This window comes from Hemibagrus wyckioides, unplaced genomic scaffold, assembly GCF_019097595.1.
Source record: "Hemibagrus wyckioides isolate EC202008001 unplaced genomic scaffold, SWU_Hwy_1.0 Contig1, whole genome shotgun sequence".
NCBI lineage: Eukaryota > Metazoa > Chordata > Actinopteri > Siluriformes > Bagridae > Hemibagrus > Hemibagrus wyckioides.
Genome location: NW_026690769.1, coordinates 1,231,620 through 1,303,708, shown reverse-complemented (window position 1 = coordinate 1,303,708; position 72,089 = coordinate 1,231,620). Strand labels below are relative to the sequence as shown.

Below are 72,089 nucleotides of genomic sequence, written 5' to 3'. Positions count from 1 at the left end.
AAAATTTGGCAGACATTGTACATCCATTTAACTGAAAATACAAATGTTAATACACAATTTCCATTTTCATTTCATTTTCACTCAATCTTGATGAATTTCATTATGATCAATAAAAGGAAAGCAAATTTGACTAACACTTTCCTTATTCATCCATTTTAACTTCTTGTAACTATACAATGGAATTATGGTCTGGAGTGCTCACATTTTGTTCTGGATCTTAGTTCACATTTGGTAAAGTAACATACATTTATACACACAGGTATAATAAACACATGAAAGAATAAATAAATGTATGAATGGAAAAAAATTACAGGATATATAATTATAGGATATTGTTTGTACCAATAAAGCAGAATGTTGTCTCTGCTTCACTTATATGAACATTTCAGAGTAACAGTGTACTGAATAAACAAAAAGTAACCATGTGCCGTTATCATGAATTAAAGTTTAAACCTAATGTCATGTATTGGAGTTGAGTTGAAAATCAACATTTTATATATAAACACATATCTTGATGTATAGAAATGATCTGACCGAGGCTGTAATAGATGCAAATGAAATACTTTATTAGAGTTAGGATAGGAGGATGATGAGAGGAGGGTTAATATTGGTTGAAATGACAAACACAGATAATTCATTAACACTAAACCTGGAAATGTAACGAGAAAGCAATTATTTCTAGTGAGAATGATAAAATGCTACACAGGCTACAACTGACTGTGCAATTCTGGTCCTAAAGTCCTGGGATCGTTGTGCAGACCTGTCAAGGGGAAAAAGAAGAGAGATATTTTAAAATGTGACAATTGAAATGTTACAAAATCAATTTATACTCATCTGTGGAGCGCTTGAGCAATGTAGGGACAAAATATGAACTGTAACAAAGTATGGAATGGGAACTTGTGCAATAAATTGTGTGTTTGTGTGTGTGTGTTGTGTTGGTGGGTACTGGGAAGGTGTAGAAGTAAGGGAAGGACATTGCCAAGAGCCTCTCCAAAGTCTTCACCATCTTCTTCTCGACATGCTGCCCGAGGAGATGCCTAACCGTGCTGGCTAAAGCTGGCGGGTCGGTGTAGAGCTCCCGGGGCTGAGAGAACAGTACCACAAAAAGGCCTGTAAGCTGATCCTATCAACAAATGACACAAACACAAATCCAGTGTAATGTCACTGTCTTAGAGATACAATGCTGACCATTTGTGTAACGTGGCATCAGAAGATATTTGAACACTTACAATAAGCACTGTGAAGTAGATCTTTGCTCCAGGCTCCCGAACGTCTACATCCCACTTGATGAGCGCCAGCAGGCGCTCCGAGAGTCCTCCCTGAAGCTTTAGGAAAGGGAGACGACAAGCTCTGTTAATTCCAGGGTTTAAAATATGGGAAAACAAAATGAAATAAAATAGATCCTGTTCTCAAACTGCATTCAAGCATCGCTTTTAAATCTCCCGATAAGACGCTTACTGGCTGAGGCGTTAAGCCCTTCGTGAAGTATCCGCAGAGAAGCAGCTCGTAAAACACGTCCACGAGGTTGTAGTGGTAGGCCTGCAGAGAGCAGAATAGTTACAAAAAGAAATTAACTTTACATAATGGAGCCCTAATGGAGTTCTCTATTATCAAAGTCTTTCAGATTTAAACAGCTGTCATGTTACACAGGCATTCATAAGCTTACACAGGACCCGGAGAGCTCTGCTTTGATGGAGTCCCGATGAGAAGGAGTCCTCAGGAACCGAATCGGAGCCACGGAGGCCAGCTGTACGCCAACTGCATCCTGTTAAAACGTAAAAAACAAAAAAATCTCTGTAATTCACTTATGGTGTTCTAGATGGCTACTTAATTTACACCTTAACACGAAGCAGGATGTAAGTCTAAACATGTCCTGTTCTCCAAAAAAGATGATGTACTGTACATTTCCTCCCGCCGCCCCATCATAAGTGCTTCTTCTCATCGCAGTTTCATAATAACACATCTAACATTCTGTCACGTTCCTTACAGTAAAAACAGCTTGAGTAAAATAAAGGAAAGGTTTGTTTACCGGTTAAAAGGTTTGCATTACTCATTACGATATTTATCTTAATGATGCTACCAAGTTAATTATCCAGGCTTGCTAACAGTGTAGATAAACCAGTGTTTTTTTCACCCACACCCAGAAATAGAGGATTTTGATTTTTTTTTTTTTTTTTTAAAAGGGAGACATAAAAATACAAAAATTTCTTTTTTAACGCCGAAACGTTAATGAACCTGTGAGTTTGTAAACTAGTTAAGCTGAGAATAAACAGACAAATATTAGCATTAGTTAGCATTATCTAGCATTAGCATTAGCTTGTGTAAATTCACCGTACACGGTGACTGATTAAAGTCTCAAAAACCTCCTGTCCCAGTCCATCATCCGAAATCTATCTAAATATTATACGGAATAATTATTAAAACCTTCACCCGAGTTCAGCAAGCTTTACACTCTATATGATATTGTGTAAATGAAATGATTAGCGAGGTTCGCTAGCTAGATAACATACATCTGTAACCAAGTCCTGTAATTCGCAGCAAACCTTTTACATTTCCCTGGACAAGCACACTCCACAACTCCTGACACTTTTCAGAGCTAAGGCATCGAAGGATGGTACCATTGGCAACCAGATGGCTAAAATATTAAAAGACTATCATGAACAAGTAAGTGGAATTCCCATTGAACATACTCAAGGGCTGTACAGGTTAAAAACATTATCAATAAATAAAATCAGTTAAATATAATAATGATGAATGTTTTCAGTTGCCAGAAAAGACAAAAACATGAAGGCATTCTAAAACAGTAGTCTATACAAACAAAATAAATAAATTACACAAAGTAGTGTTGAATAACATGCAAGTAAGTGAATGATGACAATTTTTGTGTGTGGATGAACTAATCCTTAAAATGTGCTTGTGCTGTTATTAAACTGCCTAAAGGAATTTGCCTGTTATGTGGATTAGTAAGAAAGTGCCAGGTAATAACTAGTGCTGTTACATGTTGTAGCTAGGTTTGCAGTGTTAGAATGTTGTCTCATCATTAATCATGTTAATAAATTCAAAATGTTGCTTAGTTGGGAATTAAAAGTATGGTCATTTTTTGTTTTGTCTTTAAGGATCAGGATGACATCAGTGTCATTGGAACTCTTGTCCTGGCTGGACTGCCGCTTTACTTGAAGGAAGACTCGTCAGATGTTTTCAAGACACACACGGTAAGGCTCATCAGGACTACTTTCTGAAACATTTTGATCTTTTTGTCGACATCGAAAAAAATACAGCTAGAGTAGCTGTACAGTTGATCATTTCAGTAATCTTAAAGGAAAGGTTTACTCAAATGATGATTATATAATTCATTTACTCACCCTCGTGTAATTCCATTAGATTTTTGTTAAAGGTACGTTTAAATCTTTTTCTCTCCTTTTGTCTGTCCAATTAAAGGCAATCTGTATTTTCAAGCTTCAAAAATTACTTTAATTTAGACTTTACTAAAATATTAACATGGTTCAACACACACATTAAACACATTATCTAAATATAATATCTAAATTTGATGTGCATTGTTTTCTGTATGTTTATATCATTGTCATATGTAAAGCTCATACTCCAAAGTCATGAACATGATCTGCACTATTTGCAGAGGCTTGTTATGTTGTAATTATAAGGTTTAGTTCATTCTAATGGGAACCACTGGTATTAATTTTGTTTTGCCTCTTTGTTTTTTTGTTTGTATGTCTTGATTGTCCTTGAAGATGACGTGGTGATGTCTTCAAAATCCTGGGTCAGTGCTCTGATGCTGCTTTTTGGGCTGCTTTATGCCCTTCATATCAGCTACCCCAAGAAGCTGACTTTTTTTTTTTTGGTTCCTGCAACCAAGGAAAGTTAGATTTTGCTTAGTCTTTAAATCTGTTTGTGTTCAGGTAACAGATGTAATTAAGTCCAAATAACTTTTTAGCTACACAAATGGTTTGAGGAAACCGATTGCCTTAAATGGTTTGAGTTGACTGAACTCAAATTAATCAAGACTAACTTTATCAGTTTGTGTTCTGTCAACTCAAACCATTTAAGGCCATCGATTTCCTCAAACCATTTAAGTAACTATATATATATATATACTTTACTACTTTTTTATTTATTGATTTATGCCACAGAATTACCACAAACATTGTTTGTGTCTGTGGTTTTCTGATAACAGGTTGGTAAAGGAAGGAACTTTGATGTGGTTTTAGAATCTTCATTTATATTGGTTTATACGTTTTATTATTATTGACTTAAGAAATAAAGAAATGACTGGATGAATAATAAAAAACATGGTTATTAATTAATGCAACTAATTAACTCATTAAGAATTAAAACTTTTGGTAAACTGATTAAAATGAATTACCTGTAACTAGAGTGAGAATCAGTGCATCTGACTTCACCTCTTAAACATATCTTTTGGAGTTAGAGGTCAGGGCTGTGTCTCAAAAGACACAATAACTTACAATACTTTAACCTTTCATACTAACTTTTTAAACTTTTTAACCGTGAAGTTATGACATTGAAAACTCACAGCTGAAAATGTTAAATATGAATTCCACACGTTTACTTTCTTTGTTGCTTGTTTTAATCTGCTTCTGAGAGAAATTCCGTTTCCAAGCATGTCATTTAATGTGTTTGACTTCATGCAACAGTATTAAACTCATGCAATATACTGTAGGGATTAAGTTGTAATGTTTTATTTATAAGGCCATATACATCAACGTGTTTGGAGTAATGTTCAAAGCAGATAAGTTATACCTACCTTATTATTAAAACAGATGGATGTGCATGCAATGAGTCAAGTTTCATTTTTAAGCACTTTTATGCATATGCATAAGTCGTTTTATTCATACCTTAATTTCACTATACACAAATAGGCCATTATTCTCAAAATATCACGAATTTAATCCCGTATTGCTACGAATCTCGTGATTTTTACGTTATTCTCATAGTGTTAACTTTATTCGCGAAATATTACTACTTTGTCACAATTTTATTTAGTTTGACTTTTTTTCTGGAATAACTACCAGTTAAATTTTGCATTATAATGACTTTAATCTGAAGAGGTTTTCCATTTTAATTTTTATCTTTGCCCAGGCATCTTTAAAGTTGAACAAAAACAAGTTATGTGCAAATGGCAGGACAACACCAGCGCAATTAAGTATTTACAAAGCACATAAAATACTTCGCAGCTTTACACTCACACAGTCACGGGTAAATTTATACATATTCATTTAAAATGTAAATATTATTATATATGTATTAAAGTATTAAAATATATACTTCAGAAACTGTGTTTATGTCTTTCAGAATTTATTGTGGATGTTTTCTCACAATCACTACATTACATGTGCAGTTAACAAATTTACTGGACACTTTTTAATGTAACGTGATAAATTACAAGCGTATTTAACAAGAGTATGAAGACTACATAGCAAACTTTGAGTGATTATACTGTATAATGTGCTCAGGCCAGAGGTGTACCATGTGCCACCTGGTGGAGATTCTGTGAAGTACAACACATGCATTTAAATACCAAAGCGCCGACATCTGTATACATCAATTTAATTCAATTTTCAATTCAATTTTATTTCTAAAGCACATTTCAATTCAACCTTAGTTTGCCAAAGATGCTGTACAAAAATAAAGGGAATAAAAATAAAAAGGATGAAAGCAGGAAAACACATACACATTACACACAATTAACAGCAGAAGAAAAGAGATGCGTTTTTAACATAGATTTGAATTCAGCTAACGTGGAAGCAGTTCTAATGGGTGATGGCAGGCTGTTCCACAGCTTAGGACCAGCTACTGCGAAGGCTCTGTCTCCCCTGCGTTACAGGCGAGACCATGGTATTCACAAAAGATGACCATCTTGGGATCCAAGTGACCGAGCAGGATTGTAAGTGGTGAGTAAATCGGAGAGATATCTTGGAGCTAAGTTGTTAAGAGCTTTATAGACAAATAACAGAATTTTGTAATCAATTCGATATCAGACTGGCAGCCAGTGCAGGGAGCGTAACATTGGTGTGATATGGTCTCGTTTGCAGCTACCCGTGTTTGCAGACACCAGAGCATGCAATGCATACCAGTTACTCTGATTTGGAATAAATTAGCCTGCATTAAGCTTTCAGTAAATGAACAATTATGCAGTGTCATGTGAGTTTAAATTGGGAGTGAGCAGAAACAAAGTAGCTTGAAGACAACTGTCATGTAACAAAGACTCTTTTTCACTGACTTTTTTCTTCTATAAGAATCCGTCATTGTTGTGATATGCTAATTAGGACATGCGGAAGTGTCACGTGACTTTCTGCGCTCCTCCTGTCTCATTAGCACACGAAAAACTTTTTTAAGAATTCAGTTTTATTTTATTGTACAATAACAGTTTGGTGATTTGATGTTATTATTCTTTCTTTCTGCTTTGTGTAGGTCTATTTTGAGAACTTATATTACTTTAAACCATGCAAAACATTTAAAAGATAATTCTGTCTTTACTCCACACTTTTTACCAGAGTCTCTGCTTGCACTCCATTACATGACAAGAGCATATCTGATAATCTGTGGTCTCTGTGTTTGGAACAGTGTTCAGAGTTCAGATTGAATTGAATTGATGTTTCTCACACTGAACACTGTGCAAAAGATCAGAAAACTAATGATGCACTAATAAATAAGGCAGTTCTAGTCACTTGTGTAAAAATACCAGGAATTGTTCTGTAGTGGTTATACCATCTGTAGAGATAATGCTATGTGGAGAGCAGGTTTCCTGTGTAATGCTTTAACACAAACAGATTAAAGTACACACATAAAATGAAGCAACAAAACTTTAAATCACACACATTGCAGTGTTAAATTTCAGATATACTCCATCACAGCAGAAGCGACAAAGCATGTGAGGTCTAATTCTTATTTCCTGTGAAGCCTAAAACTCATTCCTTAGTTCTGGAGGTTTTTCTCATTACCTTGTTGCTGGTCTGTGTGATTGGTGTTAGATGATATATACAGTTCAAGGTGATAAATGTGGAGCCATGGAGTCTTTAGTGCACTTCTAATTTAATTACAAATTGCACTCAAGAATAAAGGATTGTCACCAGGAGAAACTGCCTTCAGTATAACAAAACTGTGTGAAAGTTTTTGTACAGTGCAGCTGGATTTCCTGTCACTGTGGGCGCCAGAGCACAGTAATATAGTGCAGAGTCTGATACAGCAGCAGAGGAGATGATCATAGCCACTTTTTTAGTTTTATCATTAACTTCAGCAGACAGACGTGGTGGCATAGGGTCAGTTTTAAATCCACTTGGACTAATGAAAAAAAGGAACTCAGGTTTAGATTTTGGATATTGTCTGTACCAGTGCAGAGAGAATCCTGTATCACTTGTTTCATATTCACAGGACAGAGTAACATCATCACCTTCATCTACAACTTTATGAGTGGAAAGTAGCTTTATTGAATCTGCCATGGAGTCACCTGTCATAGAGAAGAGAACATAAAGTTTTACACAATCAAGCCAGAGTTACACACAGAAATCATGCTTTCTATAACACAAGACAATTAATAAACAATACATAATATCTAAACTAACAAAAGGTGTTAACTCACCTAGTGAAAGCCACAGACACATGAATATAACAGTGAACATGATGACTGGTTTTAGCTGAATGAAAAAGCTCTTTCTGTACTCTAATATATTACCATGATAAATGTTCAGGAAGCTCCACCCCCCAGCATCACATGACAGTGTCTCCAGTGTTGATGACAGTGAAACATCCTGGCTTTACATTAAGCCTTGTTTGGAAACTGTGCTGAAACTCTTTACATTGTAAACAAACAAAAACTGACAGCAGGAAAAAATTACTATTAATTAAAATGAGTAAATATTTGATTTTATTATTTTTTATATTTTATAAATGGTGTCTGGACAAAAAGGTATTTGAAAGCATGTTTATTAAATAGGATTACATTTTCATGAGGTGGTATTTTATTATGTGAGGAACAAACCAGGCTCTTTTCTTTCTGTTATCTATTATTCTTTATTGTGGATTAAACAACAGATAGAGTCGATATTATTTTGCAAAGAAGTATTTATAATCACAGAAGTCTACATTCTTGGGGATGTGAGCAGGGTTCTTGTATTTGGGCCACAATAAGATAACTCACTACACCATCTTCTGGAGAAAAGAGAAAAACTTTAACAAACAAGTCTTTTTTCTTTAAATTCACAAATTAGAACAACAAATAGTCATTTCTGAACTTCTGTACAGAGCCTCAGCTGCTTTCATTAAATTCAGAATTGGCTCTGTGGACTTTTCTGAAAAACTTTCTATCTAATGTAACTGAGTAAACTAGGGAAATACAGTATCTTTTAAAACAACAATATTTTTCCCAAATCAACAAACTGTTGTATGTATCTCACTATGTACAGTAAGTAAATCAATTCAATAGCATACATCAGGTAATTGGTGTGAATATGTAATATAAACAGAAAGAGACTAATGTCTAGGATCCTGCATTCTCCCCACTGTGGCCTAAGCACAGAACCAACCCAGCCACTGGTGGTTGCACAAGTCAGTGCATTTTCAAGCTGAGATTAATTGGGAGGTGTGGGAGTAATTTTTGAATGGTTTAAAGTGGTTTAGAGCGTTTAAAGTGGTTTTGAATGTTTTAGAGTGTTTAGAGTGTATATGAATGCATTCTTGTTTGTGTTTGTATAAAATAATCAGAGGACAGCATGGTTGGGTTGTCAGGCACCACCTTAATTTATTGGTCACCTCTATTTACAGTTTTAACAATGAAGGGTTTAACACTATGAAGTTTGGGTGCGAGACTTTGTTGACAGTAGATGAGACTTGGACGGAGTTTCAATCTTGGTATGGCTGGGGTTGGAGCTGTGCCCAAGGTCCTGAGCAGAAGCGCAGCACGTCGTAGGAAGTCAAGGGTAGCAGGAGATAGAGCTAGGAATAATTGGAAGGAAACTGTGATTAAAACTACAGCAGGTGTAGAAGTGAAAGAAAACATTGTTTGCAATGAATTAAAACTAAGCAATCAAAGACAGAGCAGTGGCCCTGAAACTTACCCATGCTGTCCTCGGAGGTCAAAATGAACTGTTTGATGAAAACAAGCTGGAAAAGTCCTATTGATAAGTGCACAGATGTCCACTATTTTTATAACTGACCTCGGAAGTCCGATTATAATGGAATGTGAAAGAGTTAAAAAGTAAGAGATAATGGTGTCCAAAAAAGAACCTGATATTTCAGGAAGAAAATAGGAGTGACTTTCTCAGCAAAGAGGATTTGGTTTGAATATTATGAAAAGATAAGGGAAAAGAATTAAAAGACTATGTTTTGTGATGATTATTTCGGAGGTTGTTGGGATGTTCATTCGTGAGCAGCTCAATTCTTGTAACCAGCGCTGATTGCAAATAAACCTTGTATCTGCATTCATCCAGTCTGGGCAGTTTGGCTTTTTTTAGTTAGAGCCTTGCTTGACTGAGCTGTCAGGTCAATGTGGAGCTGGAGACAGATAATAGCAAAGTATTAATTGAGTAGTATTAAATAGAGTGTTATAGTATTGGATAAAAATATCTTCCACAGAGGGTTGCATCAAGAAGGTCATCCACTGTAAAACCTGCATCAAATCAAAATATGCAGATCAATGATCCACTGTGGCAAACCCTAACAGGATCAGCCGAAAGAAGAAAAAACAGTAGTATGTTTGCCTTCAGTGTAGTTAAACTGTGTGAAAGTTTTTGTACAGTGCAGCTGGATTTCCTGTCACTGTGGACCTCAGAGCACAGTAGTATAGAGCAGAGTCTGATACAGCAGCAGAGGAGATGATCAGATCCACTCGTTGCATGTTTTTATCAACATGAGCGTTCAGACGTGGTGGGATTGGGTCACTTTTATACCCACTTGTATCAATATAAAGAAGGAACTCAGGGTTAGATGTTGGATATTGTCTGTACCAGTGCAGTGTTACTGAAACTCCGCTGTATTTGCAAGACAGAGTAACATTTTCACCTTCATGTACAACATTATGAGGGAAAACTGGCTCTATTGAATCTGCCATGGAGTCACCTGTCATAGAGGAAAGAACATAATGTCAGTAACCTATGTGTGGATCAAACCAGTGTTACATAAATCTCACATTCTGCTTTTTCACATCACCACACAGACTATTTAACCGTTAATTCAACTTTTAATATTTATGCAATAAACAAGGCAATTTACTCACCTAGTGAAAGCCACAGAAACACGAATATAACAGTAAACATGATGAATAGTTTTAGCTGAATGTAAATATTCTGAGGTCTTTATGTACTCTGATATGTCAACATCATAAATGTTCATGAAGCTCCACCCCACAGCATCACATGACACCAATGTTACTGACAGATTGTTGATTCTTACTGAAACATCGCTGTTTGTGGAGAATATTTCCACATTGTATTCAAGTTCAAGCAGGACATTTATTTAATTAATATCACAAAAGGCAGATGCAAGTGCAAATTTCAAACTACCAGAAAAGGCTATGGTTGAAGCTGTGCTACACACAACAACCACAACGAGAAGTCATTTTCTTTCACAAAGTATAACAACAAATACTAATTTCCAGAACATTACATAACATTACTCTCCTGAACTCCTGAATCTGTAAAGCTTCAGCTGTTTAACTTGAGCTTGCTTCAACTTCTAACTGTCCTCACAGTCAGACATTTCAGAAGTGAATGTAAACATGTAAATAGCTCCATCTTGTGAGAAAAGCATGGCTCTGCTCCAGTCATGTGTAGTGCTTTTTGTACAGTGTGGTTGGGCAGCAACAGTAAAGAAAAGCAAGAAGAGGAGTAACATTGTTATCCTGAATGTTTAGTTCAGGTCTCTAGCTTTAGAAATAATTGCCAGTGTTCTGTATTTGAAATGTGTCTCTGATGTCTAGGAGAACTACTACTATAATTGGGATTACATTTTTTTTCTTTTCATTTTATTTCTTTTGTCTGCAGTATAACATATAACAGTATTTAATATATTCCATCAACAGTAAAATGCACTATTCTGAATCATCTTTACTTATTAACACCAGTTGTGAATTTGGCCGTTAAGCACCTTGTTAGAGAACAGCAAGTTATGCAAAAAGTACTGAAACACTGAACAGTTGGACATGTGCATTCAAAAGTGTAGAGAAGGTCAAATTAAGTTCATCTGTAAAGGTTATAGTGCATTTTAGGTGCATCCTGAAATTTCACCCGAAAGCTGAATATCCTTAAATTTTTGTGAGTAGTGTTTATATATATATATATATATATATTGCCTCTAGTAGACTAGGTAAAAACAGAAATATTTATGAAACTCTACAATTCAAATTCCAATCCAAAATTACAAAGCCCAGTGTGTTTATTTACATATGAGCCATTAACCATGATTGTGGAGTGTAACCCAACAAATAAATAAAATACTGAACACAACAAAACAGGTGAAAATTCCATTTCATGCTGATGATTATTGTTTATTGACCAGTTGATTGACCAGGAAAGATTAGCAGTCCAATTTCTCCTAACATCTAATATCTAAATGTTATCTAAATGACTAACACTTGATTTATCAGTATTAACAAATAAAACAGTTGAGTATTGGAATAGTGTAGTTTAGGTTCTGCAGTTCTACAAAACCTACACAGAATCCTGCACTTCAACAGAGGACCTGTTAAGCTGATTAGATATTGTTTAACTGATTTTAGTTCAGCTTCTTAGCTTGATAATCTGTTCCAGTTTAATGTGTTAGGATGACTGAGCGATCTAAGATGCTGCGGTCAGGTTGCAGCCTCCCCTGGAGGCCAAGGTTTGGATCCCACTTGTGACTTTGGTTTCTTTCCGTCTTCACTAATGCCAGCTGTAAACCCTAAACACTTTTCGCCACAGTGCACAAACTCACCCATCCATCATCACATAATATCTCTGGTAGTGATACTCTCTGTCATCACATGATGTGTCTGTTTAATCCAAATAATGTATTTATGTTTAGTTACATCCCTAGCAGCCAGACAGGCAAAACAAGGTTTATTTATCTACCATGCTTAAATGTGATTGATAGATGTAAAAGTTTCCCACAAAAGAGTGTTGGAATATTGTAAAGAATATTGGTAAGAATTGAAGACTTTATTCTTTATTTACATGTTATCAAGGAATATGGAATAGTATCCTCAGTGTATTAAAATGTATACGGTAAAGTGTAAAGGGTAGAAGGGTGGGAGGCATCAACTACAAAGTTGTTGGCTTTATACCTGTATATTTTCTGGTAAAGATCCTTAAAAGTGTTAGATAAAACCTGTTGATGTTTCCAGTCATTTTCATTATCTTCCATAGAGTCTTCTGCTCTGACACTGAGTGCAATTTCATATTAAACAGCAGTAAAGTTACACATGATGCCATCAATATTTCCCTGAATGTAGTGATGAGGATGGGAGAGAGGTGTTTGCTCTCCTGTCTCTACATGAAATTAATTCTGAAATTTTCTGACCCAGATGAGATCCTATGTGATGCAACACAAAACTGTCATCACTGTGGGCCAACAGCTATCTATTTTTATATCCATGGGTTATTGGTTCTACACAGATTTATAAATATCATGGTATTATAAATACCAAATATCATACCATTAATGAATATCAAATATTCACCTAATTTCTACTTTTCAGGGATTGTTGAACTGTCAGACCAAGACATCAGGTAGTATTGCTGCCTCACAGTTCCATTATCTGACATTGAAGGTGGTTGGTCCAACACCTCTTCTTAAAATGCTAATCTATCGACCTCCTTAGTGAACTACTTACTCTTGCTTGTACAACATCTTCACCTGTAATATGACTTGATGACTTCAGTATCCATGTAGACACGGATTGTGCTATGAACAGGGAACTTATGTCAGTCCTGGAAAACTTTATTCTAATGAAACATGTAAACTTTCCCACCCACTTTCATGATCACACTCTTGACCTGATCTGTTCCCCTGGGCTAAACCAGGTATCTCTGACCACAAGCTCATTGATTTCAGTTTCACTATTCCACTACAAAAATCAAAACAAAAAACCTTGATATCATCCTAATCTCAAAGGGATTGATCCAATATCTTTCTCTCCCTCTATTTATGCTTTTTCTGTTCTTGACTCTGCTTAATTTTCTCGCCCCTCTGAGATTCTGTGCAGCTATAACCTTGTCATTTCCCAAGCTGTTCCCACCAAGATAAATCTGGTTCCATCTTCCTGCACCTCTCCCTGGTTCACTCCTGAGCTTCAGAAAATGAGTGATTGGGTGACACCTTGAGAGTCTATATAGGAAAATCAGCCTAACTGTACACTCTATAGCGTACCATAGCATACCAGAGCACCTGCTTAGGTACAGAACTGCTCTAAATAGCACAAGGTCAGCTTATTTCTCTACTATCATCCCTAAAGCCAGCTGTAAACCCTAAATAATTTTTTTCCACAGTGCAAAAACTCACTCAGCCATCGTCACATAATATCTCTGGTAGTGATGCTCTCTGTCATCACATGATATGTCTGTTTAATCCAAATAATGTTCTGATGTTCAGTTACATCCCTAGCAGCCAGACAGGAAAAAACTTTATTTCCAGTCAATAATTAACAAAACTGGCAAAAAAGGTCAATGAACTTAATTTCATGTCATATGCACCTGTAACACATTGGATCTGTTAGTGTTTATAAAATACTTTTTTATCATAACAATGTAGATGTGTGACTTTATTGTGGTATTGTGGTATTTTTAAACACATTTTACTTTTATTTATTAGTTTGCTTGCTTGCTTACTTTTTTATTTATTCATTTATACCACAGAATTACCACAAACATTGTTTGTGTCTGTGGTTATCTGATAACAGGTTGGTAAAGGAAGGATCTTTGATGTGGTTTTAGAATCTTCATTTATACTGGTTTATACGTTTTTGTAAAGCCTTTCAGTGACTCTGTATCACTGTGCTGCTACTCTTAGAGCACAATGATAGAGTGCAGAATCTGAGAGCTTTAGTCCTCTGATAGTAAGTTCAGTAGAGTCTCTGCCTGTTTTTGACTCTAATCGATGGTCATCAGGAGTGCTCCCATCAGCACTATTTGACCTTGCACCTTTATACAGTAAAAACTGTGGTGCGCTGTTAGGATATTGTTTGTACCAGTAAAGATAAATATTTTCACTGCTTGACTCATATGAACATTTCATAGTAACAGTCTCTGTTTCCTTCCTAATGATGGTATCTTCATTTGTTGGCTCAATTTTATCAGCAAAAATGCCTGTTGAAAAGAACATTAAAAAATAAAACTGTAAAGCATTTTTTAAAACCAAATATTGACCTGAAAATGAGAAAATTACTATATACTCTAAAAACATAATTATTACTTAATACAGTGAATTAACTAATGAAAATGAATGACCTGTAACTAGAGTGAGAATCAGTGGTATGTATCTCACTATGTACAGTAAGTTGTATAGTTGATCTATTTCTGAACACAGCTCTGTGAGGATTCTGTATAATAGTGCTGTATGTGCTGAACTTTACACGTCTCTAGAAGGACACACCCAGGAAGTGATGCTGTTGTAGTGTAACTTTGTACAGATTATTACATCACAGTATCAGTGACAGAAAACTATAGCCATTAATTTGGCTGGTGTTGTATTTCAAGATTTATCATCTATACAATACTATATAAGCCTTTACCTGTTTGTGTGGTGTTTTAATTATTTGTACATTTTTAAATAATTATGATATTTTGCAGTGGAACTGCATATGTGATGAATAAGGTCACTGGCCACTACATCAAGCTTTTATATGAAAAATGAATGCAAAATTTCCATAGTGATCATCATAGGAAACTGGATCCAGATTTAAACAAACTCCCTCATGAGTAAATTTGCTATGTCTATTTCCAAAAGGAATTAAATTCAGTTCAATTCATTTTTGTTTGTACATCACTTCTAACAATAGACATTGTCTCAAAGTAGCTTTACAGAAATACAGAAATTCAGAATAGAAATTACAAAGTTGAAAATTAACTTTAACCCTAATGAGTAAGTCTGAGGCAACAGGGGCAAGAAAAAACTCCCTGAGATGATTTGAGGAAGACTCAAAAGGAAACCCATCCTCCTCTGGGTGACACCAGAGAGTGTGATTATAAATACATTAACTTCTACAAGTGTAAATAGTCAAACATTAAACATGCAAATCACATGCATATATCAATTCATTGATGTGGATATGTAAGATACACAGAGAGTCCAGCGTCTAAGATCTAGCGTTATCTCACTGCGGCCTTAGTATGGAACCAACCCAGCCACTGGATCAGCTAAACCAACTCTAATGGGATCAGCTAAAAGAGGAAAAAACAGTAGTATATTTGCCTTCAGTGTAGTTAAACAGTGTGAAAGTTTTTGTACAGTGCAGCTGGATTTCCTGTCACTGTGGGCTGCAGAGCACAGTAGTATAGAGCAGAGTCTGATACAGCAGCAGAGGAGATGATCAGATCCACTTGTTTATCATCGATTTTAGCAGACATTCTAGGGTCAGTGTTGGAAATTACATCTCCACTTTGAAGAATATTAAGAAGGAACTCAGGTTCAGATGTTGGATATTGCCTGTACCAGTACAGGTAGTTTGATGTACCAATTTTTTTGTATTTGCAGGACAGAGTAACATTGTCACCTTCATCTACAAACTTTTGGGTGAAAAGTGCCTCTATTGAATCTTCCATGGAGTCACCTGTCATAGAGAAAAGGACATTAATTCATAAAACTTTACTTGATAAAGTCAGAATTACATAAATCAGGCTTTAACTCTACACAGACTAATTAATCACAAATTCAAAATATTTCTGAAATAACAAAATGTCAGTGTTAACTCACCTACTGAAAACCACAGACACATGAATATAGCAGTGAACATGATGACTGGTTTTAACTGAATGAAAATATTCTTTATTTACTCTATTTCAACATCATGACGGTTCATGAAGCTCCACCCCACAGCATGACAGTGTCACTAAAAGAACAAAATGTTCACTTGCTGCCTAATATATCCCACCCACTTACAGGTGCCATGATGAGGAGATCATCAGTGTTATGTCACTGGTCATAATGTTATGCCTGGTCGGTGTATACACTCAATAAATGTAGAGCTGTGAGGCTATTTTGTTTAACATCAGTTCATTAGAAAAGTATGTAGTTTTTGTTGGTCATGTACTATACAAAATGCACAGGACTAACACATTAATGAGTAAGAAAATGGAAAGGAGAATCTTTTTCTCTGTTAGCTTTGCTATCACTCTGTCCCTCTTCTCTCTCTGCTCTTTTTCCTGCTTTCACCAAAAGAGCCTGAGCTGCATCTACCAACATAATATAAAGAAAGCATTTCCACAGAATGAATGAATCATGTGTAGTACATTGTCTACAGTCTAGTTGGGTTTCCTGTCACTGTGTGCACCAGAGTAGTACAGTTTAGAGTCTGTCACTGCTGCAGAGGAGATGAACAGATCCACTTTTGTCAAACTTAATGAACAATCATGGATGATGTTGTATGGCTGGTGTTACATGTTCACTAGCTTCATTAATTAGCATCAGAGGCTTTGGTCATAATGCAGGTTTCTGTTAATAGGTTTGCTAGGATTTACTAGGTTTTTGTTTGCTATGAGACACATTGCATGATCACACCAACTATACCTTATAAATAATATAAACAGCTGCTTACTGTTTATATTATTATATAAATAATATAATAATGATCATTAACCTAATAATGATCATTAACTCAGAATTTATTTTTATTAACTGCTCTGTCCTGGTCACATGTCCACAACTGTCTATATAAACCTACATTCATTCATTCATCTTCAGTAACTGCTTTATCCTGGTCAGGGTTGCAGTGGATCTGGAGTTTCTCCCAGCAACACTAGTCATGAAGCAGGAATACAAATAAAAATGGACTACACTGGGTTGTGGGTTTTTTATTAATTTATTAATTTAATTAAAAGACCAGCAACATCTAGCATCTGAAACATGTATATTTGTGAGTTTACCATGAATATTGTGTAGTTGCTGTGTTAATCCCTCATTATTCTTTTTTTCTCAGCTATTTTCTTCAGCTGTAAATGTTATTACAAAAATTGTTTGTTTCTGTGGTTTACCAAAAAGTTGATAAAGTGAGTCTCTTTGATCTCGTGGTTTTATAAACGTCATATATGCCATTTACAGTTTTTGTAAAGCCTTTCAGTAACTCTGTATTACAGTGCTACTACTACAAGAGGACAGTGATAGAGTGCAGTATCTGAGAGCTTTAGACCTCTGATAGTAAGTTCAGTAGAGTCTCTGTTGGTTTCTGCCTCTAATCGATGATCATCAGGAGTGCTCTTCCTATCAGATCTTGACCTGGCGCCTTTATACAGTAAAAACTGTGGTGCGCTGTTAGGATATTGTTTGTACCAGTAAAGCCAAATGTATTCACTGCTTGTCTCATATGAACATTTCAGAGCAACAGTCTTTGTTTCTTTCCTGACAATGTTGGCATCTTCATCTGTTGGGCCAATTTTATCTGCAAAACTGCCTGGTGTAAAAAGAAATATATATATAGATAAAAAAATGTATCAGTGAAATAATTTTCTTAAACCAAATATTGACTTAAGAAATCAAGAAATGACTGGATGAATAATAAAAAACATGGTTATTAATTAATGGAACTAATTATCTCATTAAACATGATTGTAAGAATTAAAACTTTTGATAAACTGATGAAATGAATGACCTGTAACTAGAGTGAGAATCAGTGGTATGTATCTCACTATGTACAGTAAGTTGTATAGTTGATCCATTTCTGAACACAGCTCTGTGAGGATTCTGTATAATAGTGCTGTATGTGCTGAACTTTACACGTCTCTAGAAGGCCACACCCAGGAAGTGATGCTGTTGGAGCAAAATTTTACACAGATCATCACTTCACAGTATCAGTGACAGTGAACTGAGTCACTAATACAACACAGAACTATTCCACTGTTGCTGATCAACTTTTTGTGTGATTTGTTTTGGATATTTTTGGATGTTTTATTTACCTTTTGCTCTCTTTTTGATCTTTTGTCTATTTCTGCACCTTAGTTTATTAGTTATTCCTCTTACAGTAAATAAAGTAATTAAAGTTATTTAATTACACATTAAATTAGTGGTGTCTGCATCTACATCTGGAACCAATATTCCATTTAACTCCAAACTAGTTTCTATAGTAAGCAAACATTTAAAACTAATCCATTTGACATAGTCATGTTGTTTGCATGTATTTTTCAGATTCAATCTAGAATAAACCAAATAAATCAAATGTAGCATTAATATTCTAACTTTAATGGTACAAGAATGTCCAGAACAGAGCGTTTACTGGGTTTCTGATCCACAGTGTCCACTGGGTCCATGCAATAATAACCAGTTACACAACAAACTAGCTGTATGAGGAGTTGTTAGTGAAGTGCAGTTTGGGCTTTATTCTACAAACAATACAACATTAGACTCTTACTACATTTGATGGTTAAATGATGGTTAATGTGAAAGGATGATGAAGTGAATGTAAAAGTGTAAATACCTCCATCTTGTGAGAAAAGAATGACTCTTAAGTTGGTAAAAGGAAAAGAAGAGTAAAGCTCAGTGTAATCACTGCCTGACTTGTATGAACATTTTACCACACACATCACTGTCTATCTGTGATTGAGCATGTAGTGAACACACCCCTATTACACCAATAAACTTATCACATGCAATTACAATTGTGTAGTATGAAAGGTTCAGTGACAACAGTCTATGCAGGATTATAAAGTAAATAAAAGATTTAAACATTGCTTGGTGAAATATATTTATGGCTTGTTAAAGTTGGGCTGTCAAAATACATAATACTTAAAATAAACCCCAGAATTCAGCCAAAGTGATGTCTGTCATGTTTTCCCTGAGAGCCACACATATGCTCTGGATTAATAATTTAATATATAATATAAAATTATATATAAATATATAAATATACCTTATATTTAAATTTCATTTACAAGCCATCTGCAGTGTAATTACTCCAGTCAGAACAGAGAGGATCATGAGTCCACTGGCATTGTGGAATTCTGCTATGAGGATTGACCTGAGCCTTGTCTTTAGTGCACTTGTTATCAGTCAATATGGAATTGTACCATGAGGGTAGATATCTTTCTTTATTAACAATGACACAACACCACACTACAAGAAAACACTTTAAGCAGAAGGATTTTAACAGTGTGATAACACAGTGACACAGCAGGTAGTGTTGCTGCATCACAGCTTCAGGATCCCCAGTTTGATGATGTGTTCAGGTTACTGTCAGTTTGTGTGCAGTTTTGCATCACCTCCAAAATACATGACAATCACCACAAGAGAGAAAGTGAGAATCCCCCAAAAAGGCATGTAACTTTCTCTAAAGCATTGGAAGAGCTGCTTTCAATATAACAAAACTGTGTGAAAGTTTTTGTACAGTGCAGCTGGATTTCCTGTCACTGTGGGCTGCAGAGCACAGTAGTATAGAGCAGAGTCTGATACAGCAGCAGAGGAGATGATCAGATCCACTTTCTTAATTGTTTTGTCTTGCTCTTTTTTAAGTTTTATGGACAATCGTGGATGAGGTGGTTGAGCCTCAGTGACAGTTTCACTGGCTTCAAAAATCAGCAGCAGAAACTCGGGTCTTGATCCAGCTTTTTGTCGATACCAGTGGAGTCTGTCAACTGATCCAGTATATGTGCAGGACAGTGAGATGTTGCTGCCTTCCATTGAAAATACATTGGTTTGATCTGGTTTAATGTTATTGTCAGCAGCTTCTGCTATAAAAACATTACAACAATATTGTGATATTTTAATCATAAATGACACATTTCACATGGAAAATTGTGTCTTCTTAATTAGAAAAAATAATATTTTGTGTGCAGTGTATATGACTTACCAACATCAGCAAGAGTGAAAAACACCACGAAGAGGAACAACATTGTTTTCCTGAGTGTTTAGTTCAAACCTCTAGCTTTAGAAATGAATGTCAGTGTTACTATTTGATGTACATCTCCACCTCTAGCTCCACCTACTTGTATTTATGCATATTCATGATAACTGTACTATGCTGTATACTGTTTATATAAATCTGTAGAAATGTTTTTGCATCAAGGGTGTAACTTGGATTTGAGAAAGAGGGGGGTGGGGGTGGGGGGGGTACAAAATGGGGGAAAATGTTTTTGATTTGAATCCCATTTCCTGCATTTACATACATTTAGAGACTTTGGTGATACTAAATCCAGGATATTATGAAGTTGATTATAATGATAAATTCGGCCAAAAAGAATAGTAGGCTACTAAACTGTGTATATAAAAAGATGTCTTACTTTCTTTATTGTTTAAGGGGCCGATCACCAAGACTTGAGAAAATCATTTTATAAAATCAAAAATGTTCACCATTAATGTTTTATGTGTGAATAAAATGTAAATAATGTGAGACAATTTCCTCTGTTAAAGAAACTTTTATTTTAAACTGACTGATGTACCTGAAAATGTAAAATAAATGACGTCTGTCAGAGACACATCCACCAAACCTCAGGGGTTTAGAATAGAAAAAGCAGAAAGCTTTTATGAACTGTGTGTGTTACAGCATTATTGTGTAATATCAGGTGCAGATAGACAGCAGTAAAATTAATATGTACTTATATGAAGATGTTGATGATTACTTTAATAATTGTCTTTCATGCATAAACCACCACCCTTAGTTAATGAATAAATTAAAATATTTACATTCCTTGTGCTTATTTTCTGTGCAGCACAAATACCTAAGGTAAATCATTTTTATGTCTCCAACACTGTACTACACCAGGGTAGGAATCACAAACATATATATATATATATATACAAAGAAGATTTTTCATTGTTCTCCATGTATCCATTCAATCACATCTTTCCATGCATCATAACTGTCCACCTCATCTGTCCTCTGATATGAAAACCACTGAGTTATGATCATATTAAGTCTAACATTAAACTAGCATCCAGAGTCTGCTTGTCATACATTGCTGAGAGAAAATGCCCAGTTTAAAGTCAACTCGTTTTTATGCTACACAGAATGTTTATGAAAATATGATTATCCTGATTAATTTACTGAATCAACCACAACTCACATCTCTTTTCTTTCTGTCCATCCATGATGACATTAAAGTCATCTGTTGCTGCTTCTAGTGTTTCATCGCTGACTGTGCAGCAACCGTGATACCTGTTCATTACACCTTTCAGTCAGATATTTTTAGAGTGTGCACGCGACGTTCCTGAAAACAAAAAGTTTGAAAAGTGGGGGGACATGTCCCCCTGTCCCCAGTGGAAATTACGTCCCTGTTTTGTGTTAACAAAAACTGTGGTTGTAAGAATCTATTCTCTCTCTCTCTCTCTCTCTCTCTCTCTCTCTCTCTCTCTCTCTCCACACTCCTTTGCATTGAAACACTTGCCCTCTATGTGTTATAATCTAACAGTTTGCCAGCTTGTGTGATTACTAAGAGCTAGATAATAGATGACAAATATTTGCACTTTGTAGAAACCAGATAATTGTATTTACTGTGAATTACTGGAAGTGTTGCTATTTCTTGATATTTTCTGTTCTCAGACATTTTCTGTTGTGTGAAATAGTGTGAGCAGTTAGGAATCTGAGTAATATATGTGAACAGTGAAGAGTTAGTGAGTGAACTGCAGAGTGAGTGAACATGTGGCTTCTTGAAACACACACCTAACGCCACACTCCACACACCATGTATCTGTGCTGAAGCTTTGTTCAGGTTTAATGTTCATGGCTACTTTAACACTCCACATGGTTCTGTTGTGTCCAGGTCCAATCAGGTTCAGTTCTAGAGTCTTTTCATGTCATGTTCTGCCATCTGCAGGAGCTAAATTTAAATAGACATATACATTATTTACATCAAGAACCATCAATATACTGTATTTAAAACAAAAGTATTGCTCACCACGCTGGGAATAGTTTACAGTTTCATTTGTAATAATTACAGCATTTCAGCATATCTTTACATGAGAATAACACGTCTTTTTCAACATTTAACACAGCTCTGTGAGGATTCTGTATAATAGTGCTGTATGTGCTGAACTTTACACCTCTCTAGAAGGCCACACCCAGGAAGTGCTGATGTTCAGGATGAAATCTTGGTTTGCTAAGAACAATAAATAAATCTTGAATTAAATTTAACCTGCAATTTAACTAATCTGTCCTATTTAATTATTAAAGTGAATAAAAAATACATTAGCTACAAACAGAGATCAAAACTTCAGGTTGGAAATTTCCACATCATCTTTTGTCCACATGTTCTTATTCCTTCTGAAAGATGGCTTCTTCTTTTTTTTCAGTGATTTTCACTATCTGCTGTAGTGCCTTGGGCATTGAGACAGCATGTACTTTTTATATAATACAATGGTTCAGCTGCACAGGATGCCTTTTATTTCTTTTCTTTATGTTTTCTCTCGTACATGTCTCCAGGAAATTAAGAGTTCCGCCTATGGATTAATCCTTCTACACTTGTCCTCGCACTTCTCCACCTTCTCTCTCTTTGTAAACTCAATATTTGGCTGATGAGACTTAACACTGTATTGCCATCAGCATACTTGATATATTTTCGCTGTGCTTTATAGCAGATTTGTGCATCAGCATAGTTTTTATGATATTCAGACAGATTAAGCAGTTCATACCTACGAATCGTGGAAACAGAAAACTTGTAAAGATTAGCAACTTGAAAGTTATCATACAGTATAGTAATATAAAATAAAAAAAATAAAAATCAGCAACAGATTGATCACTGAGGATAGCAAGTAATAATCTAACATGTCTCAAAATATAAACTCTTCATAAATCACAATAGAAATAGATTTTCCCCAAATATGGCATGTGAAGTCGAAATCATCAGTAGAACTGCTTTCAATATAACAAAACTGTGTCAGTGTTTTTGTACAGTGCAGCTGGATTTCCTGTCACTGTGGCCCTCAGAGCACAGTAGTATAGTGCAGAGTCTGATACAGCAGCAGAGGAGATGATCAGATCCACTTTCTTATCATCATGAACTTTAGCAGACATTCTTGGGGGAGTGTTGGGACTTAGATCTCCATTTTCAAAAATATAAAGAAGGAACTCAGGTTTAGATTTTGGATATTGTCTGTACCACTGCAGATTCTGTACACTACCACTGAAGTCTTTGTAGCTGCAGGACAGAGTAACATCATCACCTTCATCTACAACTTCATGAGGGAAAAGTGGCTTTATTGAATCTGCCATGGAGTCACCTGTCATGGAGAAGAGAATATATTGTTTTTAAGCTTTACATAATAAAGCCAGAATTGCATAAATCTGACTCATATTTTGCCTTTACAACACACAGACTAATTAATCACTAATTCAACAAATATTTTTAAAATAACAAAAATTCAAAACTCACCTAGTGAAAGCCACAGACACATGAAGATAACAGTAAACATGATGACTGGTTTTCACTGAATGAAAATATTTTGAAGTCTTTATGAAGACTGATATGTTAAGATAAACGTTCATGAAGCTCCACCCCACAGCATCACATGACAGTGTCACCAGTGTGTGGCTTTACATTCAGGAGTGAGGTGGACTGGAAGGCTCTAACAACACAATGTTAAAGGTAGTTACATATAAAAAATACTACAGTAGTAGTAGATTACAGTAGAGATCTTTCTGTAATCTAATATGTTAACACCATAAAGCTTCAATTTTGCTCCACCCCACAGCATCACATGACAGTGTCACCAATGTTGTTGTCAGATTGTTGATTCTTACTTAAACATCCTGGCTTTACATTCAGCCTCATATGGGAAACCTGTCCAGATGAAAATGAATAATTTATTTTAGTAAAATATATTCTAATAATTAGATTCTTGACGGTTTAACTATATATGTTAGTGATGTCTCTAAATTAGACAATTGTTGTGTAAACACCAGCAGGCAGATTAATGTTAGAACCACTAAGTGGAAGAGAATAAGATTTATTTGAGAATAAGAATTTCTCTAAAATTTGATTATTAGGGCTTAATTAACCTAATACCAGCTAACAGTTAAATATGAAAAATTAAACTTTTTACTGTACTCAAGATGATGTAAAATTAGATAAAATGAGTATTTATTCCTATGACGGTTTAGTATTTCTTCTCTGAAATTATCTTAGGCACTAAGAGTAACCAGGGCAGGGGTTAGGATATTATATCAGCAGTATGTATGATAGAAGAACAAGTATACTCTATGTCACAAAGGTTTTACTGTGAAAAGTAGCTTCCATCATCTCAGAGAATGTGAGCAGGTTGTGTGGTAGTGTCTCTAGAACTTATCCCACAATAAGATAAGTGACTGCGCCATCTTGTGTTCACTGAAGAGAAAAAACTAAACACATTAATAAACAGTTTTTTAATTTAGCAAATTAATATATTTGTAGAAATATTCATTGTTTATTCTCTTTCTCTCTCTCTCTCTCTCTCTCTCTCTCTCTCTTTGTCTCTCTCACACACACACACACACACACACATTTCCATGAGAAAGTGGGATTTAAAGGTCAGACACACTTCAGCAGGTAAAAGATAGTGTAGTGTATGAACATTATCTGTGAGTGAGCATGTAGTGAACACACCCCTATTACACCAATAAACTGATCACATGGAATTACAATTGTGTAGTATGAAAGGTTCAGTGACAACAGCCTAGGCATTATTATGAAGGAAATTAAAAGATTTAAACATTGTTTTGGTGAAATAAGTTCATGGCTTTTTAAAGTTGAGGTGTCAAAAACATAATACTTAAAATAAACAACAGAATTCAGAATTCAGCCACAGTGATATCTGACATGTTTTCCCAGACAGCCAAACATATATACTTTTTATTATACATTTTACGTTCAACCTATATTCAGATTGTATTAACAAGACATCTACAGTGTAATTACTCCAGTTAGAACAAAGAGGCACATGGCATTGTGGAATTTTGCTATGAGGATTGAGCCGAGCCTTGTCTTTAGTGCACTTGTTCAGTGAATATGGAATTGTACCATGAGGGTACCATGTGGGCTAAAACTATTCTCTTCAACACCTTCATGACATGTGACATCAAAGCAACTGGTCTGTAGTCTCTGAGGCCAGATGGGGTGGCTTTCTTAGATATTGGTACTAGACAAGGTGTTTTCCACAGTACCGGTACCCTTTCCTGCATCAGACTTAAAAACACATTCAGTTTGTTGGCTCTGTCCAATCTGCCCCCTGCTGATGGTCCTTCATACTGAAGCCTGTGATCTGCTTCATGCCCATCCACATGTACACATGATGTTGTTTTGTTGAAGTTTACTCTCCAGCTTCTGCTGTCCATCATTACTTTTTGAAACTCAAACTACTTTCCAGGCAAATAAGAAATTACTGTATAGGTACAATATATAGCAAAGACTGTTTTATTTTATTTTACTTTTTTAAACAGTTCATAGTAAAATGAGCAATGTAAAAAGCAATATAATTAATTAACCAATTAAATAACTAACTAACTAAGTTAATTAATTAATTAATTAATTAATTAAAAATAAATAAATAAATAAATAAATAAATAAATAAATAAATAAATAAATAAATAAACAATGGGAGGAAGGTATTATACTGTATAACATTTGTCATCAGGGCACAATGAGTTTACGATTACGTTTTATCAATCTTTGTGCTAATAGAATGATAAATGCAATGATATTAGATTTTTTGTTTGACAACTCTAGGTTATGATTTTTGACGCCAAAGATACTGTATTGCCTGGATTGGCTCTGGATTGAGTGATCTTCCTATGATGTGTGACAGTGATTTAAAGATTAAATTCCAGTTGTTATAAATGACAGGGTATTTCCAAAACGTGTGTGCTAGTGTAACAGGCCCAGGTGTGAGGTCTGTCATCAGACGTAAAAAAATAAATTAGACAAGATCTGTAAAAAACAATAAAGCATGAGCAGTGCAGTGCAAGGATGTAAAAAAAATGGCCATGATAGTGGTAGAAGGGGCAGGGCCAAATTTACTGGGGCGTAGCTGGCTAAGAGATTTAAACTTGTTGCCACAGTTGGTAAATAAAGTAAAAGCCATGCCAGCACTGAAATTGGAAGATGTTCTAGAGAGGAATGCTGGGACAGCTTAGAGGCAACACAGCAAAGATTCATGTTAACCCAAAGGCCAAGCCATGATTCTATAAGCCTTGATGAATAACTTTTGCTGTCAAACCCCTGGTGGAGGCAGACCTTCAGAAACTGGTAGATGAGAAGGTTATAAAACCAGTACAGTTCTCAGAATGGGCAGCTCCTATTGTGCCAGTGAGAAAGCTAGATGGTTCAATTCTCATTTGTGGAGATTACAAACAAAGAATGCTCTCTATTGTACTCCTGTGGAAATTTACTAGGAGCTGAGATGGTACTTTGGCTTTTCTGAGTTTTCTTAGGAAGAAGTGCGGTTGTGACTGCATCCTCTGTTAACCTGTTCTCCCAGTAGGCAAACTGGTGGCTGTCCAAATCAAAAGGGATGCAGACCTTGATGTGGGGGAGAATCAGCCTCTCAAAGCACTTCATGATAATTGGTTTCAGGGCGACGAGGCGATAGTCATTGAGACATCTGACTTATTTCTTGGGCACAGGGATGATGGTGGTGGATTTGAGACATGTGGGGACTACAGCCTGCTGCAGGGACAGGTTGAATATATTGGTAAACACGCCTGCTAGCTGGTCGGCACATGACTTCAGTGTGCACCCTGGCACTCTGTTTGGTCCTGCTGCTTTGGTGATGTTAATCTTTCTCAGCGTGGATCTCATCTGATGGTTCTCGAGGACGAGTGCTGGCTCATCTCTGGGCAGTGGTGTTGTCTTCTGGCTGGTCTGATTATCAAAGCACACAAAAACTCATTCAGGGTGTCAGGAAGTGTGGTGTCATCGCTGGTCAGTGGGGTGCTACTCTTATAGTTAGTTATGGCTTTGATAACCGTCCACATGCTGTGGGGATTGTTGTTTATGAAGTGGCCCTCGATTCGCTGCTGATATCTCTGCTTGGCTTCTTTGATGCCTATTTTCAGCTCTCTCTGGGCATTACTATTAGCCAGTCTGTCCTCTGACCTGTAGACAGTGTCTCTCGCCTTCAGCAGAGTACGCACATTCCTTTCAAGCCATGTTTTCTGGTTGGGGAACACCTTGATAGTCTTGGTGGTTAGCACGGTGTTGGTGCAGAAGGCCAAAACGGATGAGCTGTATTCTTTCAGGTCTCCACTCTTTGCAAACAACTCCCAGTCCATGTTTTCAAAACAGTCCTGCAGTTGTGAAGTAGACTCCTGACTCCATACTTGGACAATTTTGAAGGATGGTTGTGTTCTGCAGATGAGAGGTCTGTAGGATGGAGTCATCTTTATGAAGATGTGATCTGAAGAGCCAAGGTGTGGAGATGGTGCAGCTTTGTAGGCTCATGGAATATTTGTGTACACTTGATCCAGTATGCTCTGCTGTCTGGTTGGGAAGTGTACATTGGTGTGCAGTCTTGGCATCACAGTTTTTAGGTCTGCATAATTAAAGTCTCCTGCTATAATCACAGCTCCTTCTGGATAAGCATTAAGCTGGCTGTTAATAGCTTCATGCAGCTCCTCCAAGGCTAGCTTGGCATTAGCCTGTGGTGGGATGTAAACAGCTGTGACCAGAATATCAGTAAACTCTCTAGGTACGTAGAATGGCCTGAATTTTAGAGCCAGATATTCTATATCAAGAGAGCAGTGTGTGCTAATAATGTCTGCAGATGTACACCAGTCATTGTTAACATATATACACAATCCTCCATCTTTGTTCTTACCAGCACTATCCAGGTGGGGACAGCACTATCCAGCCAAGTCTCAGTGATTACCATCATGCAGCTGTTCATGCAGTGAGAAGTAATCCTTAGTCGTATTTCATCCATCTTGTTGACGAGTGACCAGGATTTTGTAAGAAAGAGACTTGGCAGCGTTGGTCTGTGTGGATGAGCATGTAGCCTAGCTTTTTTTTCCTGTCTCTAAACTGCCTCCGGCACCTCACGGGCGGGATGATAATCATTCCACTGAGCTCTTTGGGGCGCAGAATCTCAGGGGGGATAGAATTAAGGTCTCTGAGGGTGCACTACAGCTCGTCCATCATTCTCTGACTGAGTGCCTGGAAAAGTAAACTTAAAATAGTAAATAAAATAAAAATGCTGCTGTATGTCAGGGAACTCCGAGCCGCTGCATCCACATGTGCCACCATCTTGGACTTGCGACTGTGAGCAACAAGAAGCTTTCAAAAACTCAAAAAGTCTTCTGCAGTGTTCTGCAGTCTTCTGCTATATTAGTGCACTATGACATCAATAAGCCACTCATTTTGGCTTGTGATGCGTCCCCATATGGGTTAGGGGCAGTGTTCTCATACAGGATGGAGGATGGAACAGACCACCCGATTGGGTTTGTGTCACGTACCCTGAATACAGCTGAGAAAAATGATTCTCAAATAAAGAAGGAGGGTCTCACTATAATTTTTGGAGTCAAAAAGTTCCACACATTTGTACGGGAGACATTTCTCCATTGTCACAGATCACAAACCACTGATCTCATTGTTCAATGAACAGAGGGAAGTGCCACAAATGGCCTCACCACGCATTCGAAGATGGGCTGTGACATTGTGTGGATATGAATACACCATTGTGTTGGTAGGCGAGAGATGGTAATCTGCTGAAAGATAAAGCTGAAGGAGTGGAGTTTACTGTGATAGCCTGTGGAGCTCCACACTTCCTGCAGCTGACACTGTTGATCAGAATATGTCTCACCAGGGGGCAGAGTGATGCCAGGGTTTTTAGTTGTAATTTTTTAGTTGCAATTACTGCATCACACTGAGTGATTTTCTGAAAGATTGGCAATGTTACTTTATGATAACTTAAAAAATATATTCTTATTCACTAGATTATACTACACCTTTTGATTCAGACACTTCTGAATGTTGTGAAATGTTGACAATATTTCCACAAACAAGTTGTACAAAATTGTTTTATTAGAACATTTGACATTTGTCCTAGTTTGTGTTTATACATTTAACTAAATAAAAATTAATTTAAATAAATCATGGGGAAAAACTGGCCAGCAAAGTACAATGAATATAAAACAGTACACACCAGCAACAAGTGACACAGCGCCTCTTTATTATTTTCTCTTTATTCAGCTGCATATGTTACCACAAATGTCTTTTGTGTCTGTGGTTAACTGATAAGTTGGTAAAGGAAGTATCTTTGATATTAAACGTTGAACTTCAAATGAATTATTATATAGGTTTTTGTACAGTCTCTCAGTGACTCTGTATCACTGTGCTACTACTCTAAGAGCACAGTGATAGAGTGCAGAATCTGAGATCTGCAGATCTTTGATAGTAAGTTCAGTAGAGTCTGGGGATGTTTCTGCATTGAATCGAGAGCCAGAGGGGTTGTAACCATCAGAAGCTCTTGACCTCGCACCTTTATACAGTAAAAACTGTGGTGCGCTGTTAGGATATTGTCTGTACCAGTAAAGCCAAACATAATCACTGCTTGATTCATATGAACATCTCAGAGTAATAGGGTCTTTTTCTTTCATGGCAATGTTTTCATCCTTCGGCCAGATTTTATCTGCAAAACTGTCTGTGTATAGATGAAAATATTTATAAAAATATAATACAAATATAAAAACAATATAAAAACAATAATGAAGTATTATTTTTTAATTCTTTAAGACATGAGTATTAGTTAATAAAACAACGATTACCTGTAACTAGAGTGAGAATCAGTGGTATGTATCTCACTATGTACAGTAAGTTGTATAGTTGATCCATTTCTGAACACAGCTCTGTGAGGATTCTGTATAATAGTGCTGTATGTGCTGAACTTTACACGTCTCTAGAAGGACACACCCAGGAAGTGATGCTGTTGGAGCAAAACTTTTTACAGGTCATCACTTAACAATATCAGTGACAGTGAACTGAGTAACCAGTACAACACACAACAAAAACACTGTTACTTCACAAACCATTGCATCAGACATGCTATCATTGTAAAATATTTATTCCTAAATAAAAGTATATAAAGGTGTGACAATGGCACATGCAGCACCGCACGCAAATGGTCTCCTTGTTTGCATTGTTAAAGTTTTTTACACTGAACACTGTGCAAAAGAGCAGAAAACAAATGATGCACTAATAAATAAGTCTGTTTCCTGTGTCAAGCTTTAATACAAACAAATTAAAGTACACACATCACATAAAATGAAGCAACAACATTTTAAACATGTTAAATTACACAGATATATTCCATCACAACAGAATTGACCAAGCATTGTCTAATTCTTATTTCTAAAACTTATTCCTTAGTTCTGGAGATTTCCATATTTCCTCATTGCTGGTCTGAGTGAATGGTCTTAGATGCTATATATAGTTCAAGGTGATAAATGTGGAGCAATACCTATTACAATTCTATTACAATTTTTTTGTATCATATTTGATACACTGGGAATTTATGGCAATTTACTGACCACAACAATGTTTATTTTACAACACAAACATAGTGCTGTATTTGGAATGTTTCAAACATTTCTTTTTTCTTTCTTTTTTCCCAAACATTAAATATAATCATTGATAATGATAATGATGATAATCATTTAATTGAGTTACTGGAAAATTTATGACAACAAAAGACAATTATTAGCAAGATACGACATTAGTTTGCATATAAAAAATAAAAAAAAAAATATTTCAATTCCATTAGGTTGGAATCAATTAAAAATTATTTTAAGATGACCTTTTAATTTTTGATACGTTTTATAAATAATAAAAACTTTGTATTTGGCATTGTGGCAGGAATGAAATGCAATACAGTGATGACTAATGTAAATTACCTTATAAACATGCTTGATCATTAATCACAACATAATATTTTAAACCAACATACTTTTACGAAATGATTCTTTCTCACACTGAACACTGCAGAAGAGCAGAAGACAACAATGCACTAATGAATAAGATGTTTCTAGTTACTTGTTTGAAAATATGAGGAATTGGTTTGATGATAATAAGATAATCCTTAGTTTTGGAGATGATCTCAATCTGTTGAGATTTTTCTTGATGAAAACCGGGATATCACTGATTAGTTTAACTATTATATATGTGAAGTTACTACACTTAGACAATAAAATGCCCTTCATCTGCAGTGTAATTACTCCAGTCAGAACAGAGAGGATCATGAGTCCACTGGCATTGTGGAATTCTGCTATGAGGATTGACCTGAGCCTTGTCTTTAGTGCACTTGTTATCAGTCAATATGGAATTGTACCATGAGGGTAGAAATCTTTCTTTATTATAACAATGACACAACACCACACTACAAGAAAACACATTAAGCAGAAGGATTTTAACAGTGTGATAGCACAGTGACACAGCAGGTAGTGTTGCTGCATCACAGCTTCAGGGTCCCCAGTTTGATGATGAGTTCAGGTCACTGTCAGTTTGTGTGCAGTTTTGCATCACCTCCAAAATACATGACAATCACCACAAGAGAGAAACTAACCAATTACTATAACTAAACTAACCAATTACTATATATATATATATATATATATATATATATATATATATATATATATATATAACATGTGGCAGCACAGTGAGAGTCTGGAGTGGAGCAACCATTTCTTCCATTCTGTAATTTAGCAAGATATTTTTGGCTGAATATCTTTCTGTCTGCTCAAAGGGTTTAGAGCAGAGAAGTCTTTTCTGTTCAACATGGCCTTGTGTTTTAATGAACTTGCTAACTTGTGCTGTCAGCTCTTGACTGATCACAAATAACATGTAACACCAACACTAACAGACAGAAGGAGCACACAGCTGCCTAAGAAAGCTGACTGGCTAATATCAGTGCTGGATCAAGTGCTATTTTATAAACTGCTAAATAACGAAGAGTGAAGTCTTTAGTTCACTAGTGTTACATTAAAACTCAGTATCTTAAATTATTTGAATGCATGTTGAACTTTGTTTAACACTGTTATTACATCGAGGGAATAACAGCATGAAATAATTATTTTTGATTAAAGATTAACATTTCTTTTAAACTGATATCTTGTCTGGTTGTTCAACCAATAAACAGTGAAGTCTGAGAACTAAGACAGAAATCTGTACTTAAATGAAACAGGTAAACATCTCCCCCTGCTGAGGAAAACATGCAGCTTGACTTTTTGTACAGGGTGTTTGAGTTTTGTGTCACTGTGGGCTCCATGGTGCAGTAGTACAGTGCAGAGTCTGATACTGCAGCAGGAAAGATCTCCAGATCTATTTTCTTGTCCTTTTTACGAACTTTGGTGGATAGTCGTGGGTCATGTTCAGATTTAGTGACACTTTTTGTGGATTCAAAAATTAGCAGAAGAAACTCTGGTTCTGATTGAGGTTTTTGTCGATACCAGTGGAGATTTCTAGCTGAGTCATCATATGTGCAGGTCAGTGTGATGTTGCTGCCTTCACTTGAAGATATGATGGTTTGTTCTGGTGTAATGCTGCTGTCAACAGCACCTGCTGTAAAACATTACAACAACATAAACAATTTTTTTTTCACAACTGAATCATCATGTTTAGGTCAACTCAACTCAAATCTCCAACATTCATCTAAAGTTTGTGTATAATATAAATGACTTACCAATGTTTTTAACAACTATGAAAATAAAGAAGAGTAACATGACTGTTGTGTCTCTCTTGCAGTAGGTATAAATGGCAGGATCTCTGTGAAACTTTCTAAACTGTATCTTACCACATCTAGCTCCACCCACTTTTACTCATAGTCATGTCAGTTCTGGTATCATATGTAATAAATCTATTGTTTAAATTAATTGACTGAAAAAAGCAGTGAATGTTCATAATATATTTTATGTCATGTTTAAATCTGTTAAGGCTGATTTTTGATAAATTTAGCGACAGTTAACAGTTCAGTAGAATAAAAACCTCTTCAATAATTGCCTACATATTGTGTATGATTGTGTCTGTACAGCATTCAATCATATATTCAAATTAATTAAAATTATTCTGTACTGCTACATGCTACACAATGAAGACAGACTGCAGTATCTACCCTGATAATGAGCCTCCCTAACACCCCCAAATAAAATGTTTCACGATGCTGAAGTAAACAAGTACTTGAAAAATGAGTCTTATTTGTCTCAGAAGGTATAAACACCATCTAACTTTGACAAAAGTCTTGCAGTGTTCACAAACTCGGCCAAAATTAACTGGTTACAAGTTAAGTAGACTAGCAATGGTTCCAGTAGCCAGCATAAAATAGGCGTACACAAAGAGTAACAATGTACAAGGCTTCATGATGTGTGTTAGTGTCCATGTGCTTGATTCTCAGTACTTTTTCCACTCCTGTGATATGGTGTGTTTCCTCCTTGTGCCTAGTGTGTCCATGATAGATTCTGGAGCCACCGTGACCCTGATCAGGATAAAGTCTTTACTGGAGATTAATGAATGAACCTATTGTGGAATTCAGTTATGTAATGATACACATGTAATTTGTAACAGGTGCCCCACTCAGACTACACAAAGAGCACCCGTTGGTAATAATGCAATGATGGACCAGTTACTAGGTTCTGTGAGGAGGGACAAATGTAGTTAAGTAAAAGGGACCACACAATGTTAGAGAAATTGAGCTTTGTATTAACTAATATGAAACTATAAACAGGCAAAAAAAAACCCAACTGTACATATGTATAAACAATAAAAGAGAAGAAAAGAAAAAACTATTGTATTTGAATGAGTTTCAATTCTAGTGTCCACCTGTTTTATGTCTTTTAGGGGAGGCCAATTATTAGTTTATCTACTTTGGAGTTTTATTTTTTTAATATATTGCTACTCAGTTTAGTTCTGTTTTAGTCCCCTTTTAATTTTGTTTCTATTTGTTTGGTTGTAGGTCTATGTTCTATTAAAGGAGGATATTAATTTTAGGTTTTATCTGATACCAGATTTACCCAACATGAAATATATAACTTTTTTTTTTCACAGTGATTCAGAATAAGGAATCCCAAGTTCAGAAAAATAACATGAACCATACAAACTCACAACGTTCGTGAATAACAAGAACAAAAAAAAACATTAAAGAAAGTGCTCAGTCTCTATTAGAGATCCTTGGAAAGTTCAGTATCCTCTGTGTTTCACAAAGACCTTAATGAAGCTCGTGTAAAGTTCACTTGAATGTAGTGCAAGGTTGAATTTAGTCCTACCCATAAGTGATCCTCAACAAAAAAAAAATAACTTGTGAACTTCCACTTGAAAGGGGTTTCATCGATGATCCTAGTGGAATCAGCTTGTTAGATCGGAGTCGATCTCCTAAGGGTGGCTCGCCATCTCAGATTGAGAGAAGTATCAATTTAATCCAGGAAGGAAAAAAAACTTGAACAAGTCCATGAGTATCACGATTATTCCATGTGTACATCCATTGACCGGATGTTACATCCCATGATCATCCCTTAATCCATGAAGTTCGGTCACAGATTCAGCAGCATTCATTCATTCAGCAAAACGTGGTGCATCCATTATCGCACTTCTGTGTTCTGTCTGACGATGTTCTGCAATGCAAGTGCAGTTTTACTGCAGTGTTAATGTAGTGTAGTGCATTTTTGGTGAAGAGGTACAGTCTTAATGACATTGATACAGTGTTCTGTAGTGTAAGTACAGTGTTAATGATGGTAGTTTGCAGTGTTGGTGCATTTTTTTGCAGTGGTGATGCAGTGTGTATCATATTTAATTCAATATGTGTGACATTAATGATGGCACAGATAAGTTATTTACTGTTAACCCTTTAATTATGCACATATGGTGTAGAAGGAAGTACTAAAGCAAGTTACTAAGTTTCACTAACTGCTTTTTTAAAGATATTGTCTGTAAAATATGTAAAATTGGACATAGGTTTATATTTATGAATAGATTGAAGATGCCATTCAGAGCAGCCTTACATTAATTTGTAAAATGTGAGATTTTATAGGTACAGTAGACCTATATTTGTGGTTGTGTCAAATAAAGTCAGTGAGTGGATATGTTTAATTATCAGGCTAATTATCTTTCTTATTGTGTATTCAGTTAAATAACTACATTTAGTTAAATAGTACCACAATAACACTTCTCGTTTCTTGCTTATTTATTTAGAATGATGAATGGAAAGTGGGGAAAGCTATACAGTATGATTTGTACAGTCTGTCTATGGGATCATACATCACATGGTATGATTAATCACAGAGGTAAAATGTTTGAAGACACTCTGCCACATTTCAGTTTGTAAAAGGAAGGCATTTGTTTATATTTTATTGATCAACTCTCCCTACATCTCTTTTGGCAAATTTTGCACCCTGAATTTGAACATATAATTTTCTTGGTCTTTGAAAAGAAACAGTTTAAATCCTTTCTCAAAAGCCCTGAATTTTGGAAGGGAGTGCATACCCAAAATAAATAGGTTACTGTTCATTAGTCCCTTGGTTATGCACATAACCAGGGAATCTTTAGAAAGCTGAGAATTACTCAGGCACTTATTAACAGCTATAATTAAGATCAAGCTAAACATAAAAATCTATGAGATTAAAACTACAAAAGAGTGTTTGTAATAACTTCCATGCTTTAATAGATGTTGTACACCAAACTATTATTAGACTTCACATTTTGACATCAATAGAAGTACCATCTACAGCCATTTAATCCAAATGTATTTAATAAATTTTCTCACATGATGTGTCACTGAAATGTTAAAGACCATAAACTGGTTAAATGAAGTGTATAAGTATTTTAAAAATTAAGAATTGCCTGATTTTTCTAGCATTTTGCTGTGTATGAGGTATGAGATCAGTATCTATACTAGAGTATTAGCTGATTTTTTTAGTTCAATTCCAAAACTATTTGTAACTAGTAAGCATGTAAAAATCTTAACCTTATATTTGTATAAGTTATTCATAGATTTACAGTAGATTTGCCATCAATATAATAAAACTGTGCCAGTGTTTTTGTACAGTGCAGCTGGATTTCCTGTCACTGTGGGCTGCAGAGCACAGTAGTATAGAGCAGAGTCTGATACAGCAGCAGAGGAGATGATCAGATCCACTTGTTTAGTTTTATCATCAACTTCAGCAGACAGACGTGGTGGCATAGGGTCAGTTTTATCTCCATTTCGAGTGATGAAAAAAAGGAACTCAGGTTTAGATTTTGGATGTTGTTTGTACCATTGCAGGTTATTTACTGCACCACTGAAGTCTTTGTAGCTGCAGGACAGAGTAACATCATCACCTTCATCTACAACTTTATGAGGGAAACATGGCTCTATTGGATCTGCCATGGAGTCACCTGTCATAGAGAAGAGAACATAATATTTTTATTTTTCAGTTATATAACTCATATTATACTTTTTCTTAACATCACACAGGCTAATTAATCATTAATGTAACACTTCCTTTCTGAGAAGGTCAATGATAACTTACCTAATGAAAGCCACAGACACATGAATATAACAGTGAACATGATGAATGGTGTTAGTAAAATGACAATATTCTGAGGTCTTTCTGTACTTTATTATATTAACATTTCAGAGGTTCATGAAGCTCCACCCCTCAGCATCATATGACAGTGTGACCAGTTTTACTGACAGATTCTTGACTTACTGCATCCTGACATTACATTCAGTCTCACATGTGGAACAAGACATTTATCATTCATCTAATAATAAGATTTTACATATTTATATATTATATATGTCTCAAACTCCTTTTGGTTCCACATTACTGTTAGTCCAATATCAAGTGGACTAGACAAACAATCAAATCAGTCAATTAATCAATCATGATCATCACACTTAAACACTTAAATGTGTTCATTTATTGCTTTTATCTGAAAGCTTTATCTTTAATGTAAAAATGAATTAATTGGGTAGAAAATTAAAATCTACACTGTTCAGTTTCTTGAACATTTCCTGAAAGAGACATGGTTACAGAGTGACAGCAGCACATGTTTATTAGTGCCTGGGTTTATTGCTTTATTCTGCCCCCTTGTGGAAAGTAGCACTGTTATCTGAATATTTTCATTCAATTACATTTTAATTTTACATTTTACAATTAAATTTCATTCAATAGATGATTTTAATGTAGAACAAAATTAATTTCTAAATTTATTCAGTAGGAGAGATTATCCAGTGGATAAATGGATAAATGATAAAGCACTTAAGTTCCCTAATGCATTGTCTTTTGTAGTGTATTTATATGGAACACAGGAGCTACAAACTACAGACTATGTTCACTCTATGGACCCTTTCTTACTGTTCGGGTCTAACCATAACAGTAACTTTTTTTGGAACTTTTCTAGTAATATATTGCCTCTAGTAGGTTCGGTAAAAATAGAAACACTTATGAAAAACTAGAATTTAAATTAAAATCCAAAACTACAAAGCTCAGAGTGTCTATTTACACATGGGCCATTAACCACCACTGTGGAGTGCCAGATTGGGATTCAAGCACTGCCACTGTTGGTCTCCTGAGCAAAGGCCCTTAACCCTCACTGCTCCAGGGGTGCTATATCATGGCTGACCCTAACTTCCTAAGTTGGAATATGTGGAGAATGCATGTGTGCTGTGTGATGCTGTGCTTGCATGTGTGTGCAAACATAACATAACATTGCTTTATTTCCCCATTTTTAGCTTTTTTCTGCATGTCTGTCTCTAGCCATCCTCCTGTAGATGGGACCCTGTGGCAATCACCATTAACTGGGTGACAAACTTAACCAGTGAGTGGGCAAGACCCCCCTAAAAACCAAAAGAGGTGGAGCTACCAGTTTAAAATGCGGCACACTGTTTCAGACCCTTGGTTCAGTGTTAGCAGTTGTCTGATGTTTGTTTGTTTGTTTGTTGCTTGTACTCTCTTCCACACATATAGTAGCTCCATTGGTTTAAGAACATGTAAGACTGTGTGTGCACCTACATTCCACCATAGATATTTTTTGAATGTACAGTGTTTCTTGTTCGTTTAGTCTAGTGTCATTATCTAGTTTTTGTTTGATGTTTTGAGTTAGGTTCGCTATAATAATTGAAGCCTAGTGTAGTATATTTTTGCTATATTCATTCCTTTGACACTGTCCATGTGTTATCTCTCCTTGTTAAGACTATAGTTTCTATGTTGCCCTGGATGCATGGTTGTCACTATAATCCAGACCGCTGGATATCTTAATCTTATTGTTGTTCTTGCATTCACCCTTAGTTTTTGCCTTCTCTACGAATGTAACAATTATACATTAATATTTTTTTATGTCATAATTTTTTAATTATTTCTTCATAGCACAGTATAACAACCACTTTCTGAGGTATTTCAGTGAGGTTACGAAAAACATCTGCTGATCTTGACAATACTGTGAAAAATGGTATGTAGCTCATTCAAAGTAAGAGTGGTGAATTTCCGAAAATTGGCATATAAATTCAGAATAATTCATAATCAGTAGAACAGCTTTCAATATAACAAAACTGTGTGAAAGTTTTTGTACAGTGCAGCTGGATTTCCTGTCACTGTGGGCTGCAGAGCACAGTAGTATAGAGCAGAGTCTGATACAGCAGCAGAGGAGATGATCAGATCCACTTGTTTATCTTGAACGTTAGCAGACATTCTTGGGGGAGGTTCGGATTTTGGATTTCCACTTTGATAAATATAAAGAAGGAACTCAGGTTTAGATTTTGGATATTGCCTGTACCACTGCAGGTAGTTGTTTGTTGCACTTTCATATTTGCAGGACAGAGTAACATCATCACCTTCATCTACAACTTTATGAGTGGAAAGTGGTGTTATTGAATCTGCCATGGAGTCACCTGTCATAGAGAAGAGAGTATATTGTTTATTAAAATAATAAGGAATAATAAAGTGTTAAACAAATCATACTCACATTTTGCTAAAACACGTGTTCATCCTTGATTCAGAACATATTATTTTTGCAATAATATAAATGTTTACTCACCCAGTGAAAGCCACAGACACATGAATATAACAGTGAACATGATGAATGATCTTAGCTGAAGGAAACTGTTCTTTCTGTACACTGATATGTTAACATCATCAGGATTCATGAAGCTCCACCCCACAGCATCACTCACATGACAGTGTCACTAATGTTACTGAAAGATTCTTGATTCTTACTGAAGCATTCTGGCTTTACATTCAGTCTCACATGGGGAACATGTCCTAAATCTATTTTAAACAAACACAAAAAGCTAAACTAAAAGCAGGAACTGATAATAAAAGTTAATAATCACTATAATAAAGTTTAATCATGTAATTATTGAAATAATTATTATACAAACATTAAATCACAATTTAAAAAGCTTCTGTTGTTGCTGCTGTCATTTGGAGCCATTTGTGCCACATTCTGCCTTATAGTCTGTATGATTCTTGATGACTGTAGTGTCAGAAAAATATTTTTGTATCATGATAAATCAAGATTTCTAAATTTTGTGTGAATGATTTTAGTTGTCATGTTCAATCCATTTTATTTTTATGGAAACACTTTACAGTAACAGTACATGAATAATCATGAACTAATACCTGAATTATTACTTACTTAAATCTGAACTAATCATGAGTTAAGGCATGTACTAATCACCAACTAATAAAGAGCTAACCTTAACTATGCTGTGAGTCTTATGAATTAATGTGTGAATAATAAACCACCTTACATACATGTTTGTTCATTTACATAATTTGCCTTGTGCAGCTGCACACGCAAACATCTCTGAATGACACTGGATTACACTCTAATAATAAACACCAGTAATTTCATCTCAACCCATTTTGTATCTTTCTCCATTCATTTCTCTTCCAATCCCACTGTAGTATTAGTATGTGCGCTGGGTGACTCGGGTCCAGGGCTCTGCTCCTTTGAACACAACATAACATTCATTATTTTTCCGTGTTTTAGTCTTAAATGTGGCTGTGTTTGTTTTAACTACTGGGTCTATGTTAATCAGGTCTGCTGGCTTTAAATCCTTCAACAGTTACACTGCTCATGTTTCGGGTCACTACCCTTCAATATCAATGTGGCACATGACACATGATTTATTTACTACACTTCCTATTTCTATAAAGTAAACATTTTCTAATCTAAAAATATATACAACACTGTAAGGCTTCCTATACTCTTTATTGTATTGTGGTTATATCTCAAATAATGCAAGTTAAAAATATGACTTTTCTTAGCAGAGACAATATTATCATGTAGCTTTGTATAAACTCCAAATGTTATTAACCACTTATGAATGTTGCTTTGCTTGTCACTTTATTATGTGGACAATAAATATGCATTCATCAAATGTATTTATTAGAGGATCCGTCTAAAAACAAGAAGATTTTGCATAATCAGAACATATTAATAATACCTGTGGTGTTAATCAAGAGTTAATGATGATCTGGAACAGTATAGTAAAGTGGAACACAGGACAATCTATTACTAAGGACATAATAATTACTAATTTAATTTCATTAGAATTGATTATATCACATTAATAATTACTAATGAAGTGTTACTGTATTGTTACTTAATTACACTTGCATATACTTGGCTTGAAGTAATGCATTACTTCAATAATCTTTTTTAATCAAACAATTCTTATTGTGAAATTAAATTCTTCAGCACATTTATAGTACACCCTTAGAGTCTAAACAAAACACCAGAGGCACTGCAGTGACTGATACAATTTTAAAAATCCCCCATAAAATTATAATAATATAAAATCCCTAATACAATTTATAAGCGTCTTGTATTAAGCTCAATGCTCTTTTAAGTGTCTGTGGTAATTCAAGTGTTTCACTTAATATCAGTGCTGGATCAAGTGCTATTTTATAAGCTGCCAAATAATGAAGAGTGAAGTCTTTAGTTCACTAGTGTTACATTAAAACTCAGCAATTTAAATTATTTAAAGACATTGATATTTAACTTTGTTTTACATTTTTATTGCATCAGGGGAATAACAGCATGAACCTTAGCAGAAATAATTATTTTTGATTAAAGATTAACATTTATTTTTAAAAGATTTCTTCTCTGATTGTTCAACCAATAAGTATTAACAACATATGTAAGAGGATCATTGTTGATATTTAAAGCAAATAAACAGCAAAGTTTGAGAATTAAGAAAGAAACCTGTATTTGAATGAAACAGATAAACATCTCCCCCTGCTGAGTAAAAAATCAAGCTTGACTTTTGTACAGTCTGTTTGAGTTTTGTGTCTCTGTGGGCTGCATGGCTGTAACAAACCTCCAGACACCGGGTGAGTAGGATCCGTGTGCAGTTTATTAATATAATGCAAAACGACAGGCAAGAAAGGTCAGAGAACCGTAAAGACGAACCACGATGCAAACTAATCCGAAAAACACTATACTGACTCAGAAAAACGATGAAACAAAATGAGATCAAAACCACAACAGCAATCAGACAAAGAAACACGAGAAACAGCTTGGTACAGAGCTAGTCACAATACTCTGTAATGTGCATCCAAGACTGTCTCCATGATCAGACCAGCAGAGGAGCAGAGATTAATCACTGAGGCTCACAACTGATAGATTTGTGTCTGAATGAACATACTGTCTCCTAATAATACATGTGTCAAAAATCTAATGTGATTTATAAATATACTCTTTATAAATCACATTAGAGACAGAATTCCTCCAAACATGGCATGTAAATTCAAAATCATCAGTAGATAATAGATTTCCATATAACAAAACTGTGTGAAGGTTTTTGTACAGTGCAGCTGGATTTCCTGTCACTGTGGGCCTCAGAGCACAGTAGTATAGAGCAGAGTCTGATACAGCAGCAGAGGAGATGATCAGATCCACTTGTTCATCTTTAACTTTAGCAGTCATTCTTGGGGGAGTGCTGGAAATTAGATTTCCTTTTTGGTCAACATTAAGAAGGAACTCAGGTTTAGATTTTGGATATTGTCTGTACCAGTGCAGGTAGTCTATTCCACCACTTTTTTTATATGTGCAGGACAGAGTAACATTGTCACCTTCATCTACAGCTTTATGAGGGAGAAGTGGCTTTATTGAATCTGCCATGGAGTCACCTGTCATAGAGAAGAGAACATAATGTTTTTAACCTTTAAATAATCAACAGGAAATACTTAAGTCAGACCCACACTCTGCATTTTCACACTGCATCACCACACAGACTAATATTTAATATAATATAGTTAATATTTCTGCAATAACAAAAAGTCAATGTTAACTCACCTAGTGAAAGCCACAGATACATGAATATAACAGTGAACATGATGACTGGTCTTAGCTCAGTGAAAATAGTGGAGATCTTTCTGTAATCTAATATGTTAACACCATAAAGCTTCAAAATTGCTCCACCCCACAGCATCACATGACAGTGTCACCAATGTTGTTGTCAGATTGTTGATTCTTACTGAAACATCCTGGCTTTACATTCAGCCTCATATGGGAAACCTGTCCAGAGGACATTTAAGTAAACACATACTGAAAGCAGGAAATTAATGTATTCCCTTAATGCTCAGCTCTAACAATTAAATCTAAAAAAATAAAACTTTCCTGTACTTATGATATCAAGAGAAGAAGAGAAAGAAGAGTAAAGGCAGATTTACAGATAGGTTTCCAGTTTTCAGTGTTTCTCACACAGCAGGTACTTTTGTTGATTTTTGTATGATTGAAGAATGTCACAAAGGTTTTACTGTGAAAAGTAGCTTTCATCATCTCAAATAATGTGAGCAGGTTGTGTGGTGCTCTAGTTGTTGAGGCACAATAAGATAAGTGACTGCGCCATCTTGTGTTCACTGAAGAGAAAAAACATAACACACTAATAAATAAATAAAACCCTGCAAACAGGTCATATAGTCACACGTATGCTCTGGATTAATATTTTTATATTTGACCTTAGAATTTAATTGTATTCACAACACACAGAATTCCCTTTAGATAAATTTTCTTATGCTTGATCATGAATCACAACATTATATTTTAAACTAACATTCTTTTATGAAACATTTCTCTTCTTCACACTTTCTCACACTGAACACTGCAAAAGAGCAGAAGACAACAATGCACTAAAGAATAAGACGGTTCTAGTTACTTGTTTAAAAATACAAGGAATTGGTTTACTGATTAGTTTGACTATTATATATGTGAAGTTACGACACTTAGACAATAAAATGCCCTTCATCTGCAGTGTAATTACTCCAGACAGAACAGAGAGGATCATGAGTCCACTGGCATTGTGGAATTCTGCTATGAGGATTGACCTGAGCCTTGTCTTTAGTGCACTTGTTATCAGTCAATATGGAATTGTACCATGAGGGTAGAAATCTTTCTTTATAATAACAATGACACAACACCACACTACAAGAAAACACTTTAAGCAGAAGGATTTTAACAGTGTGATAGCACAGTGACACAGCAGGTAGTGTTGCTGCATCACAGCTTCAGGATCCCCAGTTTGATGATGTGTTCAGGTCACTGTCAGTTTGTGTGCAGTTTTGCATCACCTCCAAAAAACATGACAATCACCACAAGAGAGAAAGAGAGAATCCCCCAAAAGGGCATGGAACTTTCTCTAAAGCATTGGTAAAGCTGCTTTCAATAAAACAGAACTGTGTGAAAGTTTGCTTGTTCCTACATTTTCCATTTCTTGATCATTCTGTAAAATTCTATCTAAGATAGTTTTAATGAATTAAATGTTGCAGTGGTATTTATTGGTTTTGTGTTGAAATTGGTTTTGTCTGTTTTCCTTCCTCTGTGTGTCATGTGTGCAGCAGAAGGGAGCTTATTGTTAGAACCACTATATTTGAGAATAAGGAAGAAGTATTTTTTTTTACTTTAATTAACCCCTTAATGCTCAGTCCTAACAAACACACAATGTTACAGGGAGTTAAATAGAAAATATAAAGTGTTCCTGTACTCAAGATAGCATCAGAAGTGAAAGAACAATAAAGGCAGAGTTTCAGATGAGTTCAGTGTTTCTGATACAGCAGGTGCTTTTGTTTGTCACAGAAATGACATTAGATGAGTATTTATTTTTATTACAGTTTAGTCTTAAGTGGTCAGATGTGTAGAATTGTGTAGAATGAAAGGGTCAGTGCTTAATTCTTGTAGTTTGTGCTCTGCCTCAATAGCAAGGTTTCCAAGTCTGTAAGCAGCTTTACTGTTTTTACCGCCATGTTTGTCTCTTTATTCAACTATTACACTGTAGGCAAACAGCCTCTGCAAGATTATATAAAAGATAAAAACATTTACACATAGTTTTGGTGATATATGTTCATGGTCCTGTCCTACATCCTGTCCTACACCCTGTCCTATCAGGGGAGTAAACACACAATTACACAATTACCTTAAATTTACTTAAATACTTGATTATTAATCACAAGATAATATTTGAAACCGAAAAACCTTCATGAAATTATTTATTTATTTTGCCCAAACTGAACACTGTGCAACACAATAGAAAAAATCACTTTAATAATGAATGAGTTCTAGTCAACCTTGAATGAGGAACCTGTCCTAAGCACATAGTAAACAAATACTGACAGCATGTCATTTTTAATAATGAAAACAATCAATCTATTCTATAAACATTAAATCATCATTAAATCTTATGTTGTTGTAAATTCAATATATATACATTGGGGCATTGTTTGTGAGTTCACAGTGTAGTATTGATTCACCCCTAATTATTAACAGTAGTACATATTTATTATCAAATATAATTAGGCTCATTTGTGTCTTGGGGCCTGAAACAAAAATCTCACTTAGAAGTTTCCTAAACAGACTTGCTTTCTTTTACAGGTTCCACAGATGCAGGGTCTCAGAGGGTAACAGACATATTCCCAAAACCCACAGCAATTAAGTGCTGAAGTATTTCAATCAATGTCAAAAACACACTGGGAAATCAAACTAGTGGACATTCTTATTATTCAAGACTCAAGACCAAAGTAAACCTGCACAGAAACATATATTGAACACGTCAGATCTCAAGCACAATAAACACAGAAATAACTGTTCATCAAATGGAATGGTGTAACATTTTTGGGTATTTCAGGCATGTGAACTTTACACTGTCATTTACTAAGCTAGCTAAATTTATTATTATCTAGGCTGATTGGAGTCTCTAAATTGCCCGTTGTGTGTGTGCCCTGCGATTGGCTGGCACTCCATCCAGGGTGTATCCTGCCTTGATTCCTGAGTTAGGTACAGGCTCCCTGTGACCTGAGGATAGATTGGATAAGTGGTACAGACAATGAAAATAATGAAAACGTTTTCCTATTTGATTCATTTGTTAATTACATTACTCTTTTTTTCTACACAGAGCACATCAATACAAATGACTAGGTCTGAAATGCACGGCCTATACTGGTATATTGTATATTGTAAAATTCTGCTGTGATGATTGAACCAAGCTTTTACTTTTTATTTCCAGGTTATCAAGGAATATGGAATAGTATCATCAGTGTATAAAGATGTATACCTGACTATCAGAGTAAAGTGTCTGGAAGAGGCTCGGAGGCAACATCCACAAAGTTGTATATATTTTCTGGTAAGGATCCTCAATGGTGGATCGATAGACCCTAATCATCTTTCTAGTGGTTTTCATTATCTTCCATAGAGTCTTCTGCTCTGACACGGAGTGCAGTTTAATATTAAACAGCTGAATAGTTTCACATGATGCTATCAATATTTCCCTGAATGTAATGATGAGGATGATAGAGAGGGGTCTGCTCTCCTATCTCTACATGAAATTAAGACACTTCTGGGATTTTCTGGCTCAGATAAGATTCTATGTGATGCACCATAAAAACTGTCATCACTGTGATGCCAACAGTCATGTATTTTTTAACCTGTGGATTGCTGCTTTTACATGGCTTTAAGCCTCTTCTTCTTCTTTCTGCATGTAGACTCATCAGAGCATCTAAAGAAATCCCCAAGAAGATTGAATACCAAAATAAGGAAAAGCTACTTTTAAAAGTTATATTCATAATCCCTCTCTAAACCAAATATTATACCATTAATGAATGCAAAATATTTAACTAATCTTTACTTTTCAGGCACTGATGAACTGTCAGACAAAGACATCAGATAGTATTGCTGTCTCACAGTTCCATGGTCCCCAGTTCGAGATTGAGCTCAGGTTTCCCTCATTTCCAGTGTTGCCAAGAAAAGCTATAGATCTCTGAACAGGATCAAGTGGTTAATGAAGCTTAAAAAACAATTAGCTATCTCCTAATAATCCAACATTTGTCAAACTATAATATATTAATGAACCCTTTATAAATTGCAAGAGAGACAGAATTCGCCAAAAATAGCATGTAAATAGCAGCTCAACATCATCAGCAGAACTGCTTTCAATATAACAAAACTGTGTGAAAGTTTTTGTACAGTGCAGCTGGATTTCCTGTCACTGTGGGCGCCAGAGCACAGTAGTATAGAGCAGAGTCTGATACAGCAGCAGAGGAGATGATCAGATCCACTTGTTTAGTTTTATCATCAGCTTTAGCAGACATTCTTGGGTCAGGTTTGGAAATTAAATTTCCTTTTTGGTCAACAATAATAAGGAACTCAGGTTTAGATTTTGGATATTGCCTGTACCAGTGCAGGTAGTTTTGTGTAGTAAAGCTTGATTTGTATTTGCAGGACAGAGTAACATTGTCACCTTCATCTACAGCTTTATGAGGGAAATCTGGCTCTATTGAATCTGCCATGGAGTCACCTGTCATAGAGAAGAGAACATAATGTTTTAATCTTTAAATAATCAACAGGAAATACTTAATTCAGACCCACACTCTGCATTTTCACACTGCATCACCACACAGACTAATATTTAATATAATATAGTTAATATTTCTGTAATAAGAAAAAGTCAATGTTAACTCACCTAGTGAAAGCCACAGATACATGAATATAACAGTGAACATGATGACTGGTCTTAGCTCAGTGAAAATAGTGGAGATCTTTCTGTAATCTAATATGTTAACACCATAAAGCTTCAAAATTGCTCCACCCCACAGCATCACATGACAGTGTCACCAATGTTGTTGTCAGATTGTTGATTCTTACTGAAACATCCTGGCTTTACATTCAGCCTCATATGGGAAACCTGTCCAGAGGACATTTAAGTAAACACATACTGAAAGCAGGAAATAAAGTTTTGTTGTAAATCTGAAAAATAAAACTTTCCTGTACTCATGATAGCATCAGAAGAAAAGAAAGAAGAGTAAAGGCAGATTTACAGATAAGTTTCCAGTTTTCAGTGTTTCTGACACAGAAGGTGCTTTTGCTTGTCAAAGAAATGACATTAGATGAGTATTTATTCTTATGACAGTTTAGTGTTAAGTGGACAGTTGTGTTGTTTAATCAGAATGGTATCTCTGAAATTATCTTAGGCACTAAGAGTAACCAGGGCAGGGGTTAGGATATTATATCAGCAGTATGTATGATAGAAGAACAAGTATACTCTATGTCACAAAGGTTTTACTGTGAAAAGTAGCTTCCATCATCTCAGAGAATGTGAGCAGGTTGTGTGGTAGTGTCTCTAGTACTTAACCCACAATAAGATAAGTGTCTGCGCCATCTTGTGTTCACTGAAGAGAAAAACCTTAACACACTAATAAATAAAGCCCTGCAAAAAGGTCATACAGCCACACATATATTGGATTTTTAATTTTTATTAGACCTTATATTTAAATTGTATTTACAGTTTGGGGTGTCATCCATTTCTCTCTTAAATACTGCTGGGTTTGTCACTGTATCTTTGTTTTTTTATATTTTCTTTACATTACTTAATACAAAGCAGAAAAAATTAATAATATGGAAACAGATGTTGAACACGGTTGTAAAACTCAACAACTAAACTAAATTGGCCACTGAGAAATGCTTTATATTCACATGATATACTTTCTGTCCTACCAGGGGATTAAACACATACAACTGCCTTTAGATAAATTTACTTAGATGCTTGGTTATGAATCTCAACATAATATTTTAAACCAACATACTTTTATGAAATGATTCTTAGTCTTTTCTTCAAATGTTCTCACACTGAATACCAAAACAAACCAATGCAGTAATGAATGATCCAGTTCTAGTCAACTGTAGTGTTTATAAAATCTGATGACACTGATAATGCATGATGACAGGATAATGCTAGGTGAAGTGCAGGCCAGTTGGTGGGTGCATGTGTAAAAGTTTAGGATTTAAAACAAAACAAGAAAATCTAAATAAACACCATATAAAATAAATAACAAAACTTCACATCAGACGCACTTCAGCAGTTCATTATTTTCTGTGATTTTGTGCACCATAGTTTATTAGCTTTTTTTATACCATGAATGGTCTTAGCTGAATAGAAATATTCTTTCTGTACTCTAATATGTTCATTTTATGAAGCTCCACCCCACAGCATCACATGACAGTGTCACCAATGTTGCTGACAGATTGTTGATTCTTACAAATAAATCCAGGATTTACATTCAACTGTAGTTAAAGGACCTATATATATATTTTAAGCAAACCCAAAGCAGGAACTATTTGTAATATACAGATAATAGCAACAATATAATTAAACAAATGTAATTATTGTAATGATAATTATACAATTGTTAAGCCATAATATAAAAATTAAACAAGTTTTAAATTAATTACACATTATATGTTTGCAATCAGTGCAGCTTAGTGGTTAGCACGTTCACCTCACACCTCCACGCGTCCATCTCCATGTGTCCTGGGTTCGAGTCTTGCTCCTGCTCACTGTGTGTGTGTGTGTGTGTGTGTGTGTGTAGAGTTTGCACGTTGCTTGGTGGGTTTCCTGCGGGTGCTACAGTTTCCTCCCAAAGACATGCTTCTAGGCTGATTGGAGTTCTGTAGTGTGTAAATGAGTGTGTGTGTGCACCCTGTGATGAATTGGCACTCTGTCCAGGGTGTATCCTGCCTTGATGCCCGATGATGGCTGAGATAGGCACAGGCTCCCTTTGACCTGAGAATAGATCAGATAAGTGGTACAGAAATGAAAGGTTTGTAATCAGTGGTGTCTGCATCTACATCTGGAATATTCCAATCCAAAATAGTTTCTAAAGTATCTAAATCAGTGGTGGGCCATCAGTGCCAGCAAGGCCTTCTCTGCTGACCTAAACAGCAGTGATCTGAATCACTGATTTGCATTTTAATATATTTTTCCATGCGTGTGTATTAAATTATTCCCAATAGTCTATTCTCTACATTTCCTAGCTTTGCTCTTGGTTGAGCTGCTTCCAGTAATGATAAGAATATTTATCTAATCATATTTCAGCCAGTGGCTGACATCATGTGTTGCCAGAGTGAAAGAAATCTGTCTTAAGGCCTTCAGAATGAATAGTGCAGGCGCCCGTAGCTTATTATAAGTGGCAATTAAAATTGTTACATTAACCAATCAGATTTCGAGTTGGCGTCATTGGCGCCATCTAGCCGGCATAAGATTACGTCAGCAATTTCCCGTCCTTTGATTGGACAACTGGAGTAGTCAGAGGCAGAGAACCACACAAACTAAATAAAATTATTTTAACTCACAATGACTGACAGAGGAGAAGAAATCGATTTGGTGGCAGACATCCTTACACATGCATTTTCAAGGCAGACTGTAATAAAATTGACTATTCCTTGTGAGGTGTGAAATACTCTAGCCTAATTTCTATTTTACTTTGCTATTAAACGGTTGAGGACACCAGTGAAGACCGCAGGACGCGGTAACCATAGTAACCAGTGATTTCCGGATTGGACCTAAGATTTCCAGCCCAGCTACAGCTTAAAACCCGTCCATTTAAAAATAAAATAAAATAGCAGCCCCAAATGCATACTGTGATAACTAATACATTAACAAACAGAAAACCCAAAACAAATGGGTAAGTGCAAAGGGCACTATATAGACACACACACACACACAAACACACACTGACAGACCCGCAGCACAGGCGATCTCACCCAGTGTCCAGCTCTTCAAGTCCTGCAGAAATCCGCGGAAGTTTTGATAATTTTATGATCATTCCTAAATATTATACAACATTACATTAGTAATATTGACTGTCAGATACTGAGTCAGGAAGTGGTTATGCCCAAGGCATAAGCGAACTAAGCGGCTGCTTAGGGCCCCGTAGCCACCAGGGGGCCCCCAAGAGTACATGAAATGACATCGTCTTTTTTTTGATATCTGTCAATGGACAATGATTATTATACAAAATGACAATAATTAGTTATAATTAGTCATATTGGTGGCACAGAGGGGCCCCCGAAATAAAATGTTAGGATATTGTTTGTACAATTAAAGCCAAACACAATGACTGCTTGACTCATAAGAAAGTGTCTGTTTCCTTACTGACAATGTTATCATCTTCATCCTACGGACCGATTTTATCAGATTAACATCATCACCTTCATCTACAAGTGTGAACAGAGTCCTAGCACCTGACCCACAATAAGATAACTCACTAAACCATCTTTTTGCTCTTCTTTTTCGTTTTTAAGGTAATTGAAGGTAATTTATTTATTAATGACAATAATAAACAAACTTCTGAACTATAATTAATATTATATAATGTATATATTTAGTATTTTGTGCATTTCTTTGTATAGCCTTTCCATACAGAGTTCCATAGAGTTCCTGGACTAAATCGCTGTTCCAGTTCACTTCAAATATTTTTCCATCTGATTTTATTCAGTAGGGTTAATTAAGTGTATTGACCAAAGAACAAAACTGGAGCTATGATTGCACTGGTGTTAATTACAATCATACAGGTCTCACAAACAGAATATTGTCTATAGAGAAAAAGAGCTGCAGAGGAACAGAAACTTTTCCTCCAACAATTTTCTTCATCTATTGATCAAGAGGAGAATAAACTGTGCACCTGAGCCTTTCCTCATTAATGTTCAAGAACACGTCTGTTATAAACAATCAGCTAAAAGAACATTCTCACTCTAACTACATTTCACTGGCAATCAGAAACTGATATGTATTTATTTTATAGTTATGTTTGGTTACTTAAAGATGATTGTGATTACATTAAACAGTGTATTCTGGGTGGATGAATTGTTGTCAACAGCCTTTAATATAAATACACCAATTTATTTGAAGTTATTGACAGCAATTTATTATTAAGCAACTTTTTAAAATACTTGTTCTTTTGGTTTGTAACTTGCAAACTAAAGGACTTAGCAATATCAGCAATAATGAAGAAAACCAAGTGGGCATAATAACATTGTTATCCTGAGTGTTTAGTTAGTTTGTGTTTATCTTTTGAAATAAACATCATATTTATTCATATTCATGACAACTCTGCTTTACCTCACACAGCAACTATTTCTCATCTACTAGACAATTAACAAATCTTAGTATGCTAAAACTACAGTAAAACCAAGCCCCAGATCCATAAGCTGCAGCTGCAACCTAATGAATGGTCATTCAATCAGAGTTTATTTTTAGTAACCACTTTATCCTGGTCACACTTCCACAACTGTCTATATACATTATATATACACACCTTCATTCATTCATTCATGCTTTGTCCTGGGCAGGTGAATCTGGAGCTTCTCCCAGCAACACTAGGGATGATGCAGGAATACACCCTGGATGATACAGCAGTCTAATGCAGGACAAAATGCACAGACACATTCACACACTCATTCAGACTTAGGGGAAATTTAGTGTCAGCAGTCCACCTTAAGTTGGAACGTTTAAATCACAGTACAAATGAGAAAACAGAGGACAAGCTCAAAAGGCTAGAGTCATCATCCCTCCATCAAATAATTATGTTTAAGATTATAGACCTTTATGTGCAATCAAACCTTGTCACTAATTTTTTATTATTTTTTTATATCTGTATGATCAAACTCACATCTGTTCAAATGAACATGCAGAATAAACATTTAATAAATGAATGTAGATGTAGATTTATGAATTAAAGTATAGTTGTGTTAATCCCTCATTTTCTTTTTAGGCTATTAGCTCCAGCTGCAAATGTTTTCACAAATGTTGTTTGTATCTGTGGTTAACTGATAAGTTGGTAAAGTGAGTCTCTTTCGTCTTCTGTGGTTTTAGAAACTTAATATACCATGTTGATGTTTTTGTAAAGCCTTTCAGTGTCTCTGTATCACTGTGCTCCAACTCTTAGAGCACAATGATAGAGTGCAGAATCTGAGAGCTTTAGACCTCTGATAGTAAGTTCAGTAGAGTCTCTGCTTGTTGTCGACTCTAGTCGACGATCATCAGGAGTGCTATCAACACCTGCATATGACCTTGCACCTTTATACAGTAAAAACTGTGGTGCGCTGTTAGGATATTGTTTGTACCAGTAAAGCCCAATATATTCACTGCTTGCCTCATATGAACATTTCAGAATAACAGTCTCTGTTTCTTTCCTGACAATGTTTGCATCTGTTGGCTCAATTTTATTTGCAAAGCTACCTGGTGTGACAAAAATATAAAGAAACATGTCAGTGAAGTATTTTTTGTAATTCCAATATTGACTTAAGGAATCAAGAAATTACTAGATTAATACAAACATGCTTATTAATTAATGCAATTATATAACTGATTAAATATCACTGTAATAATTAATAACTGATTGAAAATTACCTGTAACTAGAGTGAGAATCAGTGGTATGTATCTCACTATGTACAGTAAGTTGTATAGTTGATCCATTTCTGAACACAGCTCTGTGAGGATTCTGTATAATAGTGCTGTATGTGCTGAACTTTACACGTCTCTAGAAGGACACACCCAGGAAGTGATGCTGTTGTAGTATAACTTTTTACAGATTATTACTTAACAATATCAGTGACAGTGAACTGAGTAACCAGTACAACACAGAACAAAAACACTGTTACTTCACAAACCATTGCATCAGACATGCTATTTTATCATTGTAAAATATTTATTCCTAAATAAAAGGATATAAAGGTTTGACAGCGGCACACGCAGCACCGCACGCGAGTGGTCTCCTTGTTTGTAGCAGTATCCATTGTTCAACTTAAACTGAATTGACTTTATTTTACTGTGAATACTGTGCACAAGAGCAGAAAACAAATGATGCACTAATAAATAAGGCAGTTATAGTCACTGCTAAAAAACCCCAGAATTGTTCTGTAGTGGTTATACCATCTGTAGAGATATTGCTATGTGGAGAGCAGGTTTCCTGTGTCAAGCTTTAACACAAACGAATGAAAGTACACACATTGCAGTGTTAAATTACGCAGATATACTACATAACTAATAAGACTAATTAAATTTAATTAAAAACAATTTCTGAATCTACAAAAATCAATGTTAACTCACCGAGTGAAAGCCACAGACACATGAATATAACAGTGAACATGATGGATGAGCTTATAAATGAAAATAAAATTTCTGCAGTCTGATATATTAACATTATAAACATTCATGAAGCTCCACCCCCCAGCATCACATGACAGTGTCACTAATGTTACTGACAGATTGTTGATTCTTACTGAAGCTTTCTGGCTTTACATTCAGCACCACATGGATAAATTTTCCTGAACACATGGTAAACAAACACAAACTGATAGCATGAAAAATACTTAAATAAAATAAATGAACTAATGAATGTGGAAGTGAGTGTGCATTGTGGGAAGTGGAGTCTGGTACAATGCAGGAAGGGAAATGGAAATTTAGGTGTGTATAGACCTAATGACCTGTTTATTAAATAGGATTACAAACAGTTGAGGAGTATTTTACTGTGGTGAGGAACAAACCAGCCTCTTTTCTTTCTCTAATCTATCATTTTTTATCAATATCATCTGTATTGATGGATTTTTATATCATTATTTTTCATTTAAGCATGAAACTGTGTACAAATAAAGAGTGTAGTATTTATATTATCTCATGACAAACATCCCATTGCAAGTGAACATGTACATTTCATTTTTACAGAAATTGCATGTATAGCCCTACTACAAGTTCAGTTTCCTTTCTGGATTCAAGCAAACCCCTTTCAAGGCTTGATGATGTGTTGAAAATGACACTAATTAGCTTGATTGTACAAGCAGAGATTATTAAAACATTCTGATTGGTTCTAGACTTTTTTATATATAAACGTATTATTAATGTAAGGCTGAAGAAGAGCTGTAGTCTTTATAATTGTGTAAAGTATTCATAATCATAATGTCAGCATCTCTGGGGGATGTAAGCAGAATCCTAGTACTTGTCCAACAATAAGATAACAGCCTACACCATCTTGTGGTGAAAGGAAAGAGACTTTAACACACCAAGGTCTTTTCTGTTTGAACTTAGTTATTTATTTATTTTTTACTCAATCATAAATCTATATCCCAATTTGCACATAAAAAAGCCTGCTGGGAAAAAGAAGCCATGGTTTTGTTTGATTGTTTGTTTTTTCACAAATTATGGCAATAATAATTTTCAGAACATTACTTTATTCAACTCCTGAACTTGTACAGAGCCTCAGCTGCTTCACTGAAGTTCAGAAATGGTCCCAATTGGACCCTCTGAGTACCTTTCTGTTTAAATTTCTGTCTAATGTAACTTCTGGTTTCCTGGCCAAAATAGAAGAGTTATAGAAGAATAGAAGAAGAATGAATGAATGAATGAATGAATGAATGAACTGTCTACTAATAATCAAATATTATAATAATATAAACTCTTTATGAATCTTAAGAAAGAAAGAGAGACTTCCCCAAAAGGGCATGTAGCAAAACTGTGTGAAAGTTTTTGTACAGTGCAGCTGGATTTCCTGTCACTGTGGGCGCCAGAGCACAGTAGTATAGAGCAGAGTCTGATACAGCAGCAGAGGAGATGATCAGATACACTTGTTTATCATCAACGTTAACAGACATTCTTGGGGGAGGATCAGAATTATAAGTCCCACTTTGAGCAATATAAAGAAGGAACTCAGGTTTAGATTTTGGATATTGTCTGTACCAGTACAGATCGTCTGTTCCACCACTTTTTTTGTAGCTGCAGGACAGAGTAACATCATCACCTTCATCTACAGCTTTATGATTGAAATCTGGCTCTATTGAATCTGCCATGGAGTCACCTGTCATAGAGAAGAGAATATAATGTTTAAATAATCAACAGGAAATACTTAAGTCAGACCCACACTCTGCATTTTCACACTGCATCACCACACAGACTAATATTTAATATAATATAGTTAATATTTCTGCAATAACAAAAAGTCAATGTTAACTCACCTAGTGAAAGCCACAGATACATGAATATAACAGTGAACATGATGACTGGTCTTAGCTCAGTGAAAATAGTGGAGATCTTTCTGTAATCTAATATGTTAACACCATAAAGCTTCAAAATTGCTCCACCCCACAGCATCACATGACAGTGTCACCAATGTTGTTGTCAGATTGTTGATTCTTACTGAAACATCCTGGCTTTACATTCAGCCTCATATGGGAAACCTGTCCAGAGCATATTTAAGTAAACACATACTCAAAGGAGGAAATTAATGTATTTATGTAAAAATGATCAATTTAATCTAGTAAAAATCTAATCTAATAATTTCATTGTCAGTATTTTAATTATATATGTTAGTGATGTCTCTAAATTAGAGAATTATTGTATAAACACCAGCAGGCAGATTAATGTTAGAAACACTGGAAGAAGTGGAAGAGAATAAAGTTTAATTGAGAATAAGGAATAATTTTTTTACTTGATAATTAAGGTTTAAACTCACAATAGCATCAGAAGAAGAGAAAGAAGAATAAAGGCAGATTTACAGATAAGTTTCCAGTTTTCAGTGTTTCTGACACAGCAGGTGCTTTTGCTTGTCAGAGAAATGACATTAGATGATTATTTATTCTCATGACAGTTTAGTGTTAAGTGGACAGTTGTGTTGTTTAATCAGAATGGTATCTCTGAAATTAGCTTAGGCACTAAGAGTAACCAGGGCAGGGGTTAGGATATTATATCAGCAGTATGTATGATAGAAGAACAAGTATACTCTGTCACAAAGGTTTTACTGTGAAAAGTAGCTTCCATCATCTCAGAGAATGTGAGCAGGTTGTGTGGTAGTGTCTCTAGAACTTAACCCACAATAAGATAAGTGACTGCGCCATCTTGTGTTCACTGAAGAGAAAAACCTTAACTTGGACAAAATAAAAACCTGTAAACAGTTCATACAGCCATACATATATATTCATACTGTGGATTAGTAATTATATATTAGAACTTACATTTAAATTGTATTTACAACACCAGGTTACATTATTTAATGTAAAGCACAAAAAGAAATAATAATAGAAAACTAAAAGGGAACAGATGTTGAAAACAGTTAAAAATCTCAACAACTAAACTGAACTGGCCACTGAGAAATACTTTATGTTCACATGACATACTTCCTTTCCTATCAGGGGATTAAACACACACACACACACACACACACACACGCACACACACACAAACAATTCCCTTTAGATAAATTTACTCAGATGCTTGTTCATGAATCACAACATAATGATTCTTTCTCACATTGAACACTACAAAAGATCAGAAGACAACAATGCACTAATGAATAAGACGGTTCTAGTTACTTGTTTGAAAATACAAGGAACTGATAATAAGATAATCCTTAGTTTTGAAGATGATCTCCTTCTGTTGAGGTTGAACTTGTTGAACATTGGGCTATAACTGATTAGTTTGACTATTATATATGTGAAGTTACGACACTTAGACAATAAAATGCCCTTCATCTGCAGTGTAATTACTCCAGACAGAACAGAGAGGATCATGAGTCCACTGGCATTGTGGAATTCTGCTATGAGGATTGACCTGAGCCTTGTCTTTAGTGCACTTGTTATCAGTCAATATGGAATTGTACCATGAGGGTAGAAATCTTTCTTTATTATAAAAATTACTCCATACTGCAAGAGAATACTTTAAGCAGAAGGATTTTAAAAGGACTTTAGGTTAGTGTCAGTTTGTGTGCAGTTTTGCATCACTTCCAAAAAAACATGACAGCAGGAAAATTTGCTAGGAGAAATTGCACTTTAGTGTGAATGAGTGTGTGAAAGGGTTTGTGGAGTGCAAAGGACTGACATCCCATTCAGGGTGTTTTCCCACCTCATGTCTGGGACAGACTCTGTATCTACTATGACCCTGACCAATAGAGAAAAAGATAGAATCCCCCAAAAGGACATGTAACTTTCTCTAAAGCATTGGAAGAGCTGCTTTTAATATAACAAAACTGTGTGAAAGTTTTTGTACAGTGCAGCTGGATTTCCTGTCACTGTGGGCTCCAGAGCACAGTAGTATAGAGCAGAGTCTGATACAGCAGCAGAGGAGATGATCAGATCCACTTTCTTATTCGTTTTATCTTGCTCTTTTTTAAGTTTTATGGACAATCGTGGATGAGATGGTTGAGCCTCAGTGACAGTTTCAGTGCTTTCATCAATCAGCAGCAGAAACTCAGGTCTTGATCCAGGTTTTTGTCGATACCAGTGGAGACTGTTAACTGATCCAGTATATGTGCAGGACAGTGAGATGTTGCTGCCTTCCATTGAAAATACATTGGTTTGATCTGGTTTAATGTTATTGTCAGCAGCCTCTGCTATAAAAACATTACAACAATATTGTTATATTTTAATCATAAATGACACATTTCACATGGAAAATTGTGTCTTCTTAATTAGAAAAAATAATATTTTGTGTGCAGTGTATATGACTTACCAACATCAGCAAGAGTGAAAAACACCACGAAGAGGAACAACATTGTTTTCCTGAGTGTTTAGTTCAAACCTCTAGCTTTAGAAATGAATGTCAGTGTTACTATTTGATGTACATCTCCACCTCTAGCTCCACCTACTTGTATTTATGTATATTCATGATAACTGTTGTATACTGTAAACTGTTTATATAAATCTGTAGAAATGTTTTTGCATCAAGGGTGTAACTTTGGTTTGAGAAGTGTGTGTGTGTGTGTTGTCTTACAAAATGGGGAAAAATGTTTTTGATTTGAATCCTATTTCCTGCATTTACATACATTTAGAGACTATGGTGATACAAAATCCAGGAAATAATGAAGTTATTAAATAAATTCGGCCAAAAACAATAGTAGGCGTACTGTGTATATAAAAGGGCTTTTATCTGATCTTATAACTGCTGGTTGTCATGTAAAGAGTTGGGTATTTTCATTATCCCATGACAAACACCCCCATAACAAGAGAACATGTACAAAGTTGCTTTTATTTATTGTAGCTGTAATGTGCTTGTCCCTGCTGGAGTAAAAATATATTAGGTCACACTTATTTAAAGAAATACTGAAGCCAAAACTGGAAGGAGTGGAGTTTACTGAAACTGAAGACAAAGCTTTCTTTAGTTGCTTAAGACTGCAATAAAATTGTAAATCATATACAATATATTTTTATGCAATGCATGATATCTGAAAGTACTATGTGTGTATGATTGAAGAAAGGGTATAGCCTATATCATTGTGTTATTCATAATCAAATAAATCTACATCTCTGGGGTATGTGAGCAGGAACTAGTACTAGTATTGTACTTAGCCCATGATAAACTAACTGACTTCGCCTTCTTGTGAAGAAAGGACCCACTAGCACAAGTTAGTTTCCTGAGTTCTGTGTGTGTTTTCTCCAGGTTATCCAGTTTCCTATCACCTTCTAAAAACATGACAGTAAGTGGATTGGAGACACAAACAGAATATCATCTAGACAAAAAAATATGTTAAGGAACAGAAACTTTCTCCAACAATTTTCTCAGTTAAAAGAACATTCTCACTATAACCACATTTCACTGACAACCAGAAACTCATATAAATTCATTTTGTATTTATCTAATAGTTATGTTTTGCTACTTAAAGATGTCCTGTGTGACTTCATTAAACAGTTTATTCTGAGTGGCTAAATGAGCAGAATGTTCCACCAATCAGGCATAACATTATGACCACCTGCCTAATATCATGTTGGTCCCCCTTTTCCTGCTAAAACGGCCCTGACCCGTCATTCACTGTGTATTCTGACACCTTTCTATCAGAACTCACATTAACTTCTTCAGCAATTTGAGCAACTGTAGCTTGTTTATCAGATTGGACCACATGGGCCAGCCTTCGCTCCAACCACTGTTCTTTCCCTGGACCACTTTTGATAGATACTGACCACTGCAGACCGGGAACACCCCACAAGAGCTGCAGTTTTGGAGACGCTCTGATCCAGTCATCTAGCCATCACAATTTGGCCCTTCTCAAACTCACTCAAATCCTTACACATGTTCATTTTTCCTGCTTCTAACACATCAACTTTAAGGACAAAATGTTCACTTGCTGCCTAATATATCCCACCCACTAACAGGTGCCATGATGAGGAGATCATCATTGTTATGTCACTGGTCATAATGTTATGCCTGGTCAGTGTATACACTCAATAAATGTAGAGCTGTGAGGCTATTTTGTTAAACATCAGTTCATTAGAAAAGTATGTAGTTTTTGTTGGTCATGTACTATACAAAATGCACAGGACTAACACATTAATGAGTAAGAAAATGGAAAGGAGAATCTTTTTCTCTGTTAGCTTTGCTATCACTCTGTCCCTCTTCTCTCTCTGCTCTTTTTCCTGCTTTCACCAAAAGAGCCTGAGCTGCATCTACCAACATAATATAAAGAAAGCATTTCCACAGAATGAATGAATCATGTGTAGTACATTGTCTACAGTCTAGTTGGGTTTCCTGTCACTGTGTGCACCAGAGTAGTACAGTTTAGAGTCTGTCACTGCTGCAGAGGAGATGAACAGATCCACTTTTGTCAAACTTAATGAACAATCATGGATGATGTTGTATGGCTGGTGTTACATGTTCACTAGCTTCATTAATTAGCATCAGAGGCTTTGGTCATAATGCAGGTTTTTGTTAATAGGTTTGCTAGGATTTACTAGGTTTTTGTTTGCTATGAGACACATTGCATGATCACACCAACTATACCTTATAAATAATATAAACAGCTGCTTACTGTCCTAATAAATGATCATTAACTCAGAAATTGGAATAGAAAAGCTATACTTGTATTCAGGCTGTATAGGTAACAAGTTTTTGTTAGCTGATCATTTTAAATTAATATTTGAGTTATTGAGCTACTGTTATAAACAGACATAGCTAATGTTAGCTTGCAAGCTATATTCTCACAGTTATATCAGAGAACAAACAAATCCTGAAATAAATGAATACATAACATTTACTGTTACAAATGAGATATTAAATAACAGTTGCAATATATGCCTTGAGGAATACAAGCTAGCTAGCAAAAATAACTGGAAAATACTAACTGGAAGTCTTACATAGAAACTTTTTGGTTGTTTGTAAAAAGCACAATTTTTTTAATGGCTTTAAAGGCATCAAAGTTTTAAGAACATTTGAAAACAAGAATATAAGATAATGTTACATTTACGAAATTTCTAAGTTTTAAAGTTTTGGTAGACCAACATTAACCTGCTCTGGCTAGTCAGCATTATCATCTCAGCTAGTATAATTGTCTCCTCATGGTAACTAGCTAACATTAGCTAAACAATGGTTTCAGTTATACTTAGCATGAAAAGCTAACAGGACATTACTCTTAAAAACTGCTATAGCATAAGAAAATATGATATGCTAATATTCATAATGTTAGCAGAAGCAACTGAATAAACATCATCTAATTAACATGGTGAGCTAACATTAGAGATAATCTTAAAGGTTAAGTTTAGCCTTCTTTCCATTTTAATTAACTTTAGAAGAGTCCCCCATTATAGACTGTAATAATGTCATAGATAATTACAGTGGAAATGTGTTCCTGTAGTCAAACTGGTAGATGAAGGTGCTAGCAATGCCAGTAGTCATGGGTGTGAAAGTTCAGATTGAGCCAGCCTCTGAACTTTCAAACCCATGACCACCTAATGAAATGGACCTAATGAAAATTCAATTGTTTATGATTATTGATCACTTCATTTATTAATTATGTTCATGATTTCTTAACTATAAACAGCCTGACAGTAGTTACAGGGTCATTTACATGTTTCAGTGTCTGAAAATCCAGCCTTGTCCAGTCCAGTGGAGTGTACCTCTGAGCAGGGAAATGTTCACATCCAGTGAGTATTCATCACATTAAACCAGCCACCTTTTCATTTATCAATCAAACATTAAATCTAAGTACATTCTTTGTGTGTTTTTGAGACTCTCTACATGCAAAACCTAAGAAAGCTAGAGGTCTAAAATCCAGTGACAGATCCAGGCTCAGTGTCAGGTCAGGGTATAGTGATGGTTCCAGACACAGTGACATGGTCAGGGCACACAGTCAGGCACAGTGTTAGGTCATGATAATATGACACTTTATTAATCTCCTAAAGGGAACTTGTTACAGCAGCAGCATGTAAAATAGACAAAATAGACATGTGACATAATAATGCCATAACAAAGAAGAACAGAATACGACAATAAGACTAATAGTAGACATAATATAGTAGTAAACATGCAGCAAACAAACAAATATACACTTAACATGAGGTATTTAAGACTATAGTTTGAAGCAAAGGAAAATGTACATTTTTTAATTGCCCATACTATGCCCCAGTAACATCTGATAAAACGATTCTGTTATTGTCATTAAAATAGCATGATGTTTGTGAATATACTATGATTCTTGTGTAGGTGTTATTTTAATCTCTTTTAAGTTTTTCCCCACCAGCTGCATGTGTTACCACAAATGTTGTTTGTCTGTGGTTAACTGATATGTTGGTAAAGGGGCTTCTGTGGCTTTATAAATTTAGATATTCCATTGTTATGTTTTTGTAAAGCCTTTCAGTGACTCTGTATCACTGTGCTTCTACTTTAAGAGCACAAAGATAGAGTGCAGAATCTGAGAGCTTTAGACCTCTGATAGTAAGTTCAGTAGAGTCTCTGCTGGTTTTCGACTCTAATCGACGATCATCAGGAGTGCTTTCATAACCTGCTCTTGACCTTGCGCCTTTATACAGTAAAAACTGTGGTGCGCTGTTAGGATATTGTTTGTACCAGTTAAGATAGATGACTTCACTGCTTGCCTCATATGAACATTTCAGAGTAACAGTCTCTGTTTCTTTCCTGACAATGTTGGCATCTTCATCCGTTGGTCCAATTTTATCTGCAAAACTGCCTGGTGTAAGACGAACATAAAGAAATATATCAGTGAAGTATTTTTTGCAAATCATATAATAAAATTAAAAAAAAAATGACTAGATTAATACAAATATGGTAATTAATCAATATAATTTATTAACTGATTAAATATCATTGTAATAATTATTATAACAGATGAAAATGAATGACCTGTAACTAGAGTGAGAATCAGTGGTATGTATCTCACTATGTACAGTAAGTTGTATAGTTGATCCATTTCTGAACACAGCTCTGTGAGGATTCTGTATAATAGTGCTGTATGTGCTGAACTTTACACGTCTCTAGAAGGCCACACCCAGGAAGTGATGCTGTTGGAGCATAATTTTACACAGATCATCACTTCACAGTATCAGTGAAAGTGAACTGAGTCACTAATACAACACAGAACTATTCCACTGTTGCTGATCAACTTTCTGTGTGAATTGGTTTGGATATTTTTGGATGTTTTATTTACCTTTTGCTCTCTTTTTGATCTTTTTTCTATTTCTGCACCTTAGTTTATTAGTTATTCCTCTTACAGTAAATAAAGTAATTAAAGTTATTTAATTACACATTAAATTAGTGGTGTCTGCATCTACATCTGGAACCAATATTCCATTTAACTCCAAACTAGTTTCTATAGAAAACAAACATTTAAAACTAATCCATTTGACATAGTCATGTTGTTTGCATGTATTTTTCAGATTCCATCTAGAATAAACCAAATAAATCAAATGTATCATTAATATTCTAACTTTAATGGTACAAGAATGTCCAGAACAGAGCATTTACTGGGTTTCTGATCCACAGTGTCCACTGGTTCCATGCAATAATAACCAGTTACACAACAAACTAGCTGTATGAGGAGTTGTTAGTGAAGTGCAATTTGGGCTTTATTCTACAAACAATACAACATTAGACTCTTACTACATTTGATGGTTAAATGATGGTTAATGTGAAAGGATGATGATGAAGTGAATGTAAAAGTGTAAATATCTCCATCTTGTGAGAAAAGCATGACTCTTAAGTTGGTAAAAGGAAAAGAAGAGTAAAGCTCAGTGTAATCACTGCTTGACTCGTATGAACATTTTAGAATAACAGAGTCTGTTTCTTTTCTGACAATGTTGGCATCTTCATCGGTCAGCCCAATTTAATCTGCTAAACTGCCCATTATAAAGAAGAATATAAATAAACTATTTAGTAGAATAACAAGTAAACTCTATGTCACAATTGTTTACTGTGAAAAGTAGCTTCCATCATCTCAGAGAATGTGAGCAGGTTGTGTGGTGCTCTAGTTCTAGACCCACAATAAGATAAGTGACTGCGCCATCTTGTGTTCACTGAAGAGAAAAACCTTAACACACTAATAAATAGTTTTATAATTTAGCAATTTAAAATTTCTCTCTCTCTCTCTCTCTCTCTCTCTCTCTTTCACACACACACTCACACACACACATTCATGAAAATTTTAAGGGTGAGACACACTTCAGCAGGTAAAAGATAGTGTAGTGTGTGAACATTATCTGTGAGTGAGCATGTAGTGAACACACCCCTATTACACCAATAAACTGATCACATGCAATTACAATTTTGTAGTATGAAAGGTTCAGTGACAACAGCCTATGCAGGATTATAAAGTAAATAAAAGATTTAAACATTGCTTGGTGAAATATGTTCATGGCTTGTTAAAGTTGGGCTGTCAAAATACATAATACTTAAAATAAGTAATTGTTCTTTATAATAACAATGACACAACACCACACTACAAGAACACACATTAAGCAGAAGGATTTTAACAGTGTGATAGCACAGTGACACAGCAGGTAGTGTTGCTGCATCACAGCTTCAGGATCCCCAGTTTGATGATGAGTTCAGGTTACTGTCAGTTTGTGTGCAGTTTTGCATCAACTCCAAAAAACATGACAGTAATAAATTTACTAATAAATTCACTATGTGTAAATAAGTATGTGAAAGGGTTTGTGTATGGAGCTCTGCAAAGGACTGACATCCCATTCAGGGTGTTTCCTACCTCATGTGTGGGACAGACTCCATATCAACCATGACCCTGATCAGTAGAGAGAAAGAGAGAATCCCCCAAAAGGACATGTAACTTTCTCTAAAGCATTGGCAAAACTTCTTTCAATATAACAAAACTGTGTGAAAGTTTTTGTACAGTGCAGCTGGATTTCCTGTCACTGTGGGCCTCAGAGCACAGTAGTATAGAGCAGAGTCTGATACAGCAGCAGAGGAGATGATCAGATCCACTTTCTTACTCGTTTTATCTGGTTTTATGGACAATCGTGGATGAGGTGGTTGAGCCTCAATGACATAACTACCGCTTTCATCAGTTAGCAGCAGAAACTCGGGTCTTGATCCAGGTTTTTGTTGATACCAGTGGAGTCTGTTAACTGATCCAGTATATGTGCAGGACAGTGAGATGTTGCTGCCTTCCATTGAAAATACATTGGTTTGATCTGGTTTAATGTTCTTGTCAGCAGCCTCTGCTATAAAAACAACAACAATATTGTGATATTTTAATCATAAATGACACATTTCACATGGAAAATTGTGTCTTCTTAATTAGAAAACATAATATTTTGTGTGCAGTGTATATGACTTACCAACATCAGCAAGAGTGAAAAACACCACGAAGAGGAACAACATTGTTTTCCTGAGTGTTTAGTTCAAACCTCTAGCTTTAGAAATGAATGTCAGTGTTACTATTTGATGTACATCTCCACCTCTAGCTCCACCTACTTGTATTCATGCATATTCATGATAACTGTTCTGTACTCAACATTTTGACATTATGAGTTTGGATCTCTCTCTCTCTCTCTCTCTCTCTCTCATTAATAAAATAAGAATATTTTAATGGAGATTGCCACAGCAACATATGTCATGTTCTCCTAGATTGCCACTTACATATGCTGTGGTTTAATAATTTAATATATTTAGATAGTTGTGATGTCTTCATAACCCCCATATATTTCTCTTTTCGTATTTTTTTTCCCACAAGGATGTTGAAAGCAGTCATAAAACTCAACTCTACTGAATTGGTCATAAAGAAAGTCCTACATCATGTCCTAACAGGGGAGTAAACACACAATATGACCTTAAATTTACTTAAATACTTGATTATTAATCACAAGATAATATTTGAAACCAAAATACTTTCATGAAATGATTCTATGACAAAACATTAGAAAAAATCAGCGCACTAATGAATGAGTTCTAGTCAACCTTGAATGAGGAACCTGTCCTAAGCACATAGTAAACAAATATTGACAGCATGTCATTTTTAATAATGAAAACAATCAATCTATTCTATAAACATTAAATCATCATTAAATTACTATATATTGTGGTTGAAAAAAATAATATACACACATTAGGGCATTGTTTGTGTGCTTATTTGTTTGTTGTGATTATAAATAGGACAGTTTGGAGGGTATTTCACTGAGGTGATGAACAAACCAGCCTCTTTTCTGTCTTTGTCTATTTTACTTTGTCATCACCCATTTGATTTTAATATAATTGATAAAGCCATCTGCTTAATAAAGCCACTGTGAAAACATTAGGCATCATCAAAAACACTTTGCAGTTTACAGATTAGTATTGATTCACCCCTAATTATTAACAGTAGTACAGATTTATTATCAAATATAATTAGGATCTGTGTCTTGGGGCCCGAAACAAAAATCTCACTTAGAAGTTTCCTAAACAATCTTGCTTTCTTTTACAGGTTCCACAGATGCAGGGTCTCAGAGGGTAACAGACATATTCCCAAAACCCACAGCAATTAAGTGCTGAAGTATTCAATCAATGTCAAAAACACACTGGGAAATCAAACTAGTGGACATTCTTATTATTCAAGACTCAAGACCAAAGTAAACCTGCACAGAAACATATGTTGAACACGTCAGATCTCAAGCACAATAAACACAGAAATAACTGTTCATCAAATAATTAGCATTTATTATCATTATACCTGGAATAGTATAGCATTTTGTGGTATTTCTAACATGTGAACTTTACACTGTCATTTACTAAGCTAGCTAAAGTCAGTGGACTAAAAGCTGCCACCACTGGCTATGAGAACTGCCCTTAGTGCTGTGGAGACTGAGTGAACATGTGGCAGCACAGTGAGAGTCTGGAGTGGAGCAACCATTTCCATTTCAACCACAACTTGTGATTTCAAGTGCTATTTTATAATCTGCCAAATAATGAAGAGTGAAGTATTTAGTTCAGTGTTAAATGAAAAATCAGCATCCTAAATTATTTAAATACATATTGTTATTGAACTTTGTGTTACATTTTTATTACATCAGGGGAATAACAAATTCATTTTTTTGATTAAAGATGAACATTTATTTTTAAAGGATTTCTTCTCTGATTGTTCAACCAATAAGCATTACCAACATATGTAAGAGGATCATTGTTGAAATTCAAAGCAAATCAACACCAGAGTCTGAGAATTAAGAAAGAAAAGTGTATTTGAATGAAACAGGTAAACATCTCCCCCTGCTGAGAAAAACATGCAGCTTGACTTTTTGTACAGTCTGTTTGAGTTTTGTGTCACTGTGGGCTCCATGGTGCAGTAGTACAGTGCAGAGTCTGATACTGCAGCAGGAAAGATCTCCAGATCTACTTTCTTGTTCGTTTTACGAACTTTGGTGGATAGTCGTGGGTCATGTTCAGCTTTAGTGACACTATCTGAGGATTTACGAATTAGCAGCAGAAACTCTGGTTCTGATTGAGGTTTTTGTCGATACCAGTGGAGATTTCTAGCTGAATCATCATATGTGCAGGTCAGTGTGATGTTGCTGCCTTCACTTGAAGATATGATGGTTTGTTCTGGTGTAATGCTGCTGTCAACAGCACCTGCTGTAAAACATTACAACAACATAAACATTTCTACTTTCATTGTGTAAGTTAATTAATCATGTTTAGGTATCAGCTCATTTCCAGCATTCACCTAAAGTTTGTGTATAATATAAATGACTTACCGATGTTTTTAACAACTATGAAAATAAAGAAGAGTAACATGACTGTTGTGTCTCTCTTGCAGTAGGTATAAATGGCAGGATCTCTGTGAAACTTTCTAAACTGTATCTTACCACATCTAGCTCCACCCACTTTTACTTAGTAATAATATTTTGTCAGTTCTGGCATTATATGTGCTAAATCCATTGTTTAAACAACAAGCAGTGAATGTTCATAATATATTTTATTGCTTGTTTAAGTCTGTTAAGGCTAAATTTTGATAGATTTAGTGATAATATTAAGCAGTTCACTAGAATGAGAATCTACTAATTGTTTCCATATTGTTTCTGTAGTATAGTAACTGCATTCAATCATATATTCAGATTAATTTTATATATTCTGTAATGCTACATGCTACACAGTGTCATTAATGCCATAGTTATCTGTTTGTGTCTAAAGCCAGACGTCAGTATCTACCCTGAATGAGCCTCCCTAACACACCCATATAAAATGATTCACTATGCTGGTGTAAACAAATACTTGACAAAATGAGTCCCATTTGTTTCTGAAGTTATGAACACCATCTAAATTTGAACAAGTCTTACATCCTCTGTTATAAACAGACTAGCATTAATGTGCTCCTTAATCTCTATCACTTGTGAACCTTGGCTTACCTGCTACACGTTCTAATCATTTTTTTTACAGTGAATCATTTTTGGCATACATTTATGCTGGTATTTTTTATTATGTGCACATTTTAGAGGCATACAATACGACAATTCACTGCAGACTTTGGTCAAGTAAAAGCATGTCTCTTTTGTCCAGTTTGATGAAGGTCCTGCTGTGCTGTTTAGCTGTGACATGAAGTCATGTGAAGTCACCAGATTACGTCTACAACCCGATAGCAAGCAGTTGGCTAAGTTCTGAATCATCTATATTTTGTTAAAATTTGCGTAAAATAATACACACTAGTGAGCTACAGCAGCTAGTTAGTCAAGTAGATAAGTAGCACCTTGACATAGCTTCAGCATCCCTGCTTTGATTCTGAGCCACAGATTACTCACTATGTGGAGTTTTGGATGTTCTCTCCATGGCCACAAGACATGCCAATAGCTGATTTATCTAGATTGCCCCTAGGTGTGAATGAGTGTTTTAGCATGGTGTCCTGTAAGAGGCTTCAATCCAAGGACCCACCCTACTCCCAGCATTCCTGGGATAGGCTCAAGGTTGGAGCTTTGATTTTCAGAGGTTATTTGGTGAAATACACCATGGGATTTGCACCTCCTGGGACCTCTCAAGAAACAAGCTTCCAAATGAGAACCAAGCAGCCGGCACTCCAAGTTTCCATTAGTTTTGTCCCACTCAGTCTATTCCATGTAACATGTTAACAGTATAGGAAGGGCTCATCACTTTTCAGTTGACGACTATTGTAATAATTTCACTAACTCCATTCGTTTGGAAAGGAGACATCAACAAGCAGTGTTCTTGGGGATGTGCCCAAAGAACAGAAAGGAATGAAAGGAAGCCAATATTAAGTGGCAGGAACTTGGTTCATTTCATGAAAATAGTCAACATTAACTAAATACAAATTAATTTCTTTTCATTAAGTAGCACTGGTTTCAGTAGAAATAAAAATACTTACACAAATAGTGACAATGTGCAAAGCTTCATGTACATGTACATTCTCAGTACTTTTTCCACACCTGTGATATGGTGTATTCCAGTGGTGGGCTGTGCATTTCACACCTAGGCCTTCACTGGTGTCCTTCCTGAATTAATCCACCTCTATACCATCATTATGACGCCACGGCAATAGATACTAATCAACCGTTAAATAGAAAAGTATATATTCTCTGATTATCCAATCAAAGGACGGGAAATTGCTGACATAATCGTATGCCTGCTAGATGGACCCAATGACACCAACTCGAAATCTGATTGGTTAATTTAACAGTTTCATTGCCATTTATTTTAAGCTATGGACGCCTGCACTATTGATTCTGAAGGCCTTAAGGCAGATTTCTTTCACCCTGGCAACACATGATGTCAGCCACTGGCTGAAATATGATTGGATAAATACTCTTATCATAAATATACACTACTGGAAGCAGCGCAACCAAGAGAAAAGCTATGAAGTTTAGAGAATAGACAACTGTGAATAATTTAATACACATTCATGGAAAAATATATTAAATATATTAAAATGCAAGTCAGTGATTCAGATCACTGCTGTTTAGGCCAGCAGAGAAGGCCTTGCTGACACTGATGACCCACCACTGGTGTATTTCCTCCTTATGCCTAGTGTGTCCATGATAGATTCTGGAGCCTTTATTTAGGAAGATCAGTGAATGAACCCATTGTGGAATTCATGTAATGATACACATGTAAATACATATTGTAATTAGTCATATTAACATGTTTGTGTTACAGCCTGGGAATTATGTTCTGTTGGCAAAATTTCCCATCTTCTGTTTAGTTCAGTAAAACATTTTAAAACTTTATCTACTGCCATCTGTACAGAGTGTGTAAACTCTTCTCTCTGGCAGTACAGGTCCATCACAGACATAATTAAACTGAACAAAGTGTGACATTTATTGAATGAGAAATGCAGCATAACCAGTTTTTAGACATCTTTAGGCAGACTGACTGCATTTACTGTCATGGACTGCTGGACAGTTCCCTGTCAGGACACCAGAGGGCGGTCTGGCAGGGTTTAATTTTGTTCCCATGTGTTTTTGTTAACGTTGTATGCACCCTACCGCCCCACCGCTGCACACCTGTTCCTTACTTTTCAATGATTTTATCAGTACCTACTGCTTCTGATTCAGTATCTTCTGCTCGGCCACTGATACAGTACACATTGATCAGTATAAGTGTGTAGTATAAATACAATATTGATATTCTTCATCTGTCATGTTGACATGGTGACCTGCAACTGCAAATCTGTAACAGTCTGCCAGTTAGAGCACCTGAACTTATTTTAATGATATTTATGGCTTTTGTCTGCATTTCGATGACATTTGGAAGTCCAAGACAATGGAGGCACCAGACAAGGGCTTTTTTTAAATCAAAATACATAAGTATCATCATCATCAAGCACACTGCATAACATTTACCTCAGGTTTGATTCCCTGACTCCCCTGTCCTCCACAAAACCTTTAAGAGAACAATGGGGAAAATGCCATTGGGATATTTTCTGCAAGGTTGACAATGTTACTTTGGGACACCTTTGAAAATATTATTCTCCTTCCCTAGATTATACTACACCTCTTAAATTAGACACTTCTGAATGTTGTGAATCCCCAAACAAGTTGTACAATATTGTGCCTCTTAGAATACATGACAAATCCTAATTTGTGTTTGTACATATACATGAATGAAAATTCATTCGAATTAATCATGGGGAAAAACTGCAGCAAAGTACAATGAATTAAATTTTAAACAGTACACACCAGCAACAAGTGACACAGTGTCTCTTTATTTTATTCTCTTTCTTCAGCTGCATATGTTACCACAAATGTCTTTTGTGTCTGTGGTTAACTGATAAGTTGCTAAAGGAAGTATCTTTGATATTAAACGTTGAACTTCAAATGAATTATTTCATAGGTTTTTGTACAGTCTCTCAGTGACTCTGTATCACTGTGCTACTACTGTAAGAGCACAGTGATAGAGTGCAGAATCTGAGATCTGCAGATGTTTGATAGTAAGTTCAGTAGAGTCTGGGGATGTTTCTGTATTGAATCGAGAGCCAGAGGGGTTGTGCTGAACTGAACTTGCTGACTTTGCACCTTTATACAGTAAAAACTGTGGTGCGCTGTTAGGATATTGTCTGTACCAGTAAAGCAGAATGCTACCACTGCTTGATTCATATGAACATCTCAGAGTAACAGGGTCTGTTTCCTTCCCCACAATGTTGACATCTTTGTCCTTCGGCCAAATTTTATCAGCAGAACTGCCTGTTGTATTGAAAAATGATTAATAAAAATATAATACAAATATCGAAATTAATTAATTAATTAATTAATTAATATTGAATTAATTCTATGAATATTAGTTAATTCCATTAATTAATTGATGAACTGATGAAAATTACCTGTAACTAGAGTGAGAATCAGTGGTATGTATCTCACTATGTACAGTAAGTTGTATAGTTGATCCATTTCTGAACACAGCTCTGTGAGGATTCTGTATAATAGTGCTGTATGTGCTGAACTTTACACGTCTCTAGAAGGACACACCCAGGAAGTGATGCTGCTGTAGTGTAGAGTCATTAATATGGCTGTGTTGTATTTTAAGATTCATCATCTATACAATACTATAAGCCTTTATCTGTTTGTGTGTTTTTTTAATTATTTGTACATTTATAAATAATTATGATAATTTCCTATGATAAAAATCATAGGAAACTGGATCCAATCTCTCATAAGTAAATTTGCTGTGTCTGTTCCCAAAAGGTAATTAAATTCAGTTCACTTCATTTTCATTCATATCACTTTTAACAATAGACACTGTCTCAATGCAGCTTTACCGAAATACAGAAATTCAGAATAGAAATTACAAAGTTGAAAATTAACTTTACCCCTAATGAGCAACTCTGAGGCAACAGCGGCAAGAAAAAACTCTGTGAGACGATATGAGGAAGACTCAAATGTGAACCCATCCTCATCTGGGTGATACCAGAGAGTGTGATTATGAATAAATTACCTTCTAATTGTATATTATCAAACATTAAAAGCAGCCGAGGAGATGATCAGATCCACTTGTTTAGTTTTATCATCAACTTTAGCAGACAGACGTGGTGGCATAGGGATTTACCTTT

At 35.5% G+C, this 72,089-nt stretch overlaps 3 gene segments (V, D, J or C); all 3 read right to left on the bottom strand.

Moving 5' to 3' along the window:
* Positions 1 to 15,420: 15,420 nt before the first annotated feature.
* LOC131349641 (T cell receptor alpha variable 20-like) lies at positions 15,421 to 15,952 on the bottom strand. The segment is given in 2 exon segments: positions 15,421 to 15,772; positions 15,916 to 15,952. Coding segments are annotated over 2 exon segments (369 nt in total).
* A 7,116-nt stretch (positions 15,953 to 23,068) lies between these two features.
* LOC131349619 (T cell receptor alpha variable 5-like) lies at positions 23,069 to 23,553 on the bottom strand (the record flags this gene model as incomplete). The annotated part of the segment is given in 2 exon segments: positions 23,069 to 23,361; positions 23,514 to 23,553. Coding segments are annotated over 2 exon segments (333 nt in total), but the record flags the coding sequence as incomplete, so codon positions are not given.
* Positions 23,554 to 36,168: 12,615 nt separating this feature from the next.
* Positions 36,169 to 36,641, bottom strand: LOC131349622 (T cell receptor alpha variable 12-2-like; the record flags this gene model as incomplete). The annotated part of the segment is given in 2 exon segments: positions 36,169 to 36,467; positions 36,602 to 36,641. Coding segments are annotated over 2 exon segments (339 nt in total), but the record flags the coding sequence as incomplete, so codon positions are not given.
* Between the last annotated feature and the right edge of the window lie 35,448 nt (positions 36,642 to 72,089).